Raw genomic sequence first — 72,089 nt, 5'->3', positions numbered from 1 at the left:
CAAATTAAGTTGATTAAAAATAATTTATCTTACTTTTCCTTTGGACTTTCCCAAAATCTCACTCACAAGATAAGCTATTTTACTCTTGTCCTGCCTGGTGTTGTGTCCTTTGACTTACACAAGGAACTAATTATATTACCAAGTATAGACTCATAATTAATTTGTAGTAATTAGTAGAGATAGTTAAGGTTTGTAGATTAGCAGTTAAAGTTCTCTTAACTGGGCTTGTACTTCTGCATGCATAATGAACATCACCTATCTCTCACACACGAATGCAAAAGTAACTATATGCATATAAAACATTCCAAAATGTCCTTGGAAACAAAGTGCAAGCTGCTCTGATTTGTTCTTTGAGTGCTTAAATTTATTTTGGTCTAGATTTCAGAGTCTTTATTCAAAGCCTTTACAGAATCATTAAGCTCCAAGAATTACCAAAATTGAGTTTTGTTAGCAAGTTTGTGCTTACTAGGCCCTTTATTTTCTTCTAAGTGACATGTCCCTCACATGTTCTAAGCTCTAAGGAAATTTGAGACATTTTTCAAGGAATTAATTATTTATATAAAAATTGGGAACTATAATAATTCTTATTGACGCACCTATTTTCCCTAAAGAGTTGACGTGGGGATCCACAGAGGGAGTATTTATCCACATATAAATACACACATACACAAATGCATACTTCCAAAAATATACTCTTACATAACACTGTGTTCAGTATTACTCTAGGACAATAGCAATTCTATTCTTTTTTTTTTGTGGGGAGGAGAGTCAAGCTTTTATTTTTCCCCTTTTCATAAAACAAAGTAGAAGAAAAAATAACACTATAGGATTGAAACCACAATAGTATTAAATTGGTAGACCATGTGTACTAAAAAAAATCCAGATAAGATGGCAGGCTTATTTACAATGAGGAAACATGTGTAAATTAAGGTAGCTAATAGTTTTCATATGAAACATTAAACAAAATTCAAACATGCTACATGAGTGCCACTGTTTAGTGCAATATTGAAGGGGAGAAAACAACAGTTCTTTAGGGACAGACACATCATACCACAAAGTCTAGGTTTTATACCATCAGTGTAATAAATTCACAAAGCTATGTTACAGCTAATTAGAGTTTAATACCTATCCCCAAATATGTCACATTTTTGGCCCATAGAGTTTCATCCCATGGACTTCAACTGCTCTAAACTCCTACCTACTGAGAGGGAGAGTGACTCTACAATGCTTTCCAGGAGTTACAAAGTCTATAGAGCCAATGCCATCCATCATTTCCCAGAGTTTGCTCTCACCAACAGCCCTTGTATTCTTCAGAGAAATATCTAAGGAAAAACTAAGATGCCAGCATAGTCACCACTTTCTAGGCCAGATCTATGGGGACCAAGGCAGCCAACATTACCATAAAATGAGAATTGAAAAATTAGTAGGTTAAGAATATTTTCTACTGAATCTTGATGAAACACAGGAAGACTTTTGTCACTAATTAGCTAATCTTGAAGTAAAAGTCATAGGCTTTCATCTCTTACATACTTTAGTTTTAGACAGCTTAAAATCTGAAATTAAAAGTATGCTAAAAATCCTAAATCTAAACTTTTAGAACCTTGCTATTATAAAGCTTTTAAGGACCCACTAACTTGAAGGCTAAGTTCAAAGAGCTCTAAGCATGTCAGATTCCACATTTCAGAGGGAGGATAAATATTTTCTACAAATTGCTAAGTTTTGTAGAAACTTGGAAAAAAAACAACATATACTAGGGCATGTAAGTAGTTTCATTTTATTCTATGAGGATTCTTCTCCCACAGTATAAACACAAAATGAGGAGTGAATCTTCACTGGTCTCTTCATTGGAACTGGTGAACTTGGTCTCTGTCTTCGTGAAATCAGACAATTTTTTTAAGCAGACTGTGGAAGAAGGCACTAGAACCAGTTTTTTTGTAGCTACAGACCATTGCACCTTGTATCTAGCATGCAAAGATCAACTTGAACAATTATTCACAGTCACTGTTAACTGTACTAAGGAGTGAAATTCACCTCTATACTATTTTAAATGAATTTCCCTACAAGAATTCAATTCACCCTGGGTAAGAAAAATCAAAACAAGTTGTATTCCTGAATGAGTTGTCCATATAAGGCCAGCTGATGACAATGCACCCAGATACACTTGACATGAAGATATTATGTATAAAGCCTTATGTGGCAAGTCTGAAGTTTTAATAACTAAGGGCAGAAGGAATGAGAGCAAATAACTACCTCTGTAACCCAGTAGTATCCAGTAATAGAAACTGTTCTCAATGTATATTCCACTAATCACACTGAGTAAGATGTGTTATTCATTTTCCTTTTCTTTTTCTTTTTGCTAATCTCCCTTTTTGCCACTCCAGTGTACTTCAAAATGACTCTGTGTTGGTTTGGTCCAGGAAGCAACAGTAACAAAGTCACTATCAGGTAGGTGAGAAGAAGGTTGTGGACCTGCTGTCCCACCCAAACAACTGCAGCAAAAAGTGATCATGGTCATGAAGTACATTTTTGGCTTTTCTCCTTTTAGTGTAAAGAGGCATTGACACAAGTCCAGAACTCTGTGTGGAGTTTTACTAGACTGCTGCGACTTTCATGGAATCTTTGCTGATGCTCAGCAGTCCATTTATTAGAGCCAACAATTTTAGGCACTAGAATGGGAACAAAGTAGTCAGCCAAGGACAAAAACATAACAAAACAGGAAACACCGGGCAAAACAGAGGGATCTAGACCGTGGATGGTTGGGAACACCAATGAACCACACCCACAGGTGGAAACCAGGGTCTTGCCCATCAGAGCATTTCATCAGCCCTCAGCGTCACCTCTTCCCATCCTTAGATCTGCTCTTCCAGACTTGTAGTCTTTGCAGCCAGCAAGCTGGTGCTGTGATTATCTCCCTCTGCCATCATCCCCAAGGTACCTCATAAACCAGCCTCCTCACCAGGCTTCTGCAATCAGCAGAGCAACCACAACCCAATTTTAATTCTTAAAAGAAATTTTGATCTAACTGAAGACATGATTAATCCATAAAATTTTCAGAGATTATTATACCTGGCCACAGGGATGAAGGCAGTGTACCAAATAAAATATTTCTTAATCACTTGGGTAGAAAGATCTTTGGAAAACAATTAGAGATGCTGCCAATTTCATGCTACTAGACTAATATTTTGTGGATCATAAATTCTTTTAGAAAGCTTCAGGCAAACTTAATTAGATTAAAAAACATTCTCTAAGATTAGTTGATGCTTTAATTAGGTGGACACAAAATAAAAGCTCAGTTTTATTAGATTTATTAAATTATTACCAGAAATATTTTCCCTTTTGACATATTAAAATAAAGCTTTGTGCTGAGGGTTTAATAACTCCATGGAGACAGGGCAAAATCTTTGCACTAGTGCTGTTTTGAAGGACAAGCTCTTCTTACCTACTTCTGTATCTATTTCCCCTTTTAAAACATTATCTCCACCTGTGCTGAAGGTGTCCAAATAATTGGAACTTGTTCATTGGACAGCTTTCAGATGTCTAGCTAACACAGAAGGAAGAGTGATAATGGACATTTGCTGAGTTGGAAAACAAAAGGCTAAACAAGTTTGGGAATAGGCTGGCGTCGAGAGAGGTATAAGTTTATTTTAGAATATTTCTTTGTATCTAGCCTAAAATACCTAAATTCCAGTTTGTAAAATTATTCATATACATTAAAATACAGTCTCTTTTTTCCTAATAAGATCTCTTCTAAAAATAAGAGTACCACAAGGTGATCTTAATATATTAGAGTGTATGAATAAATTTATCAAACTATTATATTTTGGAGTAAGAGTGTGCAATATAAGAAATAAGAAAAAAATAGAGTTCTGGCCAAGATGGGGGTATAGGTAGATATGCTTTACTTCCTTGTACAACCAAAAGAAGGATAACTACCAATTTAAAAACAGAAAAACAACCAAGACTGCCAAAAATCAAACTGCATGGAAGTCTGACACCAAAGAATTAAAGATAAAAAAATGGTCATCCAGATTAGTAGGAGGGATGGAAATGGGCAGCCAAGGTAGAGAGGACATATGACAAAGGTGTGGACTGGATGGGGGAGGTAGCAGCTGGTGGATTGGTCAGTCCCACATTCACATGTGGATAAGCCAGGAGCAACCACTAGGGGGCAAGACAAACCACACACCCAGGGTTCGAGCATGGAAAACTAAAGTCCCAAAGCCTCTGACTGTAAAAATATGTGAGGGTTTCTGGGGCAAGAGAAACTTCCATTTTCATAGGAGGGTTCATTGGAGAGACCCACAGGCTCCTGGAACATACACAAACCCATCCGTCTAAGATTCAGCACCTGAAAGGGCATAATCCACTTGTGGAAATCAAGGGAACTGACAGAAAAGGATAGCAGAGCAAGCAGCATTGTTACCTCCTCAGACAATGCCACAACACAGCAAGGAGGATTGCCCTGCCCTGGCAAATACCTAAGGCTCTACCCCTTACAATGTAACAGGTGCACTGAGACAAAAAAAAATATGGCCTAAATTAAAGAACACATCAAAACTGTAGAAAAAGAACTAAATGATGAGTGGATAGCCAAATTATCAAATGCAGGGTTCAAAACACTGGTAATCAGGATGCTCACAGAAATGGTTGAGTAGAGTTGCAAAATGAAGGAAGAAATGAAGGCTATGCAAAGTGAAATAAAGAAAAATAAACAGGGAACCAACAGTGAAGGGCAGGGAACTGTGACTCAAATCAATGATTTGGAACAAAAGGAAGAAATAAACATCCAACTGGAACAAAATGAAAACACAAGAATGCAAAATAAATGAGAGGCTTAGGAACTTCTGGGACAGCTTTAAACATTCCAACATGTGAATCATAGGGGTGCCAGAAGGAGAAGAGGAAGAGTGAGAAATTGAAACCTTATTTGAAAACATAATGGAGAACTCCCTCAGTCTGGTGAAGGAACTAGACATGCAAGTCCAGGAAGCTCAAAAAATTCCAAAGAAGTTGGACCCAAGGAGGAACACACCAAGGCACATCATAATTATGTTACCCAAGATTAGATATAAGTAGAGAATCTTAAAAGCAACAAGAGAACAAGAGACAATTACCTACCAAGGAGTGCCTGTAAGACTGTCAGCTGATGTCCTTAAAGAAACCTTACAGGCAAGAGGGAGCTGGAAAGAGATACTCAAAGTTATGAAATGCAAGGACCTACATCCAGGATTACTCCATCCTGTAAAGCTATCATTTAGAATTGAAGGGCAGATAAAATGCTTCTCAGATATGGTGACGTTGAAGGAGTGCACCATCACCAAGCCCTTATTATATGAAATGTTAAAGGGACTTTTTGTTGTCATTTTACTGTTCATAGTTGTGATCTTCTTAGGAAAAATAAGAAGATCACAACTATGAACAGTAAAATGACAGCAAACTCACAACTGTACCTAAAATACAAAAAAAAAAAATCTAATCAGACAACTAGAACTGGAACAGAATCTCAGAAATGGAGATCAGATGGAGGTTTATCAGCAGAGAAGGGGTGGGGGAGAGTGGGGGAAAAATACAAGGAATAAGAAGCATATATTGTAGGTACAAAATAGACAGCGGTATGTTAAGAATAGTACGGGAATGGAGAAGTCAAAGTGCTTATATGTATAATCCATGGATGTGAACTGAGCTAAGGGATGCTGGAGCAAGGCGGCATGCAGGGTGGAGAAGGAGAGAGAGGAGACAAAAATAAGGTAACTGCAATAGCATAATCAATAAAATATATTTAAAAATAAAACAAAGTACCAGAAAGAGAAAAAAGGCAATAGGGTAGAGAAAAGATAGCCAAAAAAAAAGAGAAACTATTGACGATTTAATACTGACCAAGACTGTCTCTAGTGAAGTTGTTAGAACTTGGTAAATTTCAGATGTATGAAAGTTGGACTTATCAAGATGTACATTTTTTTTCATAAATTTAACAGCTTTTCAAAGTGTGTGATTAAAAATCTCAGATTTCCTCTCTGGTCTACGTACCATAAATTCTCTTGTTCACTATGTTCAAACAATCAAACAGAGCTAGTCATTAGCAAATTAACTAAGCCTTCTAAAGTGTGTATTTCAAGCTCCTGCTCATGATTTTGAATGAGGACCAATTATGTTCTCACATCTGTCACTCACATCATTAGCTGTGGAATGTCAAGACCCACTTGCACATGGTGTAAATACATGAGAGCAGAGGTTCAGAGGTGAACTGCTCATTTTAGCTAACTGCTGTTGTCAATATTCATTGACATCCATCAACTGATTCCTTTTATTCTTGATAGCATCTCACTTATTTTTTCTAGGTGTTCTGACAATGTTCTTTTCTACATAGAGGGCTTTTTTCAGTCCTAAATTCATATTTTAAGAAGTTTGCTTCTTGGTGGGTGCAGGAGAATCAAGATATCTTAATCCCAATATGAATCATATATGCACAAATGTGCTATGAAAATAAGATAAATAAACGATAGTGAGATGAGTAAGTCTTGTATGTGAATTATTTTAAGAAATGCACAATTAAAATGATAGTTAAGAGTACATAATAGTGAAAATTTGGGCATGTAAAATATCATGTTCAATTGAAAGATATAAACTGGCATTTAAAATCACATACAAATTTTGTCATTATTATATTTAATCATTTTTTTCTTTCCCACAAAACACTATGAATTAGGAATACTTTCCATCTTCTTTAAAATGATACATGATGATGTTTTTTAGGTCCTTTATTTTGTTTACAAGTGATTCTGAACTCTCAGTGTTCCTGTGTCATTTGCACGTTTCTTCTATGAATCTCCTATTGGTGCCTCTCACTTACTGATTTTTGTGTTTAGCATCAGTGATTATTTTGTGAGTTGTGTGTGTGTGTGTGTATAGACAAAGTCCTAAAGGCATATATGCTCATATGTGTGTATGTATGTATGTATACACCTTTAACTTATAATATATGTTAAGCTCATTTTTTCAATTTGTTATTTTCCTGTGGACTTTTCTCAATTTCTTTAAGAGAAATTTATTCTGAATAAGGACAAATTTACCAAACTTCCTTGCTAAAGCATGAGAAGTTCTGAACTCTAAGTATCATTGGAAAGGCTTAGAAATACTTTCACTAAAACCACATGAGTTTATTGATTTGAGCTCTACATTCTATATTAATATCACTGATATAAAGGTGAAGCCTATCCTTCCAACCTTTTTCATCTCATGGCACACATAAACTAATTAATAAAATTCTGCAGCACCCCCCAAAACATTTTTGCCAATCTGACAAAAGTAGGTATAATTTTGATTCTTTCACACTGAACAGCTATTGTTGTATTGGTTATTGTCATTTTTTATTTGATAATGTAAGAAAAATAGGTCAGTGTCCTGACTAAATGGTCAGGTATTACATGTTTTAAAATTTCTTGTGGCACACTGGTTGAAAACCACTCCTTTTTATGATACTTAAAACTATTAATTTTCTCCTGTTTAAGGGAGGCTGTTTACCAGCTATAGTACCTTTTACTGAGTTACTGTAAGTAATTTGTTTAATTTTCATGCATTACTCTCCTCTGATGGTCTCAGTCATCACCCTACACAGGGAATTTCTTGTTTTTCCACCGCTAAATCAATTTATATTTTAAGCAAGGTTATCAGGTACATTTCAGGTCATAGCTTAAATATACTGCAGTCAATTTGTCCATGACCTTGGCATTTTTTACTTATGAAGAATTACAACCTAGCACATTTTATATATAATGTTCTAGTCTCTTTTTTTGCTCTGTCATTCTTATGACTTTTAATGTCTCTTATACTGGAAATATGCATTTTTTGGTAAGTCCAGATGATTCCCATCAAACATAATGTCTATTTGGCCTTCAAACAAGACTAAAATTTGTTATAGGTGAAATTATATAAGTAAAACACATAGTAGGGGGAAAAACCTGCAGAGATTGTATTTATACATGCATTCATTTTGACTGAATCTTGGAATTAGAATCCTGTACAGAGAATGAACAAAGAAAAGAAAAATACCACCTTTACACAAAAGAAACTGAGAGGCCCACATACTCTTAACCCAAAGCAAACAGACATCTCATGAAGTACAGTTTGATATTGTTAGTGTAGGTTGCTAGATATGAATTAAGGAAGGGAGCAAATGGAATCATACACTACTAAGCAGAGTAAACTAGAGAGCTGAATCAGATAATAAAACTCCTTGCTTCACTAAGATGTTACAGCTTCGCAAACTCCCCAGGGCATCCACCACCCTTAGGACCTAATTTCCCAAAGCAGGTACACCAAGAGGAGGAATCAAAACAGCAGGAGGAATTCCTCTGCTGGCCACATGTGCAGTAAAAGTCAACATGGTAACCACAGAGGTCTGTCAGTCAAGCCTGGGGAAGGGGTCTGATTGGATAAGGTACACAGAACACCCAAAAGATCTAGGAAGTAGCTTGGTTAGGGGGTGACCCATTAGAAGCCCACAAAAGCTTGAGAAGTTAGTTTGAAGAAGCTGCCTATCCTTCCCAAGCCTGAGATAATATAATCAGCCTAATAAAGAAGCTCTCTCATTCTCACTCTCGTTGGACATCACACACTTGCACCATTTGTTTGTGAGCTTTCTCTCCATAGCGACTACGTGGCCCTCACAGCTGTGAGGACTAAGGGAGGACCAAGGGCAGGCCTGGGCACAGTGCCATCCGGGAACAGTGTGCTAGCCAGATGGGGGCAGACGTGAAAAATGCTTTGACGGGGCACAGAACTTCCTTGGCCTTTGTATTGGGCTTGTTCCATGATGGGACGGAAGGAGATTGGACACTAGGAACTCAGAGGCAGTTCTCTGGTTTGCACCTAAAATGAATTTTACCACAACGTCTCAACCTCTTATACATGGGTCTCCCAGAATGCTTTTCTTGAAATCCAGTGAAAGAACAACACTTCCACCAGCAAGATTTTTATATAGGCCCAAATATGTAATTATAAGGAGTTTTCTCTTTCTTAGCCCTAATTTTCACTTTTCATCCATATCTTTCTTTGTGAGTGCCAATTTCATATTTTAGGTCATTTGTCTTTAATTCCTTTTTTTTAGGTCAGTTTTATGTTATCTTCCAACACTTTCAAAATCTCTTCTTCAGCCTTTATTAACTAAATGAAAACATTTCATGTAACACAATTTTCTTTAATCCAATAGCCATTTGTCTTCTTTTCCAAGTATGCTGGAAACCATTTTTGAGAAATGAAGTTAGTAACAAAACAAGTAGTTATCCCAAAGGCTAAGGGAAGTTTCTTTAATGCAGAAGAGTGAACTCTAGTCAACAACAACTTTCAGTACTAGTGACCACAAAGCTTGCTGCTTTACTGTAATTTAGTGGTCACAGGTTAAAAAGATATGATGAGGTTTTTAACACTCTCATTCCCCTGGTCCAGTCGCATCCCACGCCACTTACATGAAGATGGATTCTGGGCATCTGTAGTTTTAAAAATACTCAGATAATTTTAACAATCAGGTTTGCAAACTACTGCCTAAACATTGACTGTGTAAGTAACAAAACAGTTTAGAACAGATCACTGAAATAAATATTCTTTGAGAGTTTTAGTGTTCATAACACATTGGTTCTAAATTACAGCTCTTCGATCATAGATAATTACTTTAGAGAAGTCCTGAAGAAATTAAAGAAAAAGCTCAAAAGAGGAAAATATACCAAATAATGCAACTAAATACATTTCACCAAAGTGAAATACTACCTACTTCAACTTAAATCTCAAAATAATTAGAATCCATTACATTATAATAATGGAAAATTAACACCATGCTTTCATTGCTGTTGCTCTCAGAATTTCTAACTCTATACACTCACATTATATTCGATTGTTTCCTAATTCCTTTCCAAAATTACTTTCAATAATCTCAGAAAAGGGTCATTATATTTTCTAAAAAATGATAAGAATATAAAAAGTAATGATAAAATAACCATTTAAAGTTGTAAAGAATATACTTTGCAGTTTGAATAGATAGTAAACATTTATACATGTAAATTATAATATGTACATACTGCCATAAATCTACAGACTTAAATGTATGTGTATATATATATATATATATATATATATATATATATAATTGCTTTCCAAATTTCATCAGTGAAATCTCTTTTTCCTATGAGGATCCTCTCATATGAAATAATTCAGTGAAAATATTAATTTTCATATTATATTCAGAGATTATTGATGATTCCAAAAATGCCATAACACAAATTTATAAGATCCTACAGAAAAACAGCACTGAATTTTAGCTTTCTTCTAATTCCAAATGGAACTCCCGTCTTTTTTCTAGCACCTTTGGCCATTTAACCCTGTGATATATTTGGAGAAAATATGTTATAATTGTTCTGAAAGACCTTGTTACCCTAAGCAGAAGTACTCAGAGAGGAAATTCCAATTTATTCACTTACCCCAAGGCAAAGTTAGCACTGAAGGCAAGTGTACCTTGAGGATTCTTATTAACCACCTTTTGATAGCATTCTGCCCCTACTTCACTTTGCCCTGTTACATCCTGGCCTCCAGAACCATGTTTCTCAGACCACAGTATCATTCAAATATGCTTCCCTAAATTCATGAATATTTCCCAGATAAAGTATTTTGATATAAAATGGGTGAAATAAATAACTTGTGTAACATGTATAAATGCACTGGACTCAAAAGAATTCAAGCAATAACTTTCTATAATACTCTATTTAGACCTATTTCTGGAGCACATATTATATGTCCCATGTTTTTTCAGTTAACTTTTATAAAATACTCACATTTAGGCTTGAGAAAGCCTAGCCTGAACTAATTTCAAAATTTCATTTTTTGTTACTTAGTGTGAAGTATTTCCTATCTGGCCAAATACAATATTTTGCAGAGTAGCGAAGCTAATCTGGTCTGTCACCATCTGAGTTATAACTCCTGCCTTTCTTTATAGGTAGCTTCTGGGTTCTCTATAGTTAGAGCAAGGAGTGGGGTTACCTAGACATTTTTTTCATCAATACTAGTCTCTAGCTTATGAAGTGACCACCTGCTCTGTACCCCCATCCCAGTTAATATGATAATTTTGTGAGTCCTTTGGAGATTTCCTTCTCCCTCTATTCCGAGGAGCACTTCCTGCATCTTTCTTTGGGGTGAAAAATTAACAGCCACCATGCTCAGCAACTTCTGCTCTGACCAACACTCCGCCCAGGGGGCAAAACTCTGGAATTATCCTGTCAAAACGACTTGGATTAGTCTGGGTTCTCCTGATTTGCCAACATAATTGTATAGTATATAATATACATAATTTACAATTATAATATAATATACAATATATTATGTATTATATATATATACATATTAGAGAGAGAGATTGAGACATTGAGATTACCGTGTTATAAGGAACTGGATCATGTGGCTATGGAGGCTGAGAAATCTCACAGTCTGATGACTGCAAGCTAGAGACCCAGGAAAGCTGGTGGTGTAAGTTTCAGTTCAAATTAGAAAGCCCAAGAATGTATGTGCCAGTCAAAGGGCAGGAGAACAGTATCTCAAATAAATCAGTCTCCCAGAGAGAAAGAATTCAAACTTCCTCCACTCTTTTTGTTCTAATCAGGTTTCCAGGGGATAATGCCTATCTACACTAAGGACTGCTTTACTCAGTCCACGGATTCAAATGTTAAACTCTTTGGAAATGCCCCACAGGCAAACCCCAAAATAATGTTCGACTGTTTGACCAGATCTCTGGGTAGCCTATGACTCAGTTAAGTCAACAGAGCTCCTTCCTGAGCCGTCCCACAGGAAGGCACCACACCTGGGAGCATGGACAGCTACTGTTCCAGCTCTTTCTCTTCAGTCTGTTATCACAGGTTGCTCAAGCCTATCTCTCACATTTATACGTTTATTTTTTTAATTTAATTCTTGTTCTAGTACAGTTTTCTGTCTTATATTCCCAGCCCTGCCCATTTAATTTTTTTATGTAGGGCCCCACACCTATCACTGTGTCTTCTTCACAAAACTCTAGAGGACACTATTCAAATTTTCCCAGCCAATTTTACTACACTCTGTTCTAGTCTTTGGAAGCACTGAGACTGCAAGTCCTGTCTTTCCACTCGTAGTAGGATAGCAAGTTAACTGTCATACAAAAACTCTTTTGAACAGATGGTAAGTCATGAGCTTATGTTGGTCAAGTCCTACAAAGGTGAGTCAAGCGACCTTATGTACAAGACGTAAATACTTCTTCCTAATCATTTCTTTAGTTTTTTTAAACATTGCATTCTCGACAAGAACGAAACAGTAGAAACTGTTTATTTAACTGTTCATGATCTCTGAGATAAAAATGACTACTTAAAATGAATTCCAATTTACAATAACATTAATTATTCAGTGACATCATGTTTTATAACACAAAAATTGGAAAACTGACTTATTGAGAGTCAGAGAGCTCAAATAATTCAATAGATATCAATATAAATATGACATTTTATGAGTGCACCATTAAATTTACAGAGAGATACACTTATAACCCAAATGAAAACAGCCGTCATCTGTAAATACTACATACTAACACATGGGGAAAAAGTCTATTTGTTATTTTCCATAAGTAATCCAAAATTATTATGGTTGCATTTGTTTGTTTTGGAGGGGTGAAGAGTTCATGTTACAGAGTTGGTAGTGTTTCACACACACACACAAAATATCCTGTGTCTTTTCTTCTCTCCAGTCTTCCCTCTCTCCTATGACTTCTAAGAGCTCTAAATCCAATCCTCACCACTCAGTGAGAACACTGTGAGCATCTTCTTCCTGTTTCTTGCTTCCAGGATTGCACATGAACTTCAAAATTTTAAAACACACACACTATTAGGGTCCCAGCATTAAAACAGTGGGGTGTCACTTAAAAATTTAGTTCTTGGAAAGGAGTTTAAAGGGTATGAAAACATATGACTTTAAAATAAATTTAAATCTTACTACTTTTTATAAAAGCTCTTTTTCTAATTTAATAACTAAGTTGTTTAGAGAAGCCATCAATTCTTCAAACAAAACATTCTGAAATGCCTAAGTACTTATACCAATCCCAATTGCTTCAAATTCTTCATCAGGTAAATTTTAACTCTTGCCTTATAATGAAAAGCTATAGCAAAACAAGAAGTAGGACAGAGACCTTAATTTAAGTATAGTAGCTTGAGATTATGTTCTAAAAATATGAAATTAGTTTTCTTAATAAAGACATAAATATTACAAGGGAAATTCTGATAATATTCTATAACTGAAAGTAATAATAAAATAAACCATATCAGCAAAACCAAAGGTTGTTTAGGGGAAAGGAGAAAAATAAGCTGAAAAAGGCATCTGTTCTAAGATGTCATTTCACTGTGGGGGGGGGCGGTGGGCAGAGAGGAGAAGCAAAGTCAAGTTGGCATTCTTGTGAGGGAAGCTGGTGTCAGGAGAAGTGACTCTCCTGAGTCAGTTAGAGCTGCTATAACAAAATATCTCAGACTGGGGGTATTTATAAACAACAGAATTTATTTTTCAGTGTTCTAGTTACTATCCATTAATTTTACATGGTAGTCATTTTGGAACCCTGGTTATAGGATCTTATCTTCTAAAAACATTCAGCTCATATAGGAACTTAATAGATTGCTCATCTGTTTATGTACTAGAGTCTATACATTAATAAGTGACTGCCAAATGTATCTAAGGGTTAAACTATTTTGCTTTTTTCCTTAACCTTGATACCTATTCTATTAATAACATTCTTATTTCTTCTGGCAATTAAGTATTGCTACTGGTCTTTGTTGTCCCAGAATCTCGATATCAACATTATAATAAGAAAGCTTTGTTCATGGGCTGGATTTTCTACTTATATCCTAGGGGACTGTATCCCCAGAGGACTGTCATTACAGAACCTCTCAAGTTCACAGTTACTGTTCTCACAGATACGTGTCCACATGTCTTGCTAAAAGGGCCCTCTCATAGTTCACAAGCTCATGGAAAGCACATGAGTAAACAGATTATATAAAAAGAACCCACTACAGTGTTTGTATTTCTAAGTTTTTGGAATCCCTTTTTACATTATAACACAAAATTCTGGACATCTCAACCTCATTTCATGTAGAATACCGTTGATCAAGTATGATAATTATCAAGTTATTCAGGTCAACAGAAATTAGAACCTTCTTAGCTAGTCAGTATCATTCATGAATCCAGAGACTCTAATAAATGTATACAAAAATTAGACTGATCTATAATTGTGTTTTCTTTCCCTAGTCTTGCATTAACTGTATTCCTATGTATATGTCCAAGGTAAAGACAGATATAAACAAGGAGATGCTTATAGTTCTATTTGCCATTAAGTTTTGTTCTGGGTTTGATAGTGTAATGGGTTCCAAGATCTAAAGGGAATGAGTACTAGAGAAAATGTCTATGAGAACTGACTTTTCTTTGCAAGATAATTGCCTCAGGGAAAGTCATTTACAGGGATTTGAAGATGTCAAAACAGCCTTTAGAGATAGGAAATGAAGGGAGACCCTAGAAATTTGGGGACTCTGAGTCATCTACATTCTCTCACTTAGGTACATCCCAATACTATGCTCCACATTCCTGTAAAAATGCCCAAGTTTTTACACAGAGATCTCATGAATTCAACCGCTGCAGATCAGCAATCCAGAGGTGTCTACCATGGATGCGATGTTCAGCTAAGTTATCCCTACAAGTAGATGATGCTAATATGTTATTTTAAGAATCTGAGCTTAACATGTTTCTAAATGCCCCAGCACTATGTGAAGCATCATGTAAGCCCTGTGGAGTACCATATATTTCTTGTATTCTTTACAGTGATCAGACAAAAACTTGATTTTAATAAGGTAAAATTTTCCTGGATAGTCACAGAAGTCAAGGCCTACTAAGTTCCTATACTCTCAGTCAGTTAGAGCTGCTATAACAAAATATCTCAGACTGGGGGTATTTATAAACAACAGAATTTATGTTTCACTGTTCTAGTTACTATCCAAGACTCAGATGCAAGCACGGTTAGGTGAGGATGCAAGCTCTCTTCGGGGTTACAGACTTCTTGTTACATCTTAACATGGCAGAAGAATCTAGAGATCTCTCTAGGACCTCTTTTGTAAGGGCAGTAATCCCATTCAGGAGGTCTCCACCCTCACTACCTAATCATCCCCTACATGCCCCACCTGCTAATATCACAACATTGGTCATGAAGATCTCAATACGTGAACTGGAATGGGGGAGATGGAGCATTGTTCAGACCATAGCAAGTATAACTAGCATCCTTACTTCCCCCAGTCTAAAGCAGTTAAGAAAATTAATCATAAATTCCCATTTCTTTCAGGGTTGTTTGCCTACATCTTTTCTTGTTATCAATCATTTATATTTTATATTGCACAGAATTGTGAGATGTGAGCAATACAATACTTTCTGGCCAGTTTAAACAAGAAACAAATCATTAAAGAGTAATTAGTAGTTAGTACCTCTCCTAAAATGATAAAAAAAAAACAGCGTTCAAAAATGGGAAACCAGAAAACCTAACTTCTGAGAAGTCTTTCTAATTAAAAACTACACTGTTACTGCCTTTAAGTATCTGTGAAATTATAGGACTGTGTTGCAGAGTCACTTCTCCTGACACCATTAAAAAAACTGAGGACCTTTGCACTTTTTATAATCAGGCTCCTATAAGAAGACATTACTCACATTAACTGCACCCACAACTCATAGCTTCTGTGGTAGATTCCAAGTTACCCCTATGGTTCTAGATGCATGGGGAAATGAGCAAGAAATTTCACAAACACTATCAAGCCTGACCACAGACAATACAGTGTGCAATGTTATAATTAAAAATGACTAAACTCATACTAAGTATAAAGAGACGGGCAGAAATAGGCACTTTTTTCATTATACATCAGTGAAGTTTTAATGGAGTCATAATAAAACTATTGGAATTTCATTTGATATGTCAGGTTCCAATTTGGTTTCAATAAAAATTAAATTTAATAAGATAAGGAAATAAGAGACTGAGTATAAACATTGAGAAAGAAGAGATGCAATGTTTGAATTTTAGAATTTTTTTAAAGTGTATATGTCATGTTACCTAGATTAAAGTATAGATTATATTTTACCTAGAAAACACACCAGGCACTAGTGAAAATTAACAATTGAGTATTTTTATAAAAATAAACATGCATAAAGATACATTTGTAAAATTTTGTTTGTAGAAATATGAGTGGTAAGTTTATGTGTATGAGGTCTCAGATGGAAATGAGGAACTTGTAATTAGACAGTGTAGATAAAGTGCTTAAGTACTTGGCTGGATTTCGTTCCTATTCTCCTTGTTTCATGGAAGGTAGAGATTTTATATGTAACTGAGGACAGTCCTGAGCAAATGTTGAAGGACTGGCTTGGTTTCCTGGACTGCAATAGTAAATTATGAGAAGAGAGAAATAAATTGAAGAAGGAATTAAGTAAAAAATAGAGTAGGGAGGTGGTACTTAGAGATTTTGGAAATCCTTAGACTATCCATAGCACAAAATATGGGAAAGCATTTTAAAAGAAAAACTAAGGATGTGGCTGAACAAGCATTTGGTTAGGAGATTCACAGGTGTTTGAACCATGGGCCTAATCAGTCACAGAAGCAGAAACACTGCCAGTTTTAAAGGCAGGGAATGGATACTAAACAAATGGAGGGATGAGGTTTGATCTGTTAGACTGGACTTTATTGCTGCTATCTGGCAGTGAATGTGCACTATTTTTCCAAACACAGGAAGAATGATCTGGAAAGTCAATTCAGAGATAATCAGAATTGCCTCTTCAGTTTCAAATAGGAGAAATTACCTTGGATTCAACAGACCAGGCCACCCCAGCTCGTGAGACTTGAAGGTGCATTTGGGGGTGTGAAACCACCCAACAGAGCCTGGGAGCACAATCTCCCTATACTTTTTATATGCCTTCTACACCTCTCATCTCTCTGCCAGCCCCCAGCCCTGTGCAGCCAAGAGTGGATATGTGGTAAAGGAATACTATCTTTGATTCATGAAAGAAATATGAATGACTGTAGACTTCATGCAAAACAATTTGGAAACACTTATTAGAATTACAAATGAACTTAGCCTTTGACACAGCAATCCAAATGATTCAAACCTATTTCATAGAAATTGAATTGTTTCACAGCAGTGAGGTGCTTATCATTTAGTATCTATTGCTATGTGTGTTGCTCACACCGTACAGTTACTAAGTGCTTTGATATCACTAATAACAAAAACACCAAAGCCTAAGGGTGTATGTAGAAAGATGTTTATTGCAGCATGATTGAAAACAGGAAAACAAGAAATCATGTGAACCCCTATCTATATAAGAATAGTTAAATGAATAGGAGTATATATAAAATGTAGCATACTATTAGCAGGAAGGTGTTATAGGTTTGGCTGCAAGAGTATTTACCTCTGGGTTTAATTTTTTTGCCTGAAAATGGATTCGAATATAATGATGATAGCTTTTAAGGAAAACACTCACATAATAAAACATTAAATATATATGTATATATGTTTAGTTTTAAGTGTGTACGTTTAAATATCTACATGTGTGTGAGAGAGAGAGAGAGACTGAGAGCCAGAGGGAGAGAAAATGGACAATTCATATGAATATATGGAGTGAATGGTAGAATGAATAATGAAGGTAGCAAGCTGAAGGAGAAAATATTAAAATACTAAACTAAAAGTTGGTATGATAATAAACATGTGTATGCATTTATATAAAATTATAAATATGCAATTTTATAATTTGCAAAAATTATAAATATGTGTGGGCAATTTTTTAAGAGTCAGCCATCTTTCAAATAGAAGCTAATTTCAAATACTATGAGGTAAAGCAACGATAATAAACTGGAGTTAGTACATGAAAACTATTTTTAGCAAAATGTTTGACAAAGGTGGAGATAAGAAATGGTGACTTGAGAGGGTTTTAGGTTCAAAAATATCATTTATGCCATAGAGGTGACACACTTATTTTAATTTAGAGAGAAATAAAATTACTGAGCAGAAAAAGATTAAAGGTAATTGTACCAAAAAATGAGTGGGCAATACTTATACATACACAGAGCAGTGAATGGCTTTTGGAAATCTTTAGTAAATAAAAAGGTAGAGATTCCTTTCTTCTAGATAAAAGTAAAAGGAAAGAGGAAGAGTAAAGGTAAGGACATATTCTGGGTGAATAGAAATAATAATAGTACAGTAGAGACGGTGGCTATGCTACTGCATGGCTTTCCACTGTTTCCTTCAAAGCTTTAAGGGCAGTGATTGGAATTCTCTTTGTTGTTATTATCCAGGGAAAGTCAGATGAGATACTCACATTAGAGATATTGATAAGCAAACTATGATTCTTCAACTTTGATCTCATGAGAGATCTCATGTGTAGATCAATGAGAGAGTGAGTGATGGGACAGGAAAAGAAGTCCTTATCATATAATTAACATCACAATGTTGGTGATTAAAACAAAGCCTTCCAATCTTTCAAACGCATGTAATGTCTGAATACCCATTTTAAATGTAGATATGTGATACAGTAAAAAAAGCCCAAGTGTATTATATATTGAAATTCTATCAGCCAGTTGAAGTCTAGATGTATATTTATTATTGAAGCAGTAAAGTGTTACAATAATTATGACTTCAATCACTGATAATTCTATGTACCAAAAATATTAGTAATAAACTTAAAATAAATTGCAAATATAAAAATACCTAACTTATTCAACTATTAGGAACAAGCACATTATCTCAATAAATTTGGGAAGAACATGTGATTCTTTTAGAAGCTGAACATTAACTGAATATTTTTTTATTTGAGAATTGCTGTGTGAGTATTACTACCATTTAAAAAATAGCATTTCTTTATATCAGATGCTATGAAAGCAAAAGGACATCTTATTGATTTAGTAATTATATTACCATGAATATAATTATGTTCGGCCTGACTAAACCAAAAAAATGATGTGTTTCACAACTGACCTGTGAAAGGAAGAATCTATTTAGCATTGCAAATATCAATATAGGAAAGACAGAGGCAATCTAGCAGCTAAAAAAATCTGAGAAGCAATTGTCTCTATATTACATCAAATTAAAAAATGTAATTGACTATTACAATGTTAATAACACTATTAATAGTTGCTGTGTTTTGTATACAATCAGATTTATTTTTCAGTCTATGAGTTCATTGTATATGTTCACCTTTTTCCTGGGGTTCACATGAAAACTAATGTTAACATGCATTCATTCAGCATTGAGCCAATATGCATCTCTAGGTACATTTAGACTCTAACTCAACATTGGCAATTAAATTAGATGAAATACAGTAGGTATAAATTTTTGTCCACTTTTTCTTCCTGAAAAGTCCTTCCATTTCTGGGAGGAAGGAGTGCAAAGTAATACAAATGTGTGTGGGGACTCGGGAAAAGAAAAAATTCAGAGGAGCTATTTCAAGGAAGGCAAACTATATCAACAAACACTGACAATACCATGTTTATCAACCAAAAACAAAACATACACACCTAACCATGCCTAGTCGGGATTTTTATGGTGTATTGGTCATGAACGTGTAAATCGCAAATGATCAAATATTATTTCATTTATTTATAATGATATCTAATTGTTTTTGTAAGATTTCATAAACATGTAGAAAAATGATATAAAATTTCACTATACATTTTTTCCCACCTGAGGATATGTTTATAGATTTTAAAGACAGAGGAAGGAGAGGAAGGTATAAAGAAAGGGGTGGAGAGAGAGAGAGACGTTGATGTGAGAGACACTAATGTGAGAAACATGGATCTGTTGTCTCCTGCACACATCCCAGTAGGTGATGGAACCTACAATGCTGGTATGTGCCGTAACCAGGACTCAAACCTACAACCTTTTGGTGTACAAGACAATAATATTCCAACCAATCTAGCCACTTGGGTGAGGACTCAGTATAGATGTTTAAGCAGATAATCTTGGAAGATGACAGGTAAAACAGAGGAGAGTAAATGGTAAAGGAGGAGGAACGTAAGAAAAGATTTAATTGAAAAGACAGATAAAATCCTGCTTACACACAGAAACTCCCCTTCCCAAAAAACATAGATCTACATTTATGGCTAATTGCCCTAATTTTCACTAGGGCAATTGTGAGACTGTTTCTTCTGTTTAATTCTAAAGGTCACATTTCTTCATCCATTTACATTTTTCTCATTTTTATTACCACTTTAGATTCCCAGTATGAGGTACATTGAATTATTTCACTGGAAGAGGAAGCATCTGTTACACTTTGACTTCTATGGTTGCTTTATATGTCGACATGGGTAAAAGATAATTTTAAAAAACATAACTCTCTATATTAAATTTTATAAATAGCATACTAATCTTATATAACAGCTACTTTATTTTAATTATATATTTCTAAGTGTTCTACATTATTTAGAATTAAAATACGAATGTAATTTTATTACCTTCTTACCAAGAAACACATCTTAAAACGTCTACTTTGCACTTCACATTCTTCAGGTTTTCCAACTCCATTTTGAATGTGAAATGTTCTACAGCTCTCATTATTCTAGGGAGATAATCCCATACATGTTGTAGACTCATAGTACAACACAAGCAGCAGTTTATTTGGACAACAAATTCTCAAAATAATTTTTCTAAGTAGCAAACTAGCAAGATGACAATAAGCAATTGTCCTGAGTGTGAATAAATAAATTAATTATTAAAAATATTTTATTTCACAACAACATGCCTTCAATTTATTTTGTCATTTGAGCCTTTGTGAATGCTAGGGTCTATAACTTAAATTATTCACTTTTTCAAAACAAACTAATGGCAACTCCATATAGACTCAAGGATAAATGTGATATAGTCTCTGACTTTCAAGAGTGATATTTGAGGACTTCTGGCCAAGATGGAGGCATAGGTAGACAAACTGTGCCTCCTTGCACAAACAAAAGAAGGACAACAAAATTTAAAAACAAAAAAACAACCAGAACTGATAGAAATCTAACTGTATGGAAGTCCAACAACCAAGGAGTTAAAGAAGAAATATTCATCCAGACTGGTAGAAGGGGCAGAGACAGGCAGCCAGGTGGTGAGGACTCTCAGAAAGTCAGCAGCTGGCAGACCCAGTGAGGAAGCAGATTGCAGGTGGGCAGTCCCACATTCTCATGCAGATAAACTGGGAGGGAGAAGTGGGGAGCAGGATGGACGGTGCAACCCAGGGTTCCAGCACAGGGAAATAAAGCCTCAAAACCTCTGATTGAAAAAATCTGCAGGGGTTGGGGCGGCAGTGGGAGAAACTCCAAGCCTCATAGGAGAGTTCATTGGAGAGACCCACAGGGTCATACACAAGCCCACCCATGCAGGAATCAGCATTAGAGGGGCCCAATTTGATTGTGGGTTGTGGGGTAAGTGGCTGAAAGCTGGCAGAGAGTAGACCAAGCAGCATTATTCCCTCTTGGACCCCTTCCCAATATCCAGCATCACAAAGTAGGGAGGTGGGCTATCCTGCCCTAGTGAACACCTAAGTCTCTGCCCTTTAGTTTGTAGTTGGCAGGCCAAGACAAAAAAAAAAAAAAAGAAAGAGAGAAAGAACCAAATGAAAGAACAGATCAGAGCTTCAGAAAAAACACAACTAAGCAATGAAGAGATAGCCAACCTATCAGATGCACAGTTCAAAATACTGGTAATCAGGATGCTCACAGAAATGGTTGAATATGGTCACAAATTAGGTGAAAAAATGAAGGCTATGCTAAGTGAAATAAAGAAAAATGTACAGTGAACCAACAGTGACAGGAAGGAAACTGGGACTCAAAACAATGGTGTGGACCAGAAGGAAGAAAGAAATGTTCAACTAGAACACAATGAAGAAACAAACAAACAAACAAACAAACCTCAAACAAACCTCCTGGACATCTTTAAACATTCTAACATCTGAATCATAGGAGTACCGGAAGAAGAGGAAGAGGAAGAAATTGAAAACTTATTTGAAAAAATAATGAAGTAGAACTTCCCCAGTCTGGCAAAGGAAATAGACTTCCAGGAAGACCAGAAAGCTCAGAGATTCCCAAAGAAGTTGGACCCAAGGAAGCACACACCATGACATATCATAAATACATTACCCAAGATGAAAGATAAGGAGAGAATATTAAAAGTGCCAAGAGAAAAGGAAACAGTTACTGACAGAGGAGTGCCCTTAAGGCTGTCAGCTGATTTCTCAAAAGAAACCTTGCAGGCAAGAAGGGGCTAGAAAAAAGTATTTGAAGTCATGAAAGGCAAGGACCTACGTCTAAGATTACTTTGTCCAGAAAAGCTTTCATTTAGAATGTAAGGGCAGATAAAGTGTTTCCCAGATAAGGGCTAAGTTAGGGCTAAGAAAGGGCTAAGAAAGGGCTAAGCCCTTTCCCAAGTTAAAGGGCTTCACCATTGTTAAGTCCTTATTCTATGAAATGTTAAGGGACTTATCTAAGAAAAAGAAGAAGATAAAAAATAGGAACAGTAAAATGACAACAAACTCACAGGAATTAACCACACCTAAAACAAAAACGAAAGCAAACTAAGCAAGCAACTAGAACAGGAACAAAGTCACAGAAATGGAGATCACATGGAGGGTTATCCATGGGGGGAGTGGGAGAGGGAGATAGGAGGGAAATGTACAGAGAATAGATACCATAATCATAGGTAGAAAATAGACAGGGGGAGTGTAAGAATAGTATAGGAAATGTAGAAGATAAAGAACTTCTAAGTATGACTCATGGACATGAGCTTAAGAGGGGGAATGTGGGTGGAAGGGAGTGTGCAGGGAGGAGGGGAATAAAGGGGAAAAATGGGACAACTGTAAAAGCATAATCAATAAAATATATTAAAAAGAATGATACTTGAATGAGAAAATAATAATAATAATATTACTAGTAGTAATGACTATGATAATAGTTTATAGAAAATACCATGATAGTCACATGAGAGACCTAAGACTCCATGAATGATAATGAATGGAGGTGATAGTTTTAGCAAACATGAATAAATATCTGCTAAGTAAAGCAAGAAGAAAGAAAAGTATTTCACTCACATGGAACTGCACAGGGAAAGCATCAATGGAAAAATGATGTGAGATAGTCTAACACATGAAGATAACTTGAAGATAATTTGCATGGTCAGAACTGGACTAGTATTGAAAATGGAGTAAACAAGACTAGGAACAAGCAGAAGGAAGACCATGAAGACTATTGCATTTACAAGTCAGAGAATCAGAACTTCAAAACACTCCACAGTCTGAACCCTCCTTCAAACCTCTGATGAACATATTTTTAAAACAATCATCTAATGAATGCATAACATTTTAATTATGAGTGTCAGATGAAACTGATTCGCACAGTCATATCAACAGTTTATATTTACCACATAAATTATATTAACTTGTAAAAGCTATTTTGCCCCTATTCAATAGTTTACTTGAGTCTTGGGTGAACTAAACAGTATTTCATCTGGGCCAGAAGTTCAGATTAATCCCTTTCAATTCTTTAAAGTAAACTCACTATTTTTCCATACTGCAGACTATTTGCTTTGACCTCAAAACAATCCCTTTGAAAAAAGGTTGTATTTCTTCATATCTTATCAAATATTCACCAATAAATTATTCCTTCTCTCATGATAGCTACAAAATTCTATTGCAGTGTATTTATAAGACTCAAGGATAGGTGCAAGGTAAATATTCTATGAAATCATACATAGATGCCAACATGAAGAAATATAAAAGATCTCAATTTACTAGTCGTTAGAAATTTAATTTTTATTACAGAACAAACATTAGCATGTATTGCTTGAAATTCTGTTTAATTATCTCAAATCATCTTTGTTTTGTTAGGAACTAACATGTTTCCTCAGTAATCTTTATGGACTAATAGGGGTCATAGCTTTTAGTATAATTTTCAGTATAAAAATAATGTTGCCATTGACTCTAATTAAGATGTTTTGTGTTGAGTAGGAAGATAGAAATTGCCTGTAATTTTTTTTTTACATTCTAAAGTTTCCTTTCCTCTCCCATTAGTAGAAAGATACAGGTCTTTATGTCTGTAATGAAATTAGATATAATGTACAAAAATAAAATTATGCATTAAAAATAATTGGAAACAAAAGAGAACATGCCGTTCTTATGCAAAAATATTTAGATCAATTATTTAGCATCTAATTTAATTATCTTATAAAATGAGTCAAGTAGGGCAGCAAGTTTTAATCTAATGCTAAGCCAGGCCTTTAGAGTTGCTATTACACAACCATTGTAACTTTTATTTTCTTGTGATGGGAGGTATCTCTGACTCTGATGCAACCCCTTCTTACCGGATCACATTGTCTCTTTGTGTACAATTCCAGTTCATTCTTATTTTATTACTTTCATTGCATTCTTAGCTAATTATGATGATATTGAACATATGAGGGTCTGGATAAAAGAAATAAATATACATTGTATTTTAGCTGATACTATAAAAGAAAATCTGTGAGTCTTTATCCAACTATATTAATGTATACAAGTCAGAAACAGCATGCAGTTTTATTGGATAAAGTGTTCTAAATTGGTTGCCCTGGAAGTGGCTGGTCATGTTCCAGGTAGCAAATAAAAATTGAAAGAAAATTTTTACTGTTAGAGAAGGGACAATCTTGAAAACTTTACTGTTAACAGCACTAAAATGTGAGATACACAGTAGCAAAATACCTTTAGTTAGTCCTAGCATTTTGCTTCTTAATATTTTTGCTTCTTAATACTTTTTATATTTTCTGCAGTGGTGGTTGGTTTGATTTTCCAAATGTTTATATACACCTTAGTTCATATATATACTCTATTGGTGCACTCTGCCCTTTTTTCCCCTAAAACGTATATTCTACAGGTATACTTTCTTTCAACTCACAAGGTTTAATTAGGCACAGGTTGCCTTTTGCCTGATGTTTTGGTTGCTTTCTCATTGGGATTTTGCTATGTTCCTTCTCCATTCACTCTTAATCTAGCCCTTGAATATTTCTTCTGTAACTCTTTTGATAAGCTTATCTCTATCTCATTCCCTTTCTTGCTTTAATATAGGATAACATTAAGTTATCTATAATCAGATAAAAACCAGAATCTGCTTTAATATCATTTGTTCAACTGCTTTGACTACATATTGACAGGGAGAAGATGGATCTTGAAGTTTAAGGCAATTGAGTAAAATAATGTGAAAATTACTCATTACTTTGAGCTTGACTCATCAAACAGCTGAAGAGGGCATTAGGGGAATTGAAATTAATGAGCATTCTCTTGTTTCCCTAAAAAGACACCTGGAAGTCTCCAACTGTAATATGTTACAAGTAAAATCCTCAGAGGTAAATTTCTGGCTCTATAGCAGGAGGCTGAATATTTAGTAATGAGGTTAAAGATAAGTGTAAGAATTTTTGTGATAGTTGACATCTGTGAAGTCCTATGGGTCTTTATATCCTTTAAATTGAACATCCATAAAACAATTGGTAAAGCTTCATTCCCTTGAGGGTAACTCAGAAATGACTAAGAAAGTCTCACATATTATTTATACCGGGTCTGAAGCCTCAGGAGGTTTGATTGGTCCCCAGTCTTGTTCCAGCTATGAGATACAGGTAAGTAACCCTGCTGACACCCTGAGCAGAGCCAACCCTCTGAAGCAGATCCCTTGTCACCCAGCCTGTACATAGCTGGAGAAAATTAGAGGGGACACTGACCATAGTGACCTTCCAGGACTGCTGTGGGGCAAAGGCCACACTAAAATATCAATGCAGCTGCAAGATATGAATAAATTAGAAGGGGTTTAGAGGATAAACACACAGATGACAAAGCACTTTAAAAACAGTCTATGTAGAAAGACTAAAGGGACTTGAATTACTTAGGTGGGGGTAATGAAGGCTGAGGATAAACAGAACAATCTTCAAATAGCAAAGCAACCGTCCTTCATTTTGTTCCATTGCAATCAAGGATAAATTAGAAAATTTGGGGGGTGGAAACCTCTTCTCTTGGAAAATAGCTCTTTAGTACTGTAGACACTTTAAATGTGATCTTTTGCAATATATAGCAAATTAAATTAAAATACTACTTCCCTTGGTCTATCCCAGTAACATACCTCAGAAGCTGAAGCATGTGCACATTAAGTCTGATTTTCCAAAGCTCATGTGTATGGTTTTACTGAAAGCACACACTCCCAAAATACTGGCCTTATTACAGGTAGGCACAAACTGCCAGGCTACATCGTTACAATCTTAAAGTGAATTATGTAGTTGGAAAGATGGATCAAGCCTGAAAGCAGTAAATAGATGCTTATTTTAACTAGTTATTGAAGATATACTTAAATATTTTCAAAATATAAAATGAGTCAGATTTCCACAATTACTATTTTTAGTTACACAAAAGCATATTTGGGATCTAAGTTATTTAAATGTAGAACAGTAATGAAGCAAACATCTGCAGGGCAGGTGAGACCTCCAACATGCTCTCATTTGGAGGAACATACGCTTTTGGGTGGACCAGTGTTATCAAGGCTAATGGCTCCTTGTTTTTGTTCTTTGTTACAGCTTTGCTTTTCACTCCTAACTTGTAGGACAGCTTAAATGGTTGACTCGTTTAAAGTGCTTAATTACTCATGCAGTGGCTATTACCAATACAAACTGTCTACAGGATATACACAGAGAGCTATTGTGTCCCAGCTGATGTTACAATACTAAATGGGCCCTGATTACTGTACATTGCTTTTCAATGCTGTTAATTTGCATGTTTGAATAAGTCTGTTGGGACTCCCTTTTACAGCAATTGCTCCTTGTATGCTGCTTGGGATTGCTTTGGGAAACAGTATGTGATTGGCTTTTCCTATTCATCAGAATAGCGGGTTTGGAGCTGCTGACACCATGGCCATTATGCATTGCACCTATGGGTTTTGTGGCCCATCGCATATTGGATTACAGCACTTGCTTTTTCTTTTTCTTTATTCTTTCCCCTTAGTGCTCAGTTTTCATGTATTATTGAATATCCCTCTTAAATGTGAAAGCCACCATTTGTTTGTGATTGCTAACAGAAAGTACTAAAGAGTTTTAAGAAAAAAATAACATATTCATTATGTGGGTTAATAGATTTCTAGAATTGATTTCATAGTTGTTAATGAAAATGAATTATTTTTTAAAAAAACTAGGCAGTCAAATGTTTTTGGTTGTTTCAACCCTATGACTATTCAGTCCATTCAGACTCTATAAGAAGTTGACAAGTTAGTCTCTGCCAAAAATATTCGAAACTTTCTGTTCCCATCTCATTTTCTAATTAAAAAAAAATAAAAAGTTTAGTCATCAATATCCAAATAATTTCAAATGTAAAAATCAGACAATATATTTAATGATGTATATTCAATGTCCACATAAAACCAGCTTCCAGCATTTTTTGTGCTAGAGAACTTGCCTGGCATTCACACGTATGTGACAGATTAATCATGCTTGTGAACAAATAGCACAATATCTTACACATATTGTTTTCAGTAAGAAATAGTAAAATCGTTTTTTAAGTTCTAACTTTATTTTCAGTTGGACTTGTCCTGATTTTTCTGTAGAAAAGATAATGACAAGGTAACTTTAGTTTCTCTTTGTAGCACTGCAATGCAAAGAAATATTTTGAGGCAGTATCTGGGCTCCCTAGGAAAGAGTTAGATTGGTGCTTTGGGAACCGAAAGATGCAGGTCAATGTAAACTCACTATTTTATGTCTCTGTTCTTGGACTTACAAAACTTACAGATCAATGCTCTAGATTTTTTAACCTTTCATATTAGTCACTAATCATTCAACTTAGAGAAAACAATTATGGGTAGAGACAGTTTGTTGAAGAACAGGGAAAGAAGAGTTTGCTGGGGAAAAACCAATATTTATGCAAAAAAATCTGAAAATAATTTAAGATTGATAAGTTTGAGAGGATGTGTTGTATTGAGTTGAAAAACCTCTCTAAGACTATTCAAGTTACCCCTCCCTGCTTCTCTTGTGGACTCTGTGAGAATTAGAAGACATGACCTAAATGACTGCTTTGTACTTTCACTATTACGTGTATTTGACCAGGTAGCAATAATAGATATTAGCAATTAACTGTAATTTTTGCTATTAAAATAGCAAAATAAATAAAGCCTAGGTCAGCTGATGAAGAGAGAGATTGTTTTCTCTGAAAATATTTGTATTAGGAGATAAAAATAGTGATAGAAGATTAAACTCTGGCTTAATAAGACAGTTTTCAAGTACTAATCATATACACACACATAAAAATCTCGTACTGAGGCTGATTACATTCTCAGACACCAGTTTCTAACTATAACTACATATAGGTATTTATTAGACTAGAGGCTTCTAGATTCTACTTCTGGAAATAATTGATTCATTTGATCATGGGTAAAACATAAGAATCTATATGTTTTCAAAACAGTTTTGATGATTTTGGTGATTGACTAAGTTTTTATATCCCTGGTCTAGAGGAATAACTTTAGCATAACTACATATAAGGCTTGCAGTATTCAATAATCCCTGCATTTGACAAATAAATCAAATAGAATTAGGGGGCAAAATGAAAAGGTGATAACAAAAGCAACAGAAATGCAGTTACTGCTTCCCTACCAAGGCAAAATGTGCATTAAGAACAATTCAGATATCAGGATGTAATCAGACCAGGGAAAACCAGCCTGGCCACTCAGCCAGTCTCCCAAGGAAGAGACTAGAGGATGTGGTACAAATCAAATTATTTCAAGCGATACCCAAGACTCCCAGTGTGCATAGCTGGCATTTCTTGTGATGGCATTGACTTCTCACTTTCATTTACTAGATTGATCAAATACATTCAAACATGTAAAGATCAGCACCAATTATATTTAACACTATATATGTACGTGCAGAGCAATGCAGAAACTCTATTTTAACATCTGGGCATGTAGTTGAAAAAATGCCTTTTAAAAATAAATATAAAAAATTTTTAGAATACCTTTCTAATTTTCAAAATACTTTTAAAAATTAATCAGAGGACAGCTTTTTATAATACAAATAATCTATTTAAAAGTCAAAATACTGAGGGACTCAAATTAAAGTAATATATTCACCCTCATTAAACTACAAAAATAAATAAAAATTGATTTAATTTGTTCTGCAAAATTATTATGTAGTAATTATAGTAAAAGTATTATTAAAATAATATTATTTTCTTAAAATGTGATATTATATTTTAAAATAATAAATCATGTTTTTTAGAGCAGCATTAGATTTAAAGAAAAATTAATCAGTAAGGACACAGAGTTCCCATATACCTTCTCTCCCCCTACATACAATTTGCCCCATTATTAATGTCTTTCACTAGTGTGGCTTATTGGTTGCAATTGAGGAACAAACATGGATTCATTATTCACTGAAGTTCACAGTTTAAGTGAGCATTTACTCTTGCATTGTATCTTCTATAGGTCTTGACAAATGTGTAATGCTGCATTTTCACCATTAACATTTCAGTGTATTTCATTGCTGGGATAAATCTGAAAGGAAAAAGGAATAAAATAAGTGAATACTCCCAGGGATGAAATTTTTTGAATTGTTGGAGAAATATTCATGTACTATATGTACTGAAAGCAAAACTAGCCATCATATTGCTCAAATTCTTATAGAATGATCTTTACAATACAAAAATGTAACTTTTCTCCCCTGATTTCTTGTGATGTTCTACTGAGGAATTTGTATTAAGACCTGTATTTTATTGACAAGTCAAACAATTTTCAAATAAAAGCACTTTCTTTACAAAAGTTATGTCAAGAAAAAGATATATGTACAGATAACCTGAGAAATCACTGTGTGGCTTAACCTTTTTATTTCAAAACATTTAAACCATAAAAATTTTTCTTTAAGATTTATCATGACAGTACATTAACATAAAATGTTTAATTTCCTATTTTAAGTACACATTTAAAAATTAACAAAAATAATTTTTCGAGCAAATTAATTTCTAGGAACAACGAAGAATATTGAAAGTTATTCTAAATATTTACATCATTTCCACATTATACAATTTTGATAAGGTCATTACACACATTTTAAGTATAAAATAAAGAGTCTAAGTATTTGTATGTTATACCTTGCTGAACATCCTTTTTAATTAGTATTACATTCCCATTAATTTAGTATTTCATTGGTCTTTTCATGTTAATTTTCTATTGAGGCATCTTGAACAAATATTATCCTCAAAACACAAATAACAACTTTATAAAAATGCTTTTCTGAATCCCCACTGCATTTGATTTTAAATTTTAGCATTCTTCCTATTTGTCTTTCACACTAGTACCACGATTTTATTCATATGAGTCAAAGTATAATCTGAATCAGAGTTTCAAATGTGAAGTGATACCTATCTTTACAAACAAAGCCATCATTACACACAAAATTAGCCTTGCTTATCATGTGCAGGTTTTCAGAATCTTGCCGTGAGATCATTATATCCACACACGGGCAAGTGACAACAGGAAGCAAAGACATTGAATTGGGATCAGGGGATACAACTATGGTCTGAGAATCTCTCCTGATCTTTTCCTAAACTTAGTGCAAGTCACATTTGTTTTACAATACTATGTGCTATGATCATTAGAGCTATACTATCCTACACGTGCCATTACCTGAATCTTTTGTTTTGGTAAGCCCCTTGTAGTCTTTGCTGTTTTTATGCTTCTGATTGACTTTTTCCTTATGAAAGAAGAAAAATCCTACAGCTTTACTTCAAACACTTTTCTAGCACAACATAATTACTTCTCAGATAAATTTCAATGGTTTCTATTTTGCTACTGCACAAAATTAGCTTTTTCTAAATTTGAAAGAAAAATAAATATTTTGAGATGATTCTGAACTATTTATGGAAATATCAACACACACAAGAATGCAATCACCAAAGTTACTAAGACTAATTCTAAGTGTGGTTGTCAGCCATGTAATGGAATTATCATTGAAAAGACACAATTTCAACAGATTGCACCACATTCTTCTGTATAGAAAAGCCTTCTAGTAAACAAAGCAATGCAAAACATGTTTAAGATGAAATATTCTCTATTAAGTATCACTTTGTGTTCACTGTGAAGCAAAGTGAATTATAGTAGGAGGCGTTTGTCAATAACACATTCTGTGAGAGAGAAGTACTGAGAATATGACAAATAGATATCTTGAGTAATTTTGGTTTAAATACTGAAACAAGTCCTTTTAGTACCTGAAGTATATATTGAAAAAAATCAGAAACTTTCTGGGCATAGAAAGTTTCTGGGCATATATTTAAAACAATGTCAGCCCTGGCTGTTGTAGCTCAGTGGATTGAGCACAGGCCTGTGAACCAGAGGATAGTGGTTCCATTCCGAGGCAGGGCACATGCCTGGGTTGCAGGTTGGTTCCCTGCAGGCCAACTCCCAGCAGGGGACGCACAAAAGGCAACTATACATTGATGTTTCTCTCCCTCTCTCCTTCCCCTCTAAAGGTAAATAAATAAAATCTTAAAAAACAAACAAACAAACAAAAAACAATGTCAGAACAATTTAAGGGTTAAGTTGCTATTTTTCAATAAAATGGATATGAAATCAATAGGATAGCCAAGCATTGTGATACACTGCGATAATACAGGTACATTAGTGGGAAAATTGCATCGTCTCACACATTCTTCTGTTCTTTGACTATCTTTTTGACAATACTCTTTTAGGAGTCACTCCAGGAACACAAAAGTCTATGGTGAAGCAATTAAGGAGAATATGCGATATAGTTCATGGTAATGCAATTCTTTCCTGTAAACAATATCAAAGAAAGTGTAATAGGGTCACTAGGCATGGTGTTGAGTGGGTGGATCTTGGTGGATGCCTTTGAGTGAACCATTTTATTTGATCTCTCTGCAGAAAAGAAAGTTTAATAAATAAAGCACCAGAATTACTAGATGCTACTGGTAATCTAAATCAATGAAATTGAATGAATGCATAAGGGGATAAGTGTAAGTTAGATATATTGATAATGCAAATAAATTGATGGCATACATGTAAAAGAGGTGCTACCTTAAGTGTATATTGGAATGTTTCTTATAGTATAAAAATTGCGTTATTCTTATGCATATACAAACACTTTTAAAAATATATTTTTCAATTAAAGCTTATATTCAATATTAATCTGTATCAGTGTCAAGCATACAACAATAGTGGTTAGGCAATATCCAGCTCTCCTGATACCATCATTATCCTTTTCCTAATTAGCATTTCTTGATTTCAATAGCACTTATTTTATTTTTTTTCAATTTGATTAAGGTGAACTTTTCTGCATTCTTGAAAAAATTGAGGAAACAAAGTTAAAAACCTAGATATATATTTGAAGATGAGTGCTTATGAAAAGCTATAATGTGGTTTTACTATATAATCTAAGTTTATCTTCTATGATTAACTTTTCTTGTATATGCTCTCTTATCAAATTATTGCCTCTGTTGTTAGAAACAACTGCAATCCTGACAAAAACAAGACTCATTTTTTAGAAATATTTTAATGTATTTAATAAACTATACAAAGTACAGAAAATTTGATTTATAGCTATGAGTATGGAATACACACTTTATTTTTGTAATATTGTTTATTAATTATTGTATTATTTTTCATATGAACAATTATAAACCTACTTTTGCCCCACATGTTTACTTCTAAAATAATAATATTTTAAAGTGCATGTGATAGACATCTGATGTATATTCTGTCTCAGATATAAAATACTAACTATAATCTCTTTTTCCTTCCTCTCTCTCTCCATACACATACATACACACTCACATGATTTGTGCACAAGGATATTAAGTTGTGGAGATGAAGAAATAGTACCAGAAATACAAAATATGTAAGATTCAAAATGATTTAAAATAAGTTTTATAGATTTATATAAATAAAATATTCTGTACCACAATGCACACATTAAAAATGTCTATATAATAAATATGCACATATTGTGTTTCAAATAAAATGAGCTCAAATTAAAATGGATCCTACATGATTTCAAAGCAATTGTATGAAAAGTCAACTTTAGTCCACTAGTTGTTGGATTTAGTTGATTCAAAAAAATAGAGTGACGCTTTTTGTTTGTTCAACTGACTGAACTGACTCATTGTTTACATCACATTGAAGAAACAATAAATCATATTGATGCCATTAATCATATTGATGTTAGGTATGAACCACTGGATTCTCTCTTCACAGTGGCTCTGGGAATGGAGTGATCATCAGCTCACTAGATCAATTTCATGTCAAATGAATATGACAAGGCCACTGAGTATATTAGATGGCTGTGTCATTCTTAATTATTCCATTTTTATAGATAATGTCAGAAGGAAAACTAATGGTGGAAAAAGATAATTAGTCTAACTCTCATGTTACAGTACTAAAAAATATCATATTAATTAAATTAGTTTATATAATTCGTGTAGATATAAGTTGGTTGTGTAAAATAGAAACAGTAACAGAAAATTATAATATTCAATGCTTTTACATGCAGAAGTAAAATGAATGGAATAGGATTTATTAAGCAGGAAATTTTATACATTGCAGAATTCACCATTAATGACCATGTGAACTTGGATAAATAATTCCACCTCTTTTAGTCTTGATATCTTTATTGGATAAGAAAAATATAATACAACAAGAAACTTGCCTCCCAGGGCTATTTTGGTGATTTAATTAATTAAAGTATATAAAATCATTTTATTAATTGTAAAGCAGAGTGTAAATATGATGATGATTATTGAGTATGTCAGGTTAAATTGATATAGATACAGCTATACAGCTTTATTAAAAAGAGTGAGTGCAAATTATTCTTAGAGGCTCTCGAAGCTGTAGAAAACTGCTGAGCTAGATAAAATAAGGAAAGCATGGGAACCTGTGTTAGAAAATCATTGTATATTGGAAACAAGGTTTAAACAACTGCCTATCATAAAAGTGTCATAGTATATTAGGTTAATTATCCTAATAGAGGATTCAGATACTACCTAATTAACGGGATTATGTGAAAACTAAGTATGCAAATTGCTGAAAAGTTTGAGCATTCATAAACATTTCTTACTTATCTAGCATTGCTTCATGCTTGGAGATGAAAAGATAAAAAATGTATTTGTAAAAAATATATATGCTGAGAAGGAAAGATGGCAGAAGAGTAGATGGAAGCTCCATCCAATTGCTCCCAGATCCGGACTGGTCTTGCAGCCAAAACACAGAGCAGTTGACTTGAGAGTACAGTGGAGAGTGAGTGAGAGAATGTGTGAGTGAGCGCGTATGCAGATAAGAGCTTGGGGAGTGTGCAGGAGCGGACAAGAACCTGCTCACCTGCACAGTGCCCAGGAGCGGTGGCCTGGACTCTCCAAGTGGAGATGTCGTGGCTGCCTAGCCCAGCACTTCTGGCTGCACAGAGTCAGGGTGGGTGAAGATCAGCTCAGGAGCTGTGACATGTGGAGGCTGTGACCTGTGGAGGCAGTGAGAGACAGCCAAGGAGGCACAGGCTCCTGAAAGCATGGTGGGATCAGGCCTGACAGAGGCCGAAGATCTCTCAGGGAGCCGTGTCAGCACCCCACCACCACCCTGTGTTATAGTATAGCTGCAGGGCTCTTCCCAACGCCATTCAGTAAAGATCCTGAGAGAAACTTTATTTAAAACTGTCAGAGGCTATAGACCAATGGAATAGAACAGAGAGCCCAGAAATAAACCCAAACCTCTACAGTCAATTAATATTCGACAAAAGGGGCAGTAACATAAACTGGAGTAAAGATAGCCTCTTCAACAAATGGTGTTGGGAAAACTGGACAGCCACATGCAAAAAAATGAAACTCGAGCACCAACTTACACCATACACCAAAATAAATTCAAGGTGGATAAAAGACTTAAATATAAGCCATGAAACCATTAAAGTCCTAGAGGAGAGCATTGGCAGGAAAATCTCAGACATTCCTCGCAGCAAGATTTTTACTGACACGTCCCCTAGAGCAAGGGATATAAAGGAAAGAATACACAAATGGGATCTCATCAAAATTAAAAGCTTCTGCATGGCTAAGGAAAACAGTATCAAGAAACAAAGAGAAGCAACTGTTTGGGAAAACATATTTGCCAATGATACCTCAGACAAAGGTTTAATCTCCAAAATATACAAAGAACTCACTCGACTACACTCAGAGAAGACAAGCAACCCAATCAAAAAATGGGCAGAGGACTTGAACAGACATTTCTCCAAGGAGGACATACAGAGGATCCAGAGACACATGAAAAGATGCTTGATCTCGCCAGCTATCAGAGAGATGCAAATTAAAACCACAATGAGATACCACTTAACACCAGTCAGAATGGCTATCATAAACAAAGAAACAAACAACAAGTGCTGGAGAGGTTGTGGGGAAAAGGGGACCCTGGTCCACTGTTGGTGGGATTGCAGACTGGTACAACCATTATGGAAAACAGTATGGAATTTTCTCAGAAAACTAAAATTGGACTTGCCTTTTGACCCAGCAATTCCACTGCTGGGATTGTATCCTAAGAACCCTAAAACACCAATCCCAAAGAACCTATGCACCCCAATGTTCATAGCAGCACAATTTACAATAGCCAAGAGTTGGAAGCAACCTAGGTGCCCGTCAGTAAATGAATGGATCAAAAAACTATGGTACATATACACAATGGAATTCTATGCTGCAGAAAGAAAGAAGGAGCTCCTACCCTTTGCAACATCATGGATGGAGCTGGAAAGCATTATGCTGAGTGAAATAAGCCAGGCAGTGAAAGACAAATACCATATGATATCACCTTTAACAGGAATGTAAACAACAAAACAAACAAGCGGGCAAAATGTAACCAAAGACACTGAAATACAGAACTTGCTGACAGGGTCCAGAGGGTAGAGGGGAGGGAAGCACAGAGTAAAAGGGGATGGACTCACATGAATAAGTATGAAGGACACATGGACAATAACTAAGACGGGGGGCGGAGATGGGAGGGGGGTGGGGAGCACTGGGGGGTGCAGGGCTGGGAATACAAGAAAGAAAACTGTACTTGAACAAAAGTTAAATAAAAAAAAAGAAGAAGAAGAAAAAAAAAACTGTCAGAGGCTGTGAAAGGTGGTGGCCAGCCCTGACTGGGAGACTGATTTTTGGGGCAGGTGAACATGTGGAGAACAGGTCCCACACAGAAGGATGCTCTATTGTGGGGGCCACAGGGGAACTCTTTTAAAGGGAGGGAAAGGGGGAGACATGAGATTTGGCAGGGACCTGGTGCTCACATGCACATGTGTGCCGCAGCTCTGCTACCTAAGAGCTCAATGAGATAGAGTCACAATAAAGGGACTAAAGGACCCAACCTAGCATGGCTTGCTAGCAGGGGACTGTTCAGAGTGGAGAATTCTGGCTGAATCTCTGGTGAGAGGGTGGCAGGCTGGGAACTGAAAGGCAGGAGCTGAAAGCCTGAGATTTGCTGCAGCTAGCCAGGTCCCCTCACATACAGGCAAGTGTAGCCCCCCATCTGTGAAATTGCAGGCTCTGCAAATCAGTGAAGCCTGGATCAGGAGTCTCCCGTTGGCTTCTTAGAGCAAAGACCATATGCACCCAAATGTTCATAGCAGCACAATTTATAATAGCCAGGAGTTGGAAGCAACCTAGGTGCCCGTCAGTAAATGAATGGATCAAAAAACTATGGTACATATACACAATGGAATTCTATGCTGCAGAAAGAAAGAAGGAGCTCCTACCTTTTTCCAACAACATGGATGGAACTGGAAAGCATTATGCTGAGTGAAATAAGGCAGGTGTTGAAGGACAAATACCATATGATCTCACCTTTAACAGGAAGCTAAACAACAAAACAAACAAGCAAGCAAAATATAACCAAAGACATTGAAACAGAGAACAGGTTGACAGTGACCAGAGGGAAGAGGGGAGGGAATTTCAGGGGAAATAGGGGAGGGATTTAGAGGAACATATATAAAGGATACATGGACAACAAATGAGAAGGGTGGAAATGGGAGGGAGGGGGGAGCACAGGAGGTGGGATGGGATGGGAGTAATAGACAGAAAACTGTACTTGAAAAATAATTAAATAAATTTTAAAAAAGAAAAAAAAGGAGTCTCCCATTGGGTACATTTCTATAGGGGAAAGAAGAAAAGTCCCTGAAAGTGTTCTTCACCAGACCCTACAAGCTACACTGTTCATCAGGCCCTGATCCGCTAAACCCGGCAGAGAAGAGAGACAGAAGCAACAAGCAGGGTGCAAGGCCTCACTCAGCTTTGGTGTCTAGATAGAGCTGTTGTCAGTGCCAAGAAGGAAGAACTTTCTCTTTTACACAGATTGGCCCTCCACAGGAAATAGTCTGCTGATTCGTTGGAAACCATACATTATTGGAAAGAATCTGGGACAGACCAAGGTGTGTGGCAAGGCAAGGGAACAAGGAAACACTCTGACCATCTTCCCTGAAGATTGAATAGTGCTTTATGGGGGCACTGAGATCCTACCCACCTGACTGCACCAGAGGACTCCTCTGGAGGCAGGTGGAGAAGGCACTGGTAGTCCTCCTGTGTCATTAAATGAACCACTTCTGGGCCCAGGGCTGATGGAAATACAACAGGACAGAATAATGGGGTCCAGCCAAGTTTGAATGAGATAGCCACAGACTGTGGATTGCTTGCAGTCTTGAACAGGCTGCGTAGGGCCAGACCTGGACACCATCTGACCCCATCAAGGGTGAATTCAGAAAGAGAAAATAGTGGTAAGCATTATAATTTACAGAGATGAATTCCATCACAGTCTTCTTCATGATCGGCATTATTTTCTCTCCTGCATAAATTTTTAACACTCATTTCTTGTTTTTTAGGTTTTTGCCTAATGTGCCACCAGCTTTTATATTGTAACTTATTTGAAATTTCTTGTTTTGCTACTCCTTTCTCTTACTCTATTTTATTTTTTCCTTCTTCTTCTTCTTATTTTTGTTTTAAATTGTGTTTTCTCTCTTGCTGCAACTTGCTTCTATTCTGCACTGTTACTATTTCTCCCCACCTCCAGCCTATCAAAATTATTTTTGCTTGTCATTAGTCAACTCATGTTCTTTTCTCCCATTCTTAAAATATCCCTATTCTCTCTCTAACTTTATCAATCTTTGCCCATTGGTTGTGAACAATGTGGTTATTGTTGAATTTTTTCAATTGTATTTCTAGATTGTCACTACTTTTGTATTTTAAATCTGAAATTTTACTTTTCCCCTCACCTACTCCATTATGCCTCCCTCTTGCCCTTTTTTATTTTAAACTTTATTTTTACCTGTCTCAAGCCTGACTTTCATTCCTCGCTCAGTATTCCATTTACCTCTATCCTCTAAAAATTATTGCTCTTTCCTCTAGACATCTCTTTTTCCTTATTTCTATTTTCTGTCTTATTTCCATCCCAAGAATATTAATCTTAGTTCATTTTTTGTTGATATTTTTTGTTGAAAATATCCACTGCCATGGTGGATATTTTCTCCAATTGGTTCTTTTTCTCCAATTTGGTGCCTAGTTTCTCTCTCCCTCCCCCTCTCTCTATCTCTATCTATATATCTCTATCTGTATCTATATATGTAAAATCTGACATATATATGTCAAATTTTAAATATATGTAAATTTCTGTTTAAACCTAATACTACACATTTTTCTCACTCCATTGCACCTTCCCCTTCTCTTTTTTATTTATGATGTCACTTTTATTTTCTTTCTTTCTTCACCCTATCTCTATTCCTTACTCTTATTATTGCTCCTCTCTCTACACTCACAAAATCACTTTTCTTTCAGTGAATTATCTCATATTTGTTTTTTCTTTCTTATAATAGCCTTAATATCTTTACACCTTAATTAATATTGACTCATTTGCTGTTGACAGTGTGGTTATTTTTTGGAGTTATTTTGGCGGGTGTGGGTTTGTTTCCAGGGCTGTTTGGTTTTGTTCTGGCAGCACCTGTACAACTGTATACCCGACTGTGTAGTGGGTGATGAGACTTTCAGACAGCCAAACAGAGAGAAAGACCCACCAAAGAGTGGAACAACAACAACCAAACCCCAATTACACCCAGAAAGCCCACATAAATGGCATAAAGGGTATCCTAAGAACATCAAGCTCAGGAAATCAAGGAAACTGTACCACTGAGTCCCACAGGTCTCCAATCACCGAAAGTCACACCATGAAGACAAAGAGTCAAAGCAGATTAATCTAATATGCAGGAAAAAAAAACAAAAATTGTGTAAAATGGGGAGGCAAAGGAACAACTCCTGATTGAAAGGAAAGGAGGAATCTCTAGAAAGACTGCTAAATAAAATTGGGGTAAGCAAATTATCAAAAACTGGCTTTATAATAATGGTTATAAGAATGCTCAAAGAGCTCAGGAGAACTAAAATAAGTGCAGAGAATCTATAAGAAACTTACTATGATCTATGCCAGCGTGAAAAAGAACATAAAAGCTATCCATAAAAGCCAGGAAGAAATGAAAAATACAATATCTGAAATGAAGAACACAGTAGAAGGAATGAAAAGCAGGTTGGATGAAACAGAGGATAAAATTAGTAAACTGGAGGACAAGGTAGAAAGAAATTCCCAGATAGAAGAGCAAAATGAAAAGACTCAAAAAGAATTCAGAGAGTTTAAGGGATTTGCAGAACAACATGAAAGATAATAATATCTAAATAATAGGGATACCAGAAGGAGAAGAGAAAAAGAGGACCAAGGGAGATAAAATCTGTTTGAAAGATCTGTTTGACAGCAAACTTTCCTAACTTGATGAAAGAAAAAGTCACAGGAAGCACAGAGGGTCCAAATCAATTGAACCCAAAAAGGCCCATCCCAAGACAAATCATAATTCAAATGGTAAAATTCTAAGACAAAGAGAAATCTTAAATACAACAAGGGAGAAACAGCTAGTAATATACAAGGAAAACCACTGGGCAATCAGCTTATTTCTCGATAGAAATACTATTGAGAAACACTAAGCCAGAAAGGAATGACTAGAAATATTCAAAGTAAAGAAAATCAAAGGCCTGACACCAAGGTTCCTCTATCCAGCAAGGTTCTCATTTAAAATGGAAGGTGAAATAAGGAGTTTTCCAGACAAAAGGCTAAAAGAATACATCTCCTTTAAACAAGCATTGCAGATGCTAAAATATGAAGAAAAAGAGAGAGTAGGAGAGAGAGGAGCACAGGTACAAAGGAGAAAAATGTCAATTAATAAGTACCTATCAATAATAACCTTAAATGTAAATGGATTAAATGCTCCAATCAAAAGACACAGGGTAGCTGAGTAGATAAGAAAACATGACCAGCATATATGCAGTCTATAAGAAAATCACCTCAGAACAAAAGATCTATACAAACTGAAAGCGAAAAGATAGACAAAAATATTCCAAGCAGACAGACATGAAAGAAAAGCTAGGTAACAATACTTATATCAGACAAAATAGATTTTTAAAAAGGCCATAAAAAGAGAAAAAGAACATTTCATAATATTTAGGGCAGTAATTCATGAAGAAAATATAACCATTGTAAACATTTATGCACCCAAAATAGGAGCACCAGAATATATAAAGGAAATCTTGGAGGAGTTTAAGAAAGATATCAGCAGCAATACACTCATAGTAAAGATTTTAACATCACACTGTCAACAATGGATAGACCTTCCAAGGGAAAAATCAACAAAGATATTGTATCATTGACTAACACCATGAATGGCCTTAACAGACATATACAGAACCTTTGCCCCAAATAAGCAAAAAAGTACATATTTTCAAATATGTATGAAACAATTTTCAAAGATATACCACACAGTTTGAGACAAAACAAGCCTCAACAAATTCAAGAAAATTGAAATCATATCAAGCATCTTCTCAGATAACAATGGCTGGAAAACAGAAACCAACCTCAAGGAAAAATTCAAAAATATTTAAATTCATGGAGACTGGGGCATAGCATGCTATTCAATAATAAACGGGTTAACAATGAGATCAAGAAAGAAATAATAAAAATTTTCTGGAAACAAATGAAAAGGAACACACAGCAGCCAAAAATGTATGAGACACAATGAAGGCAGTTCTAAGAAAGAAGTTCATAGCAATATAGGCCTCTTCAAAGAGATAGAAAAATTTCAAGTAAACAACCTAACCTTACATCTGCAAGAACTAGAGGAACAGCAAAAAAGCCCAAAGTGAACACTAGGAAGGAAGGAAATAATCAAGATCAGGGCAGAATTAAATGATATAGAGACTAAAAGGACAATTCAAAGGATCAATAAATCTAGGAGCTGGTTCTTTGAAAATATAAACAATATTGACAAACTTTAACCAGATTCATCAAGAAAAAAAGAGAGGATCCAAATAAATAAAATGAGAAATGAAAGAGGAAAACTTACAACCAATACCACAGAAATACAAAGGATTGTAAGAAATTACTAGGAACAATCATATGCCAAGAAATTCAATAACCTGGACAAAATGGACAAATCCCTAAAAACATAATCTTCCAAAACTCAGTCAAGAAGAAACAAAAAGCCTGAATAGACTTAACACAACTAGTGAAATTTAATTAGTAATAAAAAAAAATCCTGGCACACAAAAACCCTGGACTGGACGGCTTCACAGGCAAACTTTACCAAACATCTAGAGAAGAGCTAACTCTACATTCTCAAACTATTCCAAAAAATTCAAGAAGGAGGAAAACTTCAAAATTCTTTGTGAGGCCAATTCATCTAATTCCAAAACCAGGTAAAGACAAAAACAAAGAGAAAATTACAGGCAAGTGCTGTTGATGACCAGAGATGACCAGAGATGACCAGAGATGACCAGAGATGTTAAAATCCTCAACAAAATATTGATGAACCAGATCCAGCAGCACACTAAAAAGATCATACACCATGATCAAGTGGGATTCATTCCAGGATGCAAGGGTGGTGCGATATTTGCAAATTAATAAACATAATATATCGCATAAACGAAATGAAAAACAAAAACCACATGATTATATCAATAGATGCTATAAAAGCATTTGCTAAAATCTAGCACCCATTTATGATAAAAATAGACCTCAGCAAAATGGGAATGGAGGGGGCATACTCCAACATAATAAAGGCCATATATGAGAAACTACAGCCAATATCATAATGGGCAAAAACTAAAAGTTTTTCCCCTAAGATCTGAAGGAAGAGTGTCTGATTTCAAAACTTTTATTCAATATAGTATTAGAAGTTTAGCCACAGCAATCAGATGAGAACAACAAATGAAATCTATCCAAATTAGAAAGGAGGAAGTAAAATTGTCATTGTTTGCAGATGACAGATAAGTGTTATTGAAAACCCTATAGATGCCACCAAAGCTACTCAACCTTATAAGTGAATTTGACAAAATAGCAGGATACAAAGTCAATATGCAGAAATTCAAGGCATGTTTGTATATAAACAATGAAATATCAGAAACAGGAACTAGAGAAAAATCCCATTTACTATAATAAGAAAAAAATGTACCTAGAAATAAAATTAACCAAGAGGGTAAAAGACCTGTACTCAGAAAACTACACAATACTGAAGAAAGAAATCAAGGAAGACACAAGTAAATGGAAGCATATACCGTGTTTATGGATTGGAAGAATTATCATTACCAAAATGCCTGTACTACCCAAAGCAATTTATAGATTCAATGCAATCGTTATTAAGATACCAATGACATACTTTGCAGATATAGAACAAACATTTCAAAAATGTCTATGGAACTAAAAATGACCCCCCAAAACTTCATCAATTAAAGAAAGAACAAAATAGGATGAATCACAATACCTGATATCAAACTCATTATAAGGCCACTGTAATCAAAACAGTTTGGTACTGGCATAAGAACAGACTCATAGATAAATAGAAGAGAATAGAGAACCCAGAAATAAACACATATCTTTATTGTCAATTACTATTTGCAAAGGAGGCAGGAGCGTAAAAATATCCTCTTTAATAAATGGTGTTGGGAGATCTGAACAGGTATATGCAAAAAAATGAAACTAGACTACCAACTTACACAGTACACCAGAATAAACTAAACATGGATAAAATACTTAAATATAAGTAGTGACACCAAAAAGAAAAAGAAAACATAGGCAGTAAAATTTCAGTTATCCCAAGCAGAAATATTTTCACCAATATATCTTCTAGGGCAAGAAACATAAAGGAAAATATAAACAAAGGGACTGCATCAAATTAAAAAGCTTCTGAACAGCTAAAGAAAACAGCATCAGAAGGGAAAGGGAACCAACTGTATGGGAAAGCATATTTGCCAATGATACTTTGGACAAGGATTTGATCTCCAAAATATATAAAGAACTAACTGTATGGGAAAGCATATTTGCCAATGATACTTTGGACAAGGATTTGATCTCCAAAATATATAAAGAACTCATGTGAATAAACACAAGGAAGACAATCAAATTAGAAAATAGACAAAGGACCTGAACAGATACTTCTGCAAAGAGGACTTTCAGAGGGTCTGTAATTATATCAAAGGATGCTCAACATAACTAGCCATCAGAGAATTGTCAATTAAAGCCATATGGTGATACTACCTTACACCAGTCAGAATGGTCATCATTTAAAAAAAAATCAACAGACAACAAATGCTGGTGAGGATTGGGAGAAAAGGGACCCCCAGTGCACTGTTGATGGAAATATAGACTGGGCAGCCGCTGTGGAAAAATGTATGAAATTTCCTCAAAAAACTAAAAATAGAACTGCCTTTTGACCCAGCCATTCCACAGCTGGCATATACCCTATGAATCCTTAATCACCAATTCAAAATAAACTATGCACCCCTGTGTTCATAATAGCATTATTTATAATAGCCAAGTGCTAGATACAGCCAAAGTACACATCAGTAAATGTGTAGATAAAAAAAACCTGTAGTACATTTATACAGTGGAATTCCATGCAGAAGAAAGAAAGAACTCTTGTCTGTCACAACAGTATAGCTAGAACTGGAGAGTATTATGCTAAATGAAATAAGTCCAGTGGTGAAAGACAAATACCATATGGTCACACCTATAAGAGGAACCTAATCAACAACACCAAAAAACAAGCAAAATAGATCCATAGGCATGGAAACAAGGAACACACTGACAGTGACCAGAGGGGAGGGTGGAGGTATATAGTGGGAGAGATAAAAGGAAGAGACCAATCAAAGAGCACACATAAAGGACTGCAGACAGAGACAACAGGATGGGGATTGACTGTAAACAGGACGGTCAGCTTGGCAAGGCAGAGTGATGGGGAAAAAATTGGAACAACTGTAATAGAACAACAATTGGAAAAAATATTATGCCTTCTTTTAATGTAGGACTAGATTTGAACTAACTTTTAGAAATGTATATTTGGAAGATGGATTCAAGTAGGCTGCACAGGAAGACACTGAACTCACCCCCTCCCACAGAGAGACTTAATGTGCACCTACTTACAGAACCTTTTTTTTCCCTGAAGAACTGAGGCCCAATTGAACAGCATCATCAGGACAAATGAGAAAGGGATCACATGAAAAAAGGTAGAAGATACAGAGGCAGTAACGCAGGAAACCCAACCTGCACAGCAACCAATAGTAAGAAACGATATCACAGAGAGGCCCATGCACAGATTTAAAACAGCTCTTTAAAGACACTTAGGCTATATATGAAGGAAACGCATTTACTAACCCTAACATATTGGGTTTGGAGAGCCATTGTTTACAGTCTCTCTGCAGCTAGATAGAAGCAAAGGAGCTCATACAAGTGCTTTAGTTAGCTTGCAAGGCTGCCACACTGTGCTCCAGGCCACCTTAGTTTATGCCAGCCCCAGATCCAGCAAGTCATCCCGCTCTGCCACCCCCAGCACTGTATACATTTATTTTAGCCCCAGACAGGCTTTGATAGTCACCTAGCACATGCAGCCTATACAGCGTTTACTTCTACACATCCTACACACCCTATACAAGGCCACTCCTTCAGGACCAGGAAAGGTAGCTATTTCTGTTTAACTTGGAAACAAATACATAATGACAAATAAAATGATAAGATAAAGGACTATGTTCAAAATGAAAGAACAACCCCAGAAAAAAACCCTAATGAAATAAAGGTAAATAATATTCCTAGTAAAGAGTTCAAACCATCAGTCATAAATATGCTCGTCAAATATGGGAGGAAAATAGAGGAACACAGTGAGAACTTCAACAGAGTTAGCAAATATAAAAAGGAACCAATCAGAGCCCAGAAATAAGCATACCCTTATACGACCAATTGATTCATAACAAAGGAGGCAAAAATATACCTTGGAAAAGCATATACACTCTTCAATAATTGGTGTATAGAAAACTGGACAGCCACATGCAAAGGAATAAAACTAGGCCATACTCTTATACCACACAGCTCCCAGGCACACATATATTAAAGACTTGAATGTAAGACTTCAAATCATGAACTTCTAAAAGAAAACACTGGTGGAAAGCTGTCTGGCATTAGCCATGGTGGTAAAATTTTGGGGTCTGATATAAAAAGCAAAATCAACAGTAACAAAAATAAACAGCTGGGACTACATCAATATGAAAAGCTTCTGCATAGAAAAACAACAAAGGAAAACATCAACAAAATGAAAGGCATCTACCAGATGGGAGAAAATATTTCCAAATCCTGTGTCTAATACGGCATTGATATTCAAAAGATATAAAGAACTCACACAATTCAACATCAGAAAACAAACAATACATTAGAAAATGGGCAGAGAACCTAATAGACATTTTCCCAAAGGCGTACACATAGGTCAACAGACACATAAAAAGATGTTCAACATCACTAATCATCAGGGAAATGCAAATAAAAACCACAATGAGATATCACCTTATACCAGTCAGAATGGTCATTACCAAAAAGTTAAATATGCCATACACCTGAAATCAATACAAAGTGATATTGTAAAAAAGTTAACAAACAAGTGTTGGCAAGGATGTGGAGAGAAGGGCAACATCATGCACTGTTGGTGAAATTGCAAACTGGAGCAGTCACTACAAAAATATGGAGGTTCCTCAAAAAATTAAAAACAGAACTAACAACACAGAAATTCAACTTTGGGGTATTTATCTGGAGAAAATTAAAAAAAACTAATTTAAAAAGATATATATGCCATTATATTTATCATAACATTGTTTATAATACTAAGATATAGAAGCAACCTTAGTGCCCACTAATAAATGAATAAATGCATCACTAAATAGTTACATGTCAACAAATATGCATGTATATGTGTAAATACCACATATTCTTTATATATGCATATATATGTGTACACATATACAATGGACTATTACTCAGTCATAAAAAAGAATGAAATATTGTCATTTGTGACAACTTGGATGGATCTGTACCTAAGCCCTATCCTAAGTGAAATAAGTCAGACAAATAAAGACAAATACTATAAAATTTTAGTTATATGTAGAGTCTAAAACAAAACAAACAAGGAAACAATATGGATTCATAGATACAGAGAATAAATTACTGATTGCTAAAGAGTAGGTGGTAGGGGGTGGGTTAAAAATATAAAGGGGACTCAAAGATACAAACTACAAGTTAAAAGTAAATAAGTCAGACTTCTGGCCAAGATGGTGGCACAGGTAAGGGCAATGTTGTGCCTCCTAGCACAACCAAAAGGACAACAGCAACAAAAACAACAAATCCAGAATGGCCAGAAAATTGAACTGTATAAAAGTCTGTCAACCAGGGGGTTAAACATTTATCCAGACTTATAAGAGGGGCAGACACAGGTACCAATCAGAAAAGACACACAGCAAGGGGGCAACTTGCAGACCCAGTGAGGTGGCAGCTGGTGGAGCAAGCATTCCTACATTTGTGTACATATAAACTGTGAGGAAAAACTGGGGAGCAAGATAGATCACTCAACCCAAGATTTCAGCACAGGGAAATAAAACCTTAAAACCTCTGGAGAAACCTGTGGGGTTGCCCTGGCAGGAGAAACTCCCAACCTTACAGGAGAGTTCACTGGAGAGACCCACAGGGTCCTAGAATGTACACAAGCCCACCCACAGGGGAATCAGCACCAAAAGGGCCCAATTTGCTTGTGGGAGGCAGAGGAAGTGAATGAAAGTCAGCCCAGGGCCAAGCAAGCAGCATTGTTTCCACTTGGCCACCTCTCCCACACAGCTGCACAAAGCAGTGACATGGGTTGCTTCCCTCCAGTGAAAACCTAAGGTCCCACCCCTTACTATGTAACAGATGCACTGAGATAAAAATATGACCCAAATAAAAAGAAGAGATCAAAGATTCAGAAACATATAACTAAGCAATAAAGATGCACAGTTCAAAACAATGGTAATTAGAATGTTCACATTTGGGTATAGTCAAATAATAGAGGAAAAAGTGAAGGCCATGAAAAGTGAAACAAAGAAACACATACAGAGAACCAACAGGAAGGAAACTGGAACTCAAATCAATAGTTTGGAGAAGAGGAAGAAATAAATATTCAACCAGAACAGAATAAAGAAACAAGAATTCAAAGAAACAAGGAGAGGCTTAGGAACCTCTGGGACAACTTCAAACATTGCAACATTTGAATCATAAGGGTGCCAGAAGGAGAAGAGGAAGAGCATGAAATTGCAAACTTATGTGAGAACATAATGAAGGAGAACTTCCCTAATCTAGCAAAGGAAATAGACTTCCAGGAAGCTCAGGAAGCTCAGAGAGAGAGTCCCAAGGAATCTGGACCCAAGGAAGCACACACCAAGGCACATCATGATTCCATTACCCAAGATGAAAGATAAGGAGTGAATATTAAAAGCACCAAGAGAAAAGGAAACAGTCACCTACAAAGGAGTTCCCATCAGACTGTCAGCTGATTTCTCTAAAGAAACTTTATGGGCAAGAAGGGGCTGAAAAGAAGTATTCAAAGTCAGAAGTCAAGGACCTACACCCAAGATTACTTTGTCCAGCAAAGCTATCATTTAGACTGGAAGGGCAGATAAAGTGTTCCCCAGATAAGGTCAAGTTAAAGGAGTTCATCATCACCAAGTCTTTATTATAAAAATGCTAGATATTAAAATTGTTATCTAAGAAGAAGATTACAAATATGAATAATAAAATGACAACAAATTTAAAACTTTCAACAACCAAACCTAAGAAAACAAATACAAAAATGAACAAAACAAACTTATAGAACAGGAACAGATTCACAGAAAAGGAGATCACATGAGGGGTTATCAGTGGGGAGGAGAAGGGGGAAAATGGGGGAAAAGGTACAGAGAATAAGGAGCATAAATGGTAGGTACAAATAGACAGGGGAAGGTTAAGAATAGTACGGGAATTGAGAAGACAAAGTGCTTATATGTATAACCCATGGACATGAACTAAGGGGGGTGGGAAATGCAGGTGGGAGGAGGGGTGTGGAGAGGAGGGGAACAAAGGGGAAAATGGGACAACTGTAATAGTATAATCAATAAAATGTATTTAAAAATAAAATAAGTCAGAGAGATGTAATGCACAGCATAGGAAATGTAGTAAATAATGTAACAACTTTGTATAGTTACAGTTACTAGATTTATGACAGTGATTGCTTTGTCAGATATACACATAAATGTTTAATCATTATTTTGTATACCTGAAACTAGTGTAATACTGTATGCCAACTAAATTTTGCTTAAAAATGTGTACTTTATTTGTTTCCTTTGGTCTTTTTTAAAAATAAAATTTATTTTCCTTTTCATTGGTTATCTATTAAGATAAATGCCAGTTGTATTTTACCTCCTCCCAAGTGAAAGACATTTTTTAAAATATTAGAGTACAACGTCCTTTTGTTTTTATTATTTTAATCATTTTCATTAGGGAATATAGCTGTGTCCTTAGAAAGTTTATTTTACTATATAGTTCATCTGTTCATTGGAGTCTGTGAGTAATGTTCTATAATACTATCAGTTAAGATATTAAAGGAAAACAGGTAAATGGGATAAAAGAATGGATTATTGAGACAACTAGAGGAACCTGGAGGATGTTATAATAGTAAAGACTATGTTCCTTGAAAGTCATAATCATTACCCTCATTGAACTTACATAGTGTCATGGGACATATACACATATTTTATTCTTCATTTGAATAAAAATATTCTACATAGAATCAGAGATTCTGTCTATCTATCATCTATCCATCTACATATCTTCTACCTATCCATTAGTGGAAATATGGAGATCATATGTATCTTGGTGATGATAAGACAATGCATGCTCTGTCATAGGTTGAACACAAGAACCTGGAGAATATTATGCCAAGTGAGGTAAACCAATCAGAAAAGGACAAATACCATATGATTTCACTTACATGTGGAATCTAATGAACAAAATAAACTAACAAAGTGGTGACAGACTCATAGATGCAGAGAACAGACTGATAGATGTCAGAGGGAGCAGATTAGGGGATGAGTAAGAGGGTAAAGGAATTAAGCAAAGCTTAAAAAGAACAACTGCTGGTGATTGCTACAGGGAAGGGCATTTGGGGGAGGGTGTGGGGAGGATAACTGGTGTTGGAAGAAGACTTGATTTAGGGTGGTAAGTACACAATACAACACCCAGATGATGTATTGTAGAATTATACACCTGAAACATATATTACTTTATTAACAAACGGCTTCCCAATAAATGCAGTAAATAAATGCTCATTGATATGTACATACATACCTAAATATAAATTTCAGAAAAAGGAAATGTTCCAAGAGGGCTATTTGACACTGTATAACAGAGAATACAAAAATAAAGGTCTCCTTTGATTCAGTTGTGTGTTTAAGAATTTATACTAAGGAGATTATCAAGAAAATTGTATACGTATAAGCATGTATGTGTATAAGCATACATATAAATATATGCATATGTGTATGCACATATATGAAACTCCAAAGAACATCCTAATATTCTTTGAAGCTTTATATCTGAGCAAAAATTTTGGAAACAACAACATGCCTGATGATAGAGGACTAGTTCAATAACTTCTTATATCCATTAATGGAATGCAGTCATGTAGCATTTAAAACGTGTGCTTGTGTGCACGTGGTATGCGGTGGGGATGTGAGGCTGCATGCCACGGAGAGAGAGGGACAGCATGGGGGTCAGAGAGAGAGAGATTGATCATGGTACTTTTCAAGTGAAGGAAGCAGATTAAAAGTATAGATTGTAATCAATTTTCATTTTAAAAATCATTATAATGATCTGAGTTTCCTGGGAACATTAAGCTTTTAAAAGGATGAATCCTACTAATTTATGATAATAAAATCTTTATTAATTATTGAAAATTTTATTAAAATTAGCTATAAACCTGTCATTCTATGATAACTAGTTTTAATATTTTGGTATTTAATTCTGCGGGCATCACTAGGTATATAAAAATATATAGGTAATGTTCTAATCTTTACATTTTGAAATTGATACACTGTATTAAAAGTCAATCTGTTTTCAAATTCCAGCATAAATCAATGTGAATATCAGACTTTAAATACAAAGAGAAAGGCAAATGTCAAGATCCCCGTACTTTAAAAGCAGGTGGTGTTTAATGCTTCATGCTTATTAAACATCCTTCTATCTTTACTAGCAACAGAGTGGGTGGGACTAGGAGCTGCTATATATTTAGCAGTACTTTTACATTTCAAAGAGCTTATAATGTGTATTTTTGATGACTAATCCCTAAGGTGATTCATTCTCAACTGCACAGAAACATTGTCTTATTTTGAAGAGAAAAAAAAACAATGCTAGTTTAATCACGATTATTTTGTTGGAGGGGAACCAAATGCCAAAAACAGATTTCTGCTTTATTTTCAAAAGAAGACATTGGTAGGATGACAATTTAACAAGTATGCAGCTGTAGAAATTGTAATACCATTTTTAAAGCCATGTCTTCACTGAGCCATTGAGTTAAGTGTTTGATTCAAACCAGTAAGATAAGGTCAGTAGCTATATTCTATATGCAGATAACAAAGTATGATTTGTTATCCTTTAGCAGGTTTATGTTAATAATAATAGCTATTTTAAATACTATGCAATTTACAGTATTAGCTATATTCAGACATTTACCTTTGAACAAAGGTAAATGGGGGGAAAAGGTACAGGGTTTTGTCAGTCTTGGTGCTGTTTTGTTTCTAACCAGATGCTTTGCTGTTGGGGGTGGAGGTCTGTCCTCTGAACTGTAAAATATTTAGCAGCATTTTTGGCCTCTGCTGGCATCACCCCAGTGGTGATAGTTAAAAATATCTCCAAACATTGCTAAATACCCATTTAGGGAAGAAAATCACCCCCAGTTGAGAACCACTGCTTTAGAATATAAAATGGAATAAGTTTTGTCCTTGCATGGGGCTCTCTGGTAAGAAGGAATAGAGGCCTTTTCTATATTAAAGGAAGAGATATCATCAGAAAGATGATATGGTAGTGGACCTTAGACTTACCTATCTAGCCAAAAATATGTTTGCTAGGTCACAAGAACAAAGGTTCTATGTTGATGTGAGACACACATCCAAGGTGTTACCCAAATATCCCTTTGCCTGGCTCTTTTCTTTTCTGCCTAGATGATCCGTGGGTTAGTTCTTGTCTCTGGACATGACCTGGATATGCAATATCCTCAGAGTTGATCAATAATATTATCTCAAATAAACATGACTACCGATAACGTATAACTATCCTAATTGTCCACATAGAATTCAAGTGATTCATTAACTTTTTATGAAAACATATTCTTCTATTTTTCTTTGTTTTCATTTAATCTCTTTGTCTACATTTGCTCAAAATATCAACTTCAGTTTTATCTGCATGTGACATTTTTCATGTGTTAGATCTCTTCATGAAAAGCACCTCTAAGACAGTTACTGAAAATAAATAAAAAATACACTTATTTGGAAATAAAAATATCCAAGAGGCTATCCCACTGCACTAAGAAATAACTTTTTATACATTAGCTGTTTTGTGTGGTTAAGATTATATTCATCACTCATTCACTTAAAAAAGATTTTCATTGATGCCTATTATTTACCCAACATGGCCATAGGTATAAAGTTATGAATATTACCTTTTCTGTGCTGATAAACGTGCCATGAAGAGAGAGAAAATAAGGAAAATGATAGCTACAATGTTAATAGGTATAAATGATCCAAGGATGTTATATGACAGCATTTGAAAAGCACTAAGAATTTTTGGATGAATGAACTCTTTCTTTCCCTATGACTGTTTAAACTTAATTTTCAAACATAAAAACATAAAATTAATTGATTTAACTTATTGTGTACTTCATAAGCACTATGAAGGACAGCTTGCAACCCATTTTTCTGAGAAAAGTTTTACTCAAAAGTTAAATTCTGCTTTTTTGTTAATTTTTTTCTTTCCCTTTTTATTTTTCTGCTACTTATTGTGAATAAAATTCCCAGCTGATATGTTAGGGAATATATATGCTTTTTCCAGGAAATATTACATCTTAATTAAAGTAGTCAGTGCTGCATTATCATTAGCCTTTTATGACATCGGGTAAGGTTCTTTTGTTAAAACCATTTCCTGGACAATTTTTAAAAGAAGTTTCCTGTTCAATAGGGTGGCAGGCCTGAGAATATTTTTTTAAAAGTATATTTTATTAGCCCTGGCTGGTGTAGCTCAGTGGATTGAGTGTGGGCCTGTGAACTACAGGATCAAGGTTTGATTCCCAGTCAGGGCGCTCGCTTGGGTTGCAGGCCAGTTCCCAGCAGGGGACACACGGGAGGCAACCATACATTGATATTTCTCTCCCACTTTCTCCTTCCTTTCTCCTCTCCCTAAAAATAAATAAATAAAATATTAAAAATATATATATTGTATTGATCATGCTATTACAGTTGTCTGATATTTTTCCCCTTTATTCCCCTCTGCCATGTACCACTTCTCCCACCAGCATTCCCCTATCTTAATTCACATTCATGGGTCATATATATAAGTTCTTTGGATACTCCATTTCCCATACTATTCTTAACCTGCCCCAGTCTATTTTGTACCTACCAATTATGCTCCTTATTCCCTGTACCTTTTCCCCCATTTTCCCCCTTCTCCTCCCCACTGATAGCCCCTCATGTGATCTCTTTTTCTGTGAATCTGTTCCTGTTCTATAAGTTTGTTTTGTTCATTTTTGTATTTGATTTTTAGGCTTGATTGTTGAAAGTTTTAAATTTGTTGTCATTTTATTATTCATATTTGTAATCTTCTTCTTAGATAACAATTTTAATATCTAGCATTTTTATAATAAAGACTTGGTGATGATGAACTCCTTTAACTTGACCTTATCTGGGGAACACTTTATCTGCCCTTCCAGTCTAAATGATAGCTTTGCTGGACAAAGTAATCTTGGGTGTAGGTCCTTGACTTCTGACTTTGAATACTTCTTTTCAGCCCCTTCTTGCCCATAAAGTTTCTTTAGAGAAATCAGCTGACAGTCTGATGGGAACTCCTTTGTAGGTGACTGTTTCCTTTTCTCTTGGTGCTTTTAATATTCACTCCTTATCTTTCATCTTGGGTAATGGAATCATGATGTGCCTTGGTGTGTGCTTCCTTGGGTCCAGATTCCTTGGGACTCTCTCTCTGAGCTTCCTGGGCTTCCTGGAAGTCTATTTCCTTTGCTAGATTAGGGAAGTTCTCCTTCATTATGTTTTCATATAAGGTTTCAATTTCTTGTTCTTTCTGTTCTTCTCTGGCAGAAGAGAAGAACATCCTATAATTCAGATGATGGAACCTTTAAAGTTGTCCCAGAGGTTCCTAAGCCTCTCCTCATTTTTCTGAATTTTTGTTTCTTCATTTTGTTCTGGTTGAATATTTATTTCTTCCTCTTCTCCAAACTATTGATTTGAGTTCCAGTTTCCTTCCTGTTGGTTCTCTGTATGTGTTTCTTTGTTTCGCTTTTCACAGCCTTCACTTTTTCCTCTATTTTTTGACCATACTCAACCATTTCTGTGAGTATCCTGATTACCAGTATTTTGAACTGTGCCTCTGATAAGAAGGCTATCTATTCATTGCATAGTTATATTGTTTCTGTATCTTTGATCTCTTATTTCATTTGGGCCATATTTGTTTGTCTTGGAGCATCTGTTAGGAGTAAGGGGTAGAGCCTTAGGTTTTTGCCAGGGTGGGGCAACCTTCTTCACTCGTTTGGTGATGTATGTGCAAGAGGGGTCTGACAGGGAACAATGTCCCCTGCTCAGCTCTCAGCTGCTTCCATCGACTTCACCCACTACCACAAGCAAATTGGGCCCTTCTGGTGCTGATTCCTGTGTGGGTGAGCTTATGTACATTCTAGGACCATGTGAGTCTCTTCAATAAACTCTCCTGTGAGGCTGAGAGTTCCCCTGGCCACTGCAATCCCCACAGGTTTTTTCAGTCAGAGATTTTGAGGCTTTATTTTCCTGTGCTGGAATCCTGGGTTGCAAAGTCTGTCTTATTCCCCAGTTGTTCCTCCTGGTTTATCTTCATGCAAACATGGGACTGCCTACTCCATCAGCTGTCACCTTATGGAGAGTCCTCTCTACCTAGGCTGCCTGTCTCCACTTCTTAATACTAAGACCCTCTCCTACCAGTCTGGATGAATGTTTCCTCTTTAACTCCTTGTTGTTGAATTTCCATACAGTTCAATTTTCTAGTAGTTCTAGTTATTTTTTGTTTTCAAATTTTCTGTCCTTCTTTTGGTTGTAGAAGGAGGAAAAGTGTATCTACCCTACTCCTCCATTTGTCCAGAAGTCACTGAAATAAAAAGGCCTGGGCATTTTTCAAACCATGATTCCTGGTCCAATACCAGCAGCGGTTACTCTACTCTAAGTTCTTAAAATTACAGAGAATAAGATTGAAAAAGAGATATTTGGGGAAGTCATGAACAATAACGAGAACCTCTTTAGGGCAAGGAAACAATTTCAAGTTTTGCTATTATTGTTCATCACCTGATTTTTAATTAATGATGATAAAAATTACACTATTTAAAATTTGTCAGAAACATTATCTGTACTAATTTTCTCAAATGTTCCTATATGATGTCATTTAAATTCTTTTTTCTATCTTAAGAGTTCGTCTCAGTACTTTGGGGGATGAGAGTACAGGTAAAATTTAAATTATTTTTCTTCTCATCATTCTTTTGGTTTTGTTGTATTTATGATCTTGGTTTTGTTTTCTGTTTAGTTGGTTGTTATTTTATGCACTGATGCTGAACATTGCTGAGGGAGATTTAGAGCTGCACGCTGGCTCCAGGATAGCAAAAACGCCTGTTTCCAGAGATGGTGAACAAATACAAATTGCCTAGTGCTACACATATCAGTATACCAAAGACCTATAAAAATCAAAATACTATTAAAAGAAAAACCCTCAGAATAAAATCAAAAAGGCCTTGAAACAGCCAATAAAATGTGTGTGTATATATATATATATACACACACACACACATGCACACACACACATATATAAACTGGATGGTCAGAGGATATGAATTTATCACAATAAGAAAACAAAAATCTTTCTTTGTAGAAAGATTTTTCTAAGAGACTAAACCTCAGTCTTTACTTTGGAGAAACAGAACTTGACTTTTAGGAGAAGTTGAATATACCAGATTTTTCAATCTAGACTAGATTTTGTTTTGACTATCTTACCCTTAAAACTCTCAGAAAACTCTACCTTCTGGAAACTAAAGGTAATAATTTTATAATTTTTTCCAGAAAATATTCTTGGTATCAACATGATAAGACTTTCTATTTTATTTGATATTCTAATGTTGTACAGTTATAATGGTAAAAATAATACTATCATTTTTAGTTTTTTCAAATCCTGTGCTAGTTTGGCTTCCAGTTAATAATTTACCATTCAAAGATGATTAGAAAACAATTCATATTTATTAAATGGGGGAAGAAATTTAAGAGAAGATATGCTGAAGCTTCCAAAATAACTCAAACGTGTAATATTTTAAAAAATACACTCACTGGCTTTAAATAGACTAATCCTCCTTTATATGTTAATTTTTAATTTATAAAGAGAATTCCAAAATAATCTACAAAGCAGCCCACGGGTATCTGAGAAATCATTGAAAATAGGGGAGATGCAAGAAAGTTGAAACTGACTCAATATGAAGGTACATTTCAGAATCGATTGCCACAGATGTTTTAATGACAAAACATGATGATTCATTTATTAGGGAAGAAGGATAAGCCTACTTCCCTCTTTTATGGTATTTCTGAACCATACCTGAGGAAAAACCTGGTGAGAATATTTATAGATATGAGCAATATTTCAACAGAGTGCCACATTATGCCCCTTTGAAGGTAAAAATATGTGATTATATGGGATAAGCTTTGAAAGTGATAGTGTGCCCTGCAGTATGAATTATTGTCATCCTGGAGGGCTGGTTTACTACCATGTCAGTGCCATGCTCAGATCAGTCTCAAGAGTTTTATATTTAGCTTAAGTAAATATATGCATTGTGTGATTATCAAATAATCAAATAACATGAGGTTGTGAAGGAAAAGGGAAAAGGTAAGATGTGAATTAAAAAGTCTCAATAACTTTGTAAAAATACAACTGAAAGGATGGTGAAGTCCTTTAGTTATTTACAAGAAGAGCAATTGCATCAATTCAAGATTGCTGCTGTGGTGGTTTTAAAATTATATGCACAAGTTAATTGGCACTACTTCATTCAGGGTATAGAGGTTAATTTTTTTCCTCTTGAGTGTTGGCTAGATTTAATGACTTGCCTCTAAGATTATCACACAAAAGTGATGGCATGCCACTTCTGTTATTAGGTTTGTAAAAGATGCAGCTTCTGTCTTGGGTGTTGCATCTATCCCTTGGACCACTTTCTCCAGAAGAAGTCAGCCACCATGTCATCAGGCAGATCTATAGAAAGGCCCACATAATATAGAACTGAAATCACCAGCCAACAGCCAGGCAGAAACTGACACCAGTCAGCAACCACTGCCATCAGCCCCAAACTTTACTGCTGCCTCATGAGAGATCTTGAGAGAAAGCCACCTAGATAAGCCACTACTATATTCCTGGCCCTCAGAAATGATGTGATAAATGTTTTGTCACTTTGTAATAATGCCATTTATAATGTGTGTTGTTTTTACCTGCTTAGTTTTTAGAGTAAGGGGATATGCAGTAATAGATAAATAAAATAGTAGCTATGTTAGCAGCAAGCTGTATGAATTATAAAATAGGCACCTTAAAATTAACATATTTTTAGACTGATTTAGTAGACAGCTATACAAAAAAGACATACAACAGCAAGTGTATATTGCTCAGTGTTTGGCATGAGTGCCAAACTGAACAAGAAAGAGCATTGTCTGCATACAGGCTACTAAAAAGAGTTCGCTTAGCCTTGTGAGAAAAAGTCTGCTAGGCACCGTAGAAATGCTAATTGTTTAAGTATTTGAAAGGACAACTTGTGAAAAAACAGTATTTTCCCCTGATTTCCAGAGCTACTCAAAAAAAATGAGTTATATAAGATAGTGATATTCAAACACATACTGAAAGAATCTGAGCTATAGAGATATTTGGATTAGAAAATTGGTAAAATTTCTCTCAGAACTCAGATTGTATGATATAATCATGTATACCCATGGATTTTCTTAACTCTGGCTGTACATCCGCAGAATCTAGAGAAGATAAAAAATTACCAATGCACAGTTTCACCAGTTATTGAGTCAGAATATCTTTTGATAGGGCCTGATAATTTGTATCTTTTTAAAATCACCTTTTGACTAGAATGTATAGTCAAGGTTAAAAATAATTAATAATTCATTCAGTGTCTTCCTAAATTATAGAAGTAATATTTTATAGATCACATCATGGAAATAACAGACTTTCACTATGAAACATAACTACACATTTTTAGAGAACAGAAGAAACTAAAGTTGTGTGAGTAAAGTGGTTAGCCTAAGTATTTTACTGTGCAAACATCAAATTTATTAAGAAATAATCATCCATGCAAAAGAATGATTTTTTGCTAATTCATTTATTAGACAGTTAGAAAACAAATTTAAATTTCAGGCCAGGTTAACAATAATAAAAACTGACAGTAAATTTTTATTGAGCATCAACCATATGATTAATAGTGTACTAGGGATTCAATATTTAATTATTCACCAAATCTTACAATGGCGCTATGAGTTAGCTATTATTATTAGGTTCATTATTATACAGGGTGGGGAAAAAGTAGGTTTTCAGTTATTTGTATGGACAATAGTATAACAATTAACAAAAAATAATACAAGAATAAACACTGTGTTTCATGTAATCACAACTGTAAACTTACCTTTGTCCCACTAGTATTCATTCTATATTAAATAATGATACATATTCATGTGAGTATATAATTACATTTATTATTATATTTATTAAGTATATTCATTTATTCAATTCTAAATTCATTTATAATATACATTTATTATGTATGGCATATACGTTTATATATACAAAGAAAACCATATAAGGCATTTATTTGTCCAAGGTCATCAAAAAAGTAATTGATAGAGCAGCTATTTGGATTTAGGCATTCCAGAGCCTGGAACTCACTCTTGACCATTATACTTGAATTATTCACAAGAAACAGATTGGTAACATCTGTGTAAGAGTGTCCTGCTTTTTATCTTCACCTCATCTGCCAAATACAAATATGTATTTGTCCAATGATTTTCTCCCAATTTTAATCTCCTGAAGTAGGACTATTTGTTCCTAAGTGAATGGCTTGATCAACTTAAGAAATAAAGAAGTAAAGAGAACAAGGAGGAAAGACAAAGGACAAGAGCTCCGTATCTGGAACACGAGGGCTCCAGAATATCTTCTGGGTATAAAGGACTTGAGGAGAAAGGGAAAAAAATATAGCAGGAAATTATAAATAGCATCCTCTCTGATAGAAATATTTCAAATATATGGTGTTAGTGCTTTTTATAAATCATTTCTGTCTCTATCTCTTTCCCCTGATGGTAAACTTCTTGACAATCTCATGTTCATCTTTGATTCTGCCAGAGACTCAGACTGTACGAGGTATTTCTGGAAAAAGTCCAGCCATTATTAATATGAGAATGGTTTGCAAGGCATCGTAACCAGGCAGTCAAGGAGAGAGGACTGGAACGTGCATGCTTGAACAATGACGACTTCCTTGGACGAGTCAGTGGGGACAGTGAACACTGTTGAGTGAGCATGTGTACTGTGTGGCTGTCACATTCAAAATAACTGAAAAAGTAGAGCACTGAATCTGCATCAAATGTTGCATTGAGCTCGAACATTTCTCCACAGAAACTATTTGGGTGATACAGAAGGCTTTCAACGACGATGCAATGAGTGTAGCACAACTAAAAGTGTGGCACAAATGCTTCAAAGATGGTCAAGAATCTTCTGAAAGTGACCCACATTCTGGAAGGCCTGCAACGAGCAGAACACCTGAGAATGGTGAACATGTACGGGCTGCAATCAACAAAGATCTGCAGCCCAGGTCACTCAGCTCTCCTACAGCCCAGATTTGGCACCCTGTGACTTCTGGCTTTCCCCAAAGCTAAAATCACCTTTGAAAGGGAAGAGATTTCAGATTCTCAATGAGATTCAGGAAAATAAGATGGGGCAGCTGATGGAGATTCCAGCACAAGGTTTCACAGAGGGTTTTGAACAGTGGACAAGACACTAGAACTATGTGAGGTCCCAGGTGCCTACTTAGAAGGGGACTGAGGCATCATTGTCCTGGGTACAATGTTTTTTGTATCTTGTATCGTCTTAAATAAATATCTCTATTTTTCATAGCGTGTGGCTGGATACTTTCTGGACAGACCTCATATTGTCAGTTTGGGGCTCGATTCTGGTTGCCTATGTATTTAGAAAAATAGAGTGATCACTGGATCATTGAAGGTTTAAGAAGTTGTGAGGTTTCTGCTTACATAGGATAGAAGGAAAAGGTAAAGAAAATGATATACACTTAAGCTAGGGCAAACAGGAAATGAAAGGTTCCCTTTTAACATACCATTATCAGATTAATGCCACTTTCAGTAGCAATTAAATTCTCAATTCCGAAGTGTGAAAACTCAACTTTTAATGCATTGTACTTGAATATTAGAACCAATGTTTAGTTTTGTACTTTCTTGCATGGAATAAAAGAAAAACTCTACATCTAATTTTAAAATTTAAGATTGAAGTCAGGTTTTTCATATAGTTCATTATTCATTAACTTGTGAGCACAGTGTTGCTATTGTTATTTGATCATTGTGTATTTATATAACACATCTTTTTTAGTACACTAAATTAACACATATTTTACAAGTATTTATTAGCTCTTCAGAGAATTTAATGAGTCACTTTAAGTCGCAAAGAATAAACCAGAGCCATTATTGCAATTGTTTTCATTGGGTGGTAATGCTATTTTTACTATCATGAATAATGATTCATAGGACATTATACATGTTTCCATCTCAAAATGAGAGTTTATAACCATTTACAGTCATCAAGATATAGGCTATGCCACCTCATAAATGGCTTTAGAAATAGCTGTGTCTGGAAGATTCATCTATGGCCTACATGATTGGCAGAACTCTTGGAATACAAGCTATATTACTTGAAGGGCATTTGTGACAGGCAGCCAGGAACAGAATACACAGAATCTGATGGTCAATTCCAATTCTACTTAGGTTGTATAGAGATATGGATGTAAAGTGATGTTAGGTCATTGTGGCTGACACGAGGCATAAAAACTAGTGTCTTCAAGGAGTTATTCTCAATTGAAAGTGACATACAATAATAAGGAAACAATTCCAGGCAAAATGAATAGTAGCAACAAGAAACATGAAAGAGGAGAAAAAAACAAAAAGAAAAGAATAACAGTTAATTTTAGAGAGTGGAATAGGCTTGTTCTAGGGGTGTTGAAAAAGAGCTTCCTGAAATGATCAGAAAGTAAAGATACAGATCTATGCAATTTGAGATTATTTAAATATTTTAGCAATCAGACTAAATGCATAATTGAAATTATGAATAATTGTGCTAATAATTTTCCTAATCCATTGTGTTCATTTGCACCATGTATTAAAAATAAAACAACAGGTAAGGCAGGCAGTTTGCAAGAAATGAAGAATTAAATAACAATACAGATCTTGTTCTGTCGAGCAAATGAGTGTGAATTTTCTCTGGAAAGAAAGTCCTCGTTGACGAAATCATGTCCATGCCTGTGCGGTTACGGTTTAGGTCCCTTGGTTTGACAATGGATGCTAATGTTCCATCTGGTTGAGAGAAGCAGTGTCTAGAAGACACTATTTACAAGATTGAAGTACTGAGATCCCTGCCATAGTTTATGCTTTTAGAAGATGAGTCACAATGACTAAACAAGAGTTTTTGTTTTGTTTTTAACCCTAGGATTTGGGGCACTCTAGCTAACAGGCACAATATCCTTTCACGGTCAGATCCTTTGTTAAGTTGATGCTTAATTGTTAATGTTCTACACCATCCAAGAGTTTCTCAAAAGCAATTTTTCAGACCAGAAACACATGCTAGATCTGTCAAATTCGTACTGAGAAATTGCCAGTGTCAGTCCTGCTGTTCAGCTCCCCTCAGCGACTGCGAGGTTCAAAGTTGTATGTTGATTGTTTCTTACTTTTCCCAGACCTCTCTTTGCTTGGGATTTCTGGCAAGGAATAGTTATGGGTAAGTCATGATTACCAGCCTAGGCCTATCAAGTTTCTTAGTTTGGGAGACTATGCCTTTAGCTTAATTTTAACACAAACCAAAATGTTAGCCACCCTGTTTTACTTCTAAATATTGACTGACTGTAAAACTGATGATAATGGCTTTTTACTAAATTGAATATTTCAATATAATGTGTGAAAAAATCACTTCATTATAATACTCATATAATTTTATAAGCATAACCTATCCAGAAGGCACATTTTTTTTGGCTGTTTGCCCTTTTTTTTTCTTTTCATCTCTCTGGTTCTGCTTCTGTATGTTACGTCAACTCTCTTCCAGCCTATCGTACTGCTCTCAGGAAACCTCTGAATCTACAACTCCTCTCTGTGGTAGGATCTTCTTCAGCCTGCGTTAGCCAATAACCTTACGTTTGGAGAAGCAGTCTAGACTAAGATACTCCACTCTTCATGGATTCCACAAAAGTCAGTATCTGAGGGTGGTACTGCTTCGGAACCAAGCAGAAGTCACTTTCCTCTACTCACCCCTGTTCATGACTGTGGATCTGCTTCAAGTTTTCCCTTTTCCTCTTTCAGTCCTGTCTTTCATCCTTCTCTCTCTTTCTCAACCTTAAACTCCCTGAACCATTTTTACTACTTAATTAAGCACATGATCTAAATGGGCCAGATTTACACTTTTCAGTTTCATCCATAGGTAAATTAACTAGCTTTCTCTGATTTCCATTTCAAAATTTCTTGAGATATAATCTGATTATCTGAACCTAAATCAGGAATATTCTTTGGCTAAATCACGGCAGCTTGGAGGCAACAACACATGAAATGAGAACATACCTATGGAAGTAGCTGTGGAATGGGTGACCACTTCCAGGCTGAGAAGTTGTAGCTTGTTTGGGTCTGTGACTCTACCTACTCATTTGTTATCACTATTTTGGGTTCATTGCTTGGCCTGAAACAAGTTTAGTTCATTTTCTACTAAATCATATTTCTGTTAATAGATTTAATATATATATATATATTTAAATTTTGGAATTTACTTTGAATAAACTAATTATAATGGTAACTTTATGTCAGCTTATTTCAGCATTTACATTTTAAATAATGTTTTTTCATTCCTTCTCACAATTCTCCTGTTTATGTATTCTAGTGTATTTTAAAATTTATTGTGGTGACACTGGTTTCAAAAAATTGCAAGTTGCAGGTGCACAATTCTACAACACACCATCTTGACAGTGTGTTGTTTGCCACTTCAAGTTGAGTGTCTGTCCATCATCACTTACCCTTTACACCTCCTTCAACACCCCTGCCATTCCTGCACTGTTTTCCATGCTATTATTCCAATAATCAATACTTTACAGCCCTGGCTGGTGTAGCTCAGTGGATTGAGCTTGGGCTATGAACCAAAGGGTCGCCAATTCAATTCCTAGTCAGGGCACATGCCTCAGTTGCAGGCCAGGTCCCCAGTGTGGGTCATGTGAGAGGCAACCACGCATTGATGTTTCTCTCCCTCTCTTTCTTCCTCCCTTCCCCTCTCTCTAAATAAATAAATAAAATCTTTAAAAAAATACTTTACAGGGCCATGTTATCGTTTCCAACTTTATTTAAAAAGATTCCAATTTTATCAGAATATATCTTCTGTATAATACAGAGAAACAATCAATAGGAGATATCTATCTACATATATTAATGCATCTGTCTCTATATCTATATCCATTTCCAGATCTAGATCTAGATCGAATTTGGAGGAAGAGAGAAATGTATTTGGTTCACAGGATTTTGGAGGCTGGCAAGTCCAAAATCTTCAGAGTAGGTTGTCAGGCTGAAAACCAGAGAAGAATCAATGTTGCAGCTTAAGTTTGAAAGCAATCTGCTGGCTGAATTCCTTACTGCTCTGAGGAAATCAGTCTTTTTTTCCCCTCTCCTAAAGCTCTGAAGTGGTTGGATGAGGCCCATTCACATTATTGAAGGTAATCTGCTTTATTCAAAGACTACTGATTGAAATAATAATCTCATCTAAAAATTAACTTCAGAGAAAATCTAGAAAAGTATTTGACGAGATAACTGAATACTATTGTCTAGCCAACTTGACGCATAAAATTAACCATCAAAACTTTGTTGTAGCTATTTTGATAATTGTGTCTATTTGAATTACTGCTAATTAAAGAACGATATTCAGAGGTGACAGCAAAACCAACCAAACAAATAAAAAATCATTAAAAAGATATTTGTCTAGAGCATTATCTAAAATACAGAACATTTTTTAGTGTCAACAAAATAGAGTTTGAATAGTGTGTTGAAACAACACAAAAGTTAAAGAGCAATTTTCAAGCCACAGAATGAAATAAAGGTAATAGTAAGGGGTGAAAATATAACACAAATTCTAACACTACAGTTGGCATTTTTTAACTATAAAAATAATGGCGTAAAATGAATTGGCCTCACACTCCTTTCTTTATTCTCAAATATTTGTTCAAATACATTTTTAATACTGCCTTCCCTGGCTACCCATCCTCCCTCTCCTATAGCATTCCTCATTCTCACCTCCGTTATTCCTTTTCTTTTCTCCTTAGCATTTATAATATTTCCATCTATTGTATATTTTTCAATTTGCTTATTGTTTACTCTTTGTGTTTTCCAATATAAAGCAAATTCAAAAAAGCAGATATCATTGCACGTATCCTTCTCATATCTAGAACAGTGTCTGGTATCTACAAAGTGCTCAGGGAATATTTGTTGAATAAATGACTGTATACATTCTCTACACAATGATCATCCAGTTATATTATGTCAATTTCCCGTCTGTCCCCTACGAGGCTCATTTTCTTCCTGTTTCTCACATGTGTCACAGTTGCTCAAGCCTGGCAGCCTTTGTCCCACCCCCCCCCCACAGCCTGGACTGGTCTCCAGCTCATATTCACCCACACGGTTTTGTTCTTCAGACCTTAGCATCAATGACTCCCACCTCTTCAGCAAAGCATTTTTCAGCTGATCAGTCTAAAATATCCACCCTGTTATTTGATATAAACTTCATCCTACTTTAATTATTTACATGCATACTATTTATCATTAACCCATTTTTTGGTATTTATTTATTTTCTGTCTTTTTGCACCAACATGTAAGCCTGGCAAGCACAAGTGCTTGGAACAGTGTCTCAAACATAGTAAGAGTTCAATAAATATTTATGAAATAAATTAATTAATCTGAGACTTAAATCTTTAATACATTGATACTATCAATATATTTTCACTTTTTAACTAAACAGATTAATTAGATAAATTTACACACAGAGTTATAAGAGAAAACTCCTTGGTAAGAATTATGAATCTAAACAAATTTAACTGGAATATTACTGGAAACAATTCCTAAACTCTCTCCACCCTACTCTACTTAGGGATATAAAGTATTATATAAACAAACAAATAAAATAAAATATAAAATTATTTGTCAGGTCTATCTTTTCTTAATGTAACAGTGAAAAAAGTATAAACCATTTTGGTATAACTACAAATTTTAGAAGTGGAGAGACAGATTTTATGTTTACCAACTTTTCCTTCCTGCCCCTCTATCCTCCCCATCAACATTCACTTTCTAATGAGAACAGATGTTTTCATACTTGTGTCCAGGTATCTAAAATTACATGTCAGAGTTTTCAAACTTCCTGTCCTGCTTGTTGGGACTTCCTCCCTATGTGTTGTCCAACCTACATTTCATTATTTTTCAGCTAAGGAGGCTTTAAAGAAGATAAAATTGTTCCCACAGTATGCTGGTAATTTACATATCAAAAGGAGGCATGGGGTGCTTTTAAGTTAGGGCAGAAGATTTAAAGAACCAAGAATCTGGACATACAACACATGTAAATAGTTTTTAAAAATATCACATACACTGTACAGTAGGGAAAACATTCATAGGGTGCATAAAATAACACCAACAGAAGTGCTATACACATTTTGTGTAAGTAGAACACAGGTTAAGGAATTTAATTATTTATTTTAAAAGGTACAAGTTCAGTTGGTTTCAGATAATAGGTAGAATTTCTTCTACGGTATGGAGTTACCAAATAATAAATACTTGCTGAGTGAAATGAGAGTAAAAAGTAAGTGTATTAAATTAGTATTGAATGACTGTTGAAAGAGTTTAGGTATTTGACATTTTCAGTGAATCACAATTTAATACTTTTAAATGAGGAAGTGAGATGAAATTAAATCAGACAATAATTATGGAAGTAGTCTAAATGATCTATAATGGATAAAATTTAAAAAATAAACTAATTAAATATAAACTGAATATAAGTTTTATTGAGGGAGAAGCCATGCCCCTTAAAGGATTCTGGCTTTTATAGAACAGCAAAAAAGAAGGGAAAATAGAAAAAAATTGTGAGGATAATGAAAAACCTAAAAAAGCTCTCTATACAATTTGAACTAGCTGTGTCTTATATATCTTGTCAACTAGGCAAATGAAGCAAATGACTTCGTAATAGTAAACAAACCTCACGATTTGCAATAAATGTGAAATCTTTCTCCAGAGTTTCCTTTCAATAGATGATATTGATTATATTGACACTCATTCATCTTGAACTTGGCTGTGCTTTTCATCTCTTGAAATAGAAAATGAACTTCTAATAGAGTTACTAACTTATTTCTGACTCTTAGTAAGACAAATAAAACATCCATCCACTTCAGTATCAACATCAAGAATTAAATTATTTCTCATAATTTTAAAGAACTTTATTATATGACCTTGATTTTTAAAAAAAATCATATTTACTTAGAGAGAGTATTGAGAGAGAGAGTAGAAGGGGGAGATTTTAAAGGAATTATTTGTTGTTCCATTTATGCATGCATTCATTGGTTGCTTCTTGTTTGTGCTCTGACCAGGAATCAAACCCACAATCTTGGTGTATTTGGATAATATTATAACCACCTGAGCTACCAGGTCAGGGCTTTAGTGTGTTTTAAGAAAGGGTGGCTTAGCAATTTATCAAAAGTCACATACCAAAGTTAGAAATTGTTATTAACACTATTGTCATTGTGTTAATAAGTCATAGATATAGTTGCTTTTTTGCATCAAAAATGTTGATTTATTTTCTAAAGAAAAGTCTTAGTGAACTGCTTACATTTAGGTGGTATAAATGGATGCACAATTTGCCAGGTCCACATAAATATAAAGATAAATTTTAGGGCTTTTGCTGGGTGGCTGAGTTGGTTGGAGCATCCTTCTGTATACCAAAATGTTGAGGGTTTGACCCTGGTCAGGACACATAACTGGTTTGGGGGTTCAAATTGTATTTGACCATTGGGGTGCATATGAGAAGCAACCCACTGGTATTTCTTTCTCAGCATCAGTGTTCTCTCTCTCTTTCCTCATCTCAATGAGCATATATATCCTCAGGTGAGGATCAAAAAAACATACACAGCCTTTCACTGCTTCTTAAGAGGCTACCCAACAAACCGTCACAAAAGGATTCTATGAATCCTACTTCATTTGAAGTTCTAAGATGGCTGTGAGAATAAGGCTGAACATGGCAAGCTGTAGAAAATGAGAAAAGTCTGATTGAGAATTAAGGAAGATTGAATAATTGATTATATCAGAATAGGCGACAATCCCTAACTAGACTGAAATGTCTGGAATGGAACTATCTGGAAGTGAGCTGGCTGACAGCGCAATGCTGGTGTTATATTCAAGAGAGATTTTGGTACAATTTTCAGAAGACAGAGACTTACTTAGATTGCCTATCAATTTATGTATAAGGGAAAGAAACTGCAAGAAGACTCACCTCTTTATTTTATTTTATTTTTAAATTTATTTAATTATTTTTCAAGTACAGTTTTCTGTCTATTACATCCCACCCCTCATGCTCCCCCCTCCCTCCCATTTCTACCCTTCTTAGTTGTCCATGTATCCTTTATATTTGTTCCTCTAAATCCCTCCCCTATTTCTCCTGAAATTCCCTCCCCTCTCCCCTCTGGTCATTGTCAGCCTGTTCTCTATTTCAGTGTCTTTGGTTATATTCACCTGTTTATTTTGATATTCATTTTCATTCACTTGTTCAATAAATATTATTCAAGCCTTTGAAGTATGCTGAACAAAGTGTAAATAAGTTAATGCCATTAGGAAGCATACATTTGACTAGGATAGAATGACAATGAACATGATAAGTAAAAAAAGTGGTAGACTAGCAAGTAATAGGCACTAACAATATTTAAAGAGGGAAGGGAAATATAAAATGTATGAGGTATGAGGAAATTTGAGATTTTAGGTAGGTGGTTAGCCACCTACCTAAAGGAAGACCCTGCTGAAAGGGAAATGTCTGCGTAGGCGTGGAGGAAGTGAAGGTGCTGCAGGAAGAGCAGTATCATAGACAAAGGAAAGGACAATTGGATATTCTCTGTTTATTTAACCCTTAAGTATTACTGTTATACACATTTTATCAGTGAGGAAACTTAGGCACAGAAAAAGAAGTAACTTTCTTAAGGTCAAGAACTAGTGAATAAGACAGCCAGGGTCTAAATCCCAAAACCCCCTAAATCCAGAGAGGAGTTCTTAATATGTAAATGCACCTATTTCTAATTTCTTTAATTTTATCCTATTTACTCTTTTTTCTTTCTAAACATTAGGTCAGATAATCTTATTACATTGTATGTTTTCCTTTTTTCTTACACTCTCAACTTATTACCATTTAGTTTTTTCTTTATTAGTTACAAAATATTAGTTTATTACTTTATTACTGCTTTTGATGAAGTAGACTTCCTCTTTTGTCTTCAGCTTATCACCTGAATCTTGACCTCTTGAAATTCAACTTCTCTTTTCTGAACAATGCATAATACCTTTCCCATATGAAATTCAATAGACTCTTCTAATTTTTCATCTTCCTTATCCTTACTAAAGCAATAACTAGGAGCTGCTGGCATTGCAAATATCTAATATTAATCATCAATCTGTCATTTTCAAGCAAGGATAATGGCTAATCCTCTAATCCTTCATTTTAATTGTAATTGGTTTATTAACAGCATTCTTGTGTGGTTATTGTAGTGTGTCAATAAAGGCTAATAAATATGAATACAAATAATTACTTTTCTCGAAACTCCTCTTTCTATTTTTTGACATACATTTATTAATTTTATTTTGTCACTGAAAAAATCTATCACCTTTTCTGATTCTTCTTCTTTCAACATTGACTATATTTGAGTCTCAATCAAGGCTCCACTTTTGGACTACTTTTTACCTTTCCAAGAAAAAAGATGTACTCTCTGTGATATCATTCACTATCAAAGTGCCAACTGTCACGTCTGTGCAGAGGACTTCCAAATCAACTCCTGTCGTACATCTTCTCTCTAAAGTGTCAAGCCCATATTCCCAATTGACCCCTAAACATCCTCACTTGATTTTTCTGCCAGCAAATCAAAGTCACAGTCTACAAAGACAGATGAAAAAAGGCGAGATTTTTTGTTCCGAATCAATTTTTATTCTCGATCATTGAGCTTCATATATTTAGTGTTGCTTTTCTGTTTCTCACTAAAGTGTGAAATTTTGATTCCACCTTTCATCTGACACCCCCATTGTCTACCTAATCAGAAACATGCAATATTAAAATGACAAAACAACTGAGAGCCTTGCTACCCCATTCCTTACCACAGGTAAGTAAAGATAGAGCTCTGTGTGCAGGCAGGTGTGAGGGGTCACAAAGGGAACCTAGGTTTCCAAGCTCTTAGGCCATAGATATTTCCTGTGTACTAACCTGAATCTGTTGCTAGTTCTAAACAATTTTATTTCCATACCGTCTCTAACATCTGTTCACTCCTAGCCCTAGCACTGTTAGTCTGTTTCATTCTGTCTTTATTTAGAATACCTTTTTTAGTTAGCAAACCGGTTTCATTCTGGAATACGTACCAAGTAAGAAATTCTCTTAAGAATTTCTTAAGAGAATTCTTTTTTTTTAAATATTTTACTTATTTATCTTCAGAGGGCAAGGGAAGGAGAGAGAGAGAGAAGTATCAGTGTATGGTTGCCTCTCATGTGTCCCCTGCCGGGAACTGGCCCGCAACCCAGGCGTGCGCCCTGACTGGGAATTGAACCGCGATACTCTAGTTCGCAGGCCCGCGCTCAATCCACTGAGCTACACCAGCCAGGGCAAGAGAATTCTAAAGAAATCTGCTATCAGAGTTGATAGATCAGCTCTGCTCAAAAACACTCACTGTTTCTATATTTCTTAGTGATTAATGAAGCTCATTTTCATTGAGTCATGTGCAATAGCAACTATAATAGGCATACTCTACAGCCATATCCTATTTAATCTTCATAACAAACTGTGATATTCTTGTTCAGTTCCTCCCACACACTCACAGAAATTCAATTAACCCTTATTTGCCTAGTTGGTAAACTGTAGAACTGAAACATAGTTTGTCTGATTTCAAATTTCTCTTAAAAATGCAAAAAAAAATCTGTTTTTTTAAACTTTCTACTAAGTGTATATTTAAGGTGAATACACTGTTAATGAAATAGGCTCAATTCTTTAATTTATGTATCTGTTTTGATATGTTATTACCTGGAATATCGTCCTTGCCCTGAACACAGATATCAAAATCTACCACACTTTGAGAGTCATCAAAGTAACTATGTAGCTGCCCCTTTGGAACTTTAGACTCTTGGTGGTTGCAGTCTTTATTTTTGTCAATCAGAGCACGGTGCCTAGGGCTTTGCATATAATTGTTTGTATATAAACTAAACATGAAGTGTCAGCTTTAGAAATTATTTGATGTAGAAAGCCACCTGAAAATCTTGAAGGTAATTGGAAAAACATTTCTGAGAAGAAAAGAAAACACAAAACAAAGCAAAAGCAGGATGTTATGATTTGCCTGAAGCATGTGAGGTCAAATACACGCCACTATAGTTTAAGTACCAATAATATCATGTAGTGGCTGCTAGACACTAAGTATTGTGAGCTGTAGATGTTAAGTGAAGAAGATAGAGTTCTTACTCTAGCTAAGCTCACAGTATGATCTGAACAAAACACACACACAACCCGAATAGATCAACCAAAACAAGGTTAAATGCCGGAATTATGTTCTGAGTAAGGAAAGTTGTGAATTCCTTTGGCTGTGTACTGCTCCCCAGAGCGATTTACTTTCCAAGGCAGGTGAGAGTTCTTTCTGTGACTATGCAATTTCTTAGCTAGATATTGTGTTATATCCCTCTCTTATATTATAATTTATTAATAACTAAAACCTATCCTTCAGGAAACTTTGACACCTGCATAAACAACTAGACTCTACTTTATATTTATAGATACAAGCTTGAAAGTTTAGGTGTAGCAGTGTGAGAACTGGTTATTTTATCTGCCCAGTTAAGTTAATTATACGTATTCTTACCTTTCAAAATATTATTTATTAGCTTCCTTGAGTACAATGGTGTTTCAGAAGCCAATATATCAAATAATTGTATACTCTCTAACTATTTCTCTTTGATTTAGTTAGAGGTTTCCACATATTGTAATGTTACTTCAGGATAATGGGATGCAGTTCTCTTTCATTTGTAACAAAAGCAATTACTCAGAGAGGCAGTGTCTTCATTCTGCCTCTACTCTGTTTTCCAAATTACAGCTCCACTACTGTGAGAATTGCTAGCTATTGGAACTGCCCAGTGATTCACTTCATTTCTGAAGTTAAGCTGTTTGATTACGTCATAATGGTAATTTATGTACTTCTACGAATCCAATTATATCAAAACTGCAAAAAAATGGTTCCTCTGTTTTGAAAGAAGAATCAAGTTGTTCATTCTCCAATGACCTCTAGGACGTAGAAAAATTCCCTATTCTTTCTTCCAGCACTGATCCTCTCACTTAATCTTAGTTGTCAAATATTTTATTTTTAGACCTTTGTTTACTCCAAGCATCCCTGTTTTTAAAACAGTGCCATGTTGATATTGAGCCTTGCATCCCAAACCTGAAGAAACACCTACCTCCTGGATCCCCTGAGTAGTTCTGTGCCCTGATTGTAAGTTCTTTTCCATTGTAGACTGATAAAACACATGAACTGGCCACTTTGGGAATTATTTCTTTCATGCCTTTCTCTGACAGTGACGCCTTTAGGAAAGCAACCATGCCTGTTCCATTGCTTCGTACAATTGGATGAATGTAGCTGTTTGGTAGTCATTCAACACTACTTTATTGCTTCTCATTGTCACTGCCCTGCCCAATCCTTCCGCTTCCTCCAAGTGATACCATTACTCCCATTATCCCACAGCTTTTCCAAGGCATCAGTCTCATGAAAGCATGGTAAGAACAGGAGTTGGCTTTGTGCATAAGTTCTGTTTTTTCTTAGTATAAATGAAACAAAATATATTA

The 72,089-nt window shown here is 35.3% G+C and overlaps 1 long non-coding RNA gene and 1 pseudogene across 1 annotated transcript; both read right to left on the bottom strand.

Moving 5' to 3' along the window:
- Positions 1-2,307: 2,307 nt before the first annotated feature.
- On the bottom strand, positions 2,308-2,921 carry LOC119000896 (ADP-ribosylation factor-like protein 6-interacting protein 1; annotated as a pseudogene).
- Positions 2,922-38,749: 35,828 nt separating this feature from the next.
- LOC119000890 (uncharacterized) lies at positions 38,750-53,907 on the bottom strand. The gene is made up of 3 exons (XR_005069434.1): positions 53,814-53,907; positions 42,779-42,781; positions 38,750-38,760 (listed from the first exon to the last, which is right to left on the bottom strand). It is a non-coding gene; the product is annotated as an uncharacterized LOC119000890 (long non-coding RNA).
- Positions 53,908-72,089: the final 18,182 nt, after the last annotated feature.

This window comes from Sturnira hondurensis, unplaced genomic scaffold (genome assembly GCF_014824575.4).
Source record: "Sturnira hondurensis isolate 20B ecotype Veracruz unplaced genomic scaffold, ASM1482457v3 Scaffold0016433, whole genome shotgun sequence".
Classification (NCBI taxonomy): Eukaryota; Metazoa; Chordata; class Mammalia; order Chiroptera; family Phyllostomidae; genus Sturnira; species Sturnira hondurensis.
This window is presented reverse-complemented; position numbering and strand designations above follow the sequence as displayed.